General features: G+C 38.8%; 1 protein-coding gene across 1 annotated transcript; it reads right to left on the bottom strand.

Annotated features, from left to right (window-relative positions):
- Positions 1 to 44,026: 44,026 nt before the first annotated feature.
- Positions 44,027 to 44,950, bottom strand: LOC128095078 (vomeronasal type-1 receptor 4-like). The gene has a single exon (XM_052713781.1). The coding sequence runs from the start codon at positions 44,939 to 44,941 to the stop codon at positions 44,027 to 44,029; it is 915 nt and encodes a 304-aa protein (XP_052569741.1). The 5' UTR covers positions 44,942 to 44,950.
- Positions 44,951 to 72,089: the final 27,139 nt, after the last annotated feature.

The raw sequence follows: 72,089 nt of genomic DNA, 5'->3' as shown, positions 1-72,089 counted from the left end.
GGGAAATTATTTCATCAACTTCTTTCCAGTAGAAGGCTTAATATCCAAAATATATAAAGAACTTAAAAAACTAGATATCAACTAACCAAATAATACAGTTAAAAAATGAAGTACCATATAGACAGAAAATTCATAATAAAGGAATCTCACAGACTGAAAATCAATTAAAGAAATATTCAACATTTTTTTTTTTTTTTGGTTTTTCGAGACAGGGTTTCTCTGTGTAGCTTTGCGCCTTTCCTGGAACTCACTTGGTAGTCCAGGCTGGCCTCGAACTCACAGAGATCCGCCTGGCTCTGCCTCCCGAGTGCTGGGATTAAAGGCATTTTTAGCCATAAGGTAAATGCAAATCAAAACTGATTTGAGATTTAATCTCATATCTGTCAGAATGACTAAGATCAATAACAAATGTGACAGCTTATGCTGGCAACATGTGGAACAAGGGAAAAACTCCTCTATAACTGGTAACAGTGTAAATGTGTACAGCCACCATGGAAATACAGCAGTTCCAAGGAATATTGGGAATCATTTTACCTCAAAATCCAGCTATACCACTTTTGAATATATATTCAAAAGATGCCCCATCTTAACAAAGATACATGTGCTCTACTATGTTCAGATTATTCATAATATCCAGAAACTGGAAACAACCAAGATAACCCTCAGTAGACAAATGGAAAAAGAAAATGTCATATATTTACACATTGGGGTATTACTCTTGGTAGACAAAACAACATCATGAAATATGTAGACAGATGGAAGGAACTAGGGAAAAAAACCTCCTGATTAAGGTGAACTAGATGTCGAAAGACAAGATATGAAGATATGTACTCACTTATAGGTAGATATTAGCTGTTAAGTAATGTATAATCACAAAACAATTGACAGACAGAGAACTTAGAAAAGGAGGGGATGAAAGGGGGATGCATGGATCTCCATGGGAAGGGTAAGAAGAATAGATTTTGTTGGTGGTATGTGGGCAGTTAGGGGATGGGACCAGGAGAGATCAAATTGGAGAGGGAAAGCTAGAAGGAGAGAGTTTTAGGAGAAACTAAAATAGGTGGGCATTTAGGGGGTGATATGGAAACTGAAGGCAGTGGAAATTTCCTGAGTCCCATGAGAGTGTACCTAGCAATGGAGGATGTGGACCCTGAACTACCAATCTTCTGTAACCAAGCTAGGCTCACAGTACTGGAACTGGGACACCAGCCTAGCCACAAAACCTACTCCATTTCTTGCCTACAGATGCATTGAATCAGTGGTGATTGAGGACTTATGGAAGTGGCCAACCAGGGACTGATCTAACTTGATGACCAATCCATGGGAGAATTGTCTACCAGAGGCTAAAATCTCTTAAGGGTGAGGCTTCCCCAGGAATGGCATTCCAATGAATTCAGCTTCCCAAGGACAGTATCAATAAAACATCAATGAATGTTAAACAAAGAAGAAAGCCTTCATTATAGAATGCCTCTCTGTGTATTCTGGAAACTGGAAATACAGGGAGGAATATTAATCACTTCTCCTGCCTTCATTACATAGAACATATTTTTTTTGGTAACCAACTATAGAATGAGAATAATAATTCCCTGATGAAGATTTTCAAGTGAAAATGTAAAGGTGGTAACAAAATAGCAATAGATCTAGGGAATTATCATGGGAGAGCACAGACATAGTAGGATGGCTGGCAGGTAGAACATGGATTTGAAGGAGATGGCTAAATGTGTAGAGTTGCTAATCAATTGTCACACCACAGGAAATGCTACAAGGACTAGGTGAGCAAGCAAAAGAATGGGAATTGTCCCAAACAAATAATCAAGTTTCTTTTTTTGAATAAAGATCAAACATAGAAAAGGAAAATATGGAAATGTTTTAATGAAGAACATTAACTGCACTGCAACTAATATAATAAAGATAATGATTCTGGTCATCTAAGTCCCCAGAAAAAGGGATAAAAACATAAAATTTGGGCTGGGTATTTAATGATTTTTTTTTTTGCTGAAGTTCAGTGAAACAGATCTGTGATCTCTGGAAAATCAGTGATGTCCTAAGAGATGCACTCATGATTATTTGTGTGTGCCTATGGTGATATTTCTGGAAATTCAGGAGAATACTGAGTTGGTCTAGCATGGCAATTGAAAGATGAAATAGATATGAGATCCTGGTCCTGAGACTGAAATTACAGATTTGTTACCACATTTAATCCTAGTCTGGGACTGGGGAGACTGTCCCGTGTATACATGCTTGCTGCAACAAACAAGGGGATATATATGCAGATTGGCAGACCCCATGGCAAACCAGATGTGGTAGCTCATGGGTAGAACCCCAGTGCCCCATTGGCAGGATGAGAGGTGAAGACCAGAGAAAACTTAGAATGTAGTGGGCTACACAGCAGCCATTTCTATGAAATTTCTTTACAGAGAAGAACCATGAAGTAAGGCCAGTTTGGTTGTTTGATGATGATATCTATGGACGTCCATCTAATCTTGATGTATTCAACAAGAATAAAGCAAGAAAGCAAGGCTTGATTCCCCAGCATTCCCAGCACAATATGGAAGATAAAGAAGATTCTTTTTTAAGTTGAATATCAAATGTGGATTTTATTAGATTCAGTAACCTACTTCAAAATATTAACATAGTGGGAAATCCTCTGTGTACACATATCATTATAATATGCTTTTATCAGTGTGTCAATAATAACAGTAAAAACATTAGAAATAACCTAAACACTAAATGTCTCTCAGCCAAGAATGATTCAAGCAGTGTATCCATATGTAAAATAGTATGTATTCATAAAAAATGATGGTGTAAAACTGTATTGACAGACATCACCCTTTAATTTACATTTACATTTTTTTTAGGTTGGCTAAAATTGTACTTTTATTATTACCAACTTAGAAAAATACATTCTACTAACAAAGAGTCACAGCTCTCTGCTAGTGGTGTTGTACAAAATTTTAGGAATACACAACAAATCTGGAAAATATCTACCAATCACCTTTTATGTTTGAGCAGTAAGATTTTACTGTAGCTCAAGTTTTTTTTTTTTTAAAGCAGAGGATAACCTTCAATTCTCTCTGAATTAATTATATCATTAGCCTACTGTTATTAATGTTTTCATTACAGTGGCATATCATAAATTTTATTTTATCATTCTTTTTTTTTAATTTATTTTGCAATACAATTCAGTTCTACATATCAGCCACGGATTCCCTTGTTCTCCCCCCTCCCGTCCCCCTCACCTTCCCGCCAACCCCCCCCATTCCCATCTCCTCCAGGGCAAAGCCTTCCCCACAGACTGAGGTCAACCTGGTAGAATCAGTCCAGGTAGGTCTAGTCCCCTCCTCCCAGGCCGAGCCAAACAATCCTGCATAGGCCCCAGGTTTCAAACAGCCAACTCATGCAATGAGCACAAGATCTGGTCCCACTGCCTGGATGCCTCCCAAACAGATCAAGCCAATCAGCTGTCTCACCCATTCAGAGGGCCTGATCCAGTGGGGACCCCTGAGCCATTGGTTCATAGTTCATGTGTTTCCATTCATTTGGCTATTTGTCCCTGTGCTTTATCCAACCTTGGTCTCAACAATTCTCGCTCATATAAACCCTCCTCATTCTCGCTAATCGGACTCCCAGAGATCCACCCGGGGCCTAGTCATGGATCTCTACATCCAGATCCCTCAGTAGTTGGATGAGGTTTCTAGCACAACAATTAGGGTGTTTGGCCATCCCATCACCAGAGTAGGTCAGTTCGGGCTGTCTCTCGACCATTGCCAGCAGTCTGTTGTGTGGGTATCTTTGTGGATTTCTGTGGGCCTCTCTAGCACTTTGCTTCTTCCTATTCTCATGTGGTCTTCATTTACCATGGTCTCCTATTCCTTGTTCTCCCACTCTGTTGTTGATCCAGCTGGGATCTCCCACTTCCCCAAGCTCTCTTTCCCTCAACCCTCGCCTTTCATTACCCCCACTCTTGTCCAGGCTGTTCATGTAGATCTCATTCCATTTCTCTGTTATTGGGCGATCCCTGTGTCTTTCTTGGGGTCCTGTTTTCCAGGTAGCCTCCCTGGTGATGTGAGTAGCAGACAAGTCATCCTTGTTTCATGTCTAGTATAGTGCTATGAGTGAGTACATACCATGTTTGTCTTTCTGAGTCTGGGTTACCTCACTCAGGATGATTTTTTCTAGATCCATCCATTTGTCTGCAAACCTCATGATGTCATTGTTTTTCTCTGCTGAGTAGTATTCCATTGTGTATATGTACCACATTTTGTTTAACCATTCTTCAGTTGAAGGGCATCTGGGTTGTTTCCATGTTCTGGCTATTACAAACAATGCTGATATGAACATAGCTGAACAAGTGCTCTTATGGTGTGGTTGAGCATTTCTTGGGTATATGCCCAAGAGTGGTATAGCTGGATCTTGGGGGAGATTGATTCCCAATTTTCTAAGAAAGCGCCATATTGATTTCCAAAGTGGTTGTACAAGCTTGCATTCCCACCAGCAGTGGAGGAGAGTTCCCCTAGCTTCACATCCTCTCCAGCATAAGGTGTCTTCAGTGTTTTTGATCTTAGCCATTCTGACAGGCGTAAGGTGGTATCTCAGAGTTGTTTTGATTTGCATTTCCCTGATGATTAGGGATGTTGAGCAGTTCCTTAAATGTCTTTCGGCCATTTGAGTTTCCTCTGTTGAAAATTCTCTGTTTAGTTCTATAGCCCATTTCTTAATTGGACTGTTGGGCATTTTGATGTCTAATTTCTTGAATTCCTTATATATTCTGGATATCAGTCCTCTGTCAGATGTGGGGTTGGTGAAGATCTTTTCCCATTCTGTAGGCTGTCGCTTTGCCTTGTTGACCGTATCCTTTGCTCTACAAAAGCTTCTCAGTTTCAAGAGGTCCCATTGATTGATTGTTTCTCTCAGAGTCTGTGCTACTGGTGTTCTATTTAGGAAGTAGTCTCCTATGCCAATGTGTTCAAGACTACTTCCTACTTTCTCTTCTAGCAGGTTCAGAGTAGCTGGATTTATGTTGAGGTCCTTGATCCACTTGGACTTAAGTTTTGTGCATGGTGATAGATATGGATCTATTTGCAGCCTTCTACATGTTGATATCCAGTTTTGCCAGCACCATTTGTTGAAGATGCTTTCTTTTTTCCATTGTGCACTTTTGGCTTCTTTGTCAAAAATTATATGTTCATAGGTGTGCGGATTAATGTCAGGGTCTTCAATTCGATTCCATTGGTCCACATGTCGGTTTTTATGCCAGTACCAAGCTGTTTTTATTACTGTAGCTCTATAGTAGAGCTTAAAGTCAGGGATCATGATGCCTCCAGAAGTTGTGTTATTGTACAGGATTCCTTTGGCTATCCTGGGTTTTTTGTTTTTCCATATGAAGTTGAGTATTATTTTTTCCAGGTCTGTGAAGAATTGTGTTGGTATTTTGATGGGGATTGCATTGAATCTGTAGATTGCTTTTGGTAAGATTGCCATTTTTACTATGTTAGTCCTGCCTATCCATGAGCATGGGAGATCTTTCCATTTTCAGACATCTTCTTCAATTTCTTTTTTCAGGGACTTAAAGTTCTTGTCATATAGGTCCTTCACTTGTTTGGTTAGTGTTACCCCAAGGTATTTTATGTCATTTGTGGCTATAGTAAAGGGTGATGTATCTCTGATTTCCTTCTCCGCTTCTTTGTCCATTGTATATAGGAGGGCTACTGATTTTTTTGAGTTGATCTTGTATCCTGCTATGTTGCTGAATGTGTTTATAAGCTGTATCAGTTCCTTGGTGGAATCTTTGGGGTCGCTCAAGTATACTATCATGTCATCTGCAAATAGGGAAAACTTGACTTCTTCCTTTCCAATTTGTATCCCCTTAATCTCCTTATGTTGTCTTATTGCTCTGGCTAGAACTTCAAGTACTATATTGAATAAGTATGGGGAGAGTGGACAGCCTTGCCTCGTTCCTGATTTTAGTGGAATTGCTTTGAGTTTCTCTCCATTTAATTTGATGTTGGCTGTTGGCTTGCTGTAAATTGCCTTTATTATGTTTAGGTATGTTCCCTGTATTGCTGATCGCTCCAATACCTTTATCATGAAGGGGTGTTGGATTTTGTCAAATGCCTTTTCTGCATCCAGTGAGATGATCATATGGTTTTTTTATTTGAGTTTGGTTATATGGTGTATTACATTGACGGACTTTCGTATGTTGAATCACCCTTGCATCCCTGGAATGAATCCTACTTGGTCATGGTGGATAATTGTTTTGATGTGTTCTTGGAGTCTGTTTGCCAGTATTTTATTGAGTATTTTTGCATCAATGTTCATGAGGGAGATCGGTCTGTAGTTCTCTTTCTTTGTTGTATCCTTGTTTGGTTTAGGAATTAGGGTAATTGTAGCCTCATAGAAGGAGTTTGGTAATGTTCCTTCTGTTTCTATTGTGTGGAACAATTTAGAGAGTATTGGTATTAACTCTTCTTTGAAGATCTGGTAGAATTCTGCGCTGAAACCATCTGGTCCTGGGCTTTTTTTGGTTGGGAGACTTTTAATGACTGTTTCTATTTCGTTAGGGGTTATTGGACTATTTAAATAGTTTATCTGGTCTTGATTTAACTTAGGTATGTGGTACCTATCCAGAAAGTTATCCATTTCTTTTAGGTTTTCCAGTTTTGTCGAATAGAGATTTTTGAAGTATGACCTGATGATTCTCTGGATTTCCTCAATGTCTGTTGTTATGTCCCCCTTTTCATTTCTGATTTTGTTGATTTGGATGCTCTCTCTCTGTCTTTTGGTTAGTTTGGATAAGGGCTTGTCTATCTTGTTGATTTTCTCAAAGAACCAACTCTTTGTTTCATTAATTTTTTGTATTGTTCTCTTTGTTTCTATTTTATTGATTTCAGCTCTCACTTTGATAATTTCCTGGTGTCTATTTTTCCTGGGAGACTGTGCTTCTTCTTGTTCTAGAGCTTTCAGGTATGCTGTTAAGTCTCTAGTGTGAGATTTCTCCAACTTATTTATGTGGGCATTTAGTGCTATGAATTTCCCTCTTAGTACTGCTTTCATAGTGTCCCATAAATTTGGATATGTGGTGTCTTCATTTTCATTGATCTCTAGGAAGTCTTTAATTTCTTTCTTTATTTCTTCCTTAACCCATTGGTGATTCAGTTGGGTATTATTCAGTTTCCATGAGATTGCAGGTTTTCTGTAGTTTTTGTTGTTGTTGAAATCCAACACTAGACCATGGTGGTCTGATAGAACACAGGAGGTCATTCCAATTGTTTTGTATCTGTTTAGATTTGTTTTGTGGCCAAGTATGTGGTCAATTTTAGAGAAGGTTCCATGGGGTGCTGAGAAGAAGGTATATTCTTTTTTGTTAGGATGGAATGTTCTGTAGATATCGATTAAGTCCATTTGAGTCATGACATCAGTTAAGTCCTTTATTTTTCTGTTAAGTTTCAATTTGGGAGATCTGTCCAGTGGTGAAAGTGGGGTGTTGAGGTCTCCCACTATTAATGTGTGGGGTTTTATATGTGATTTAAGCTTTAGTAATGTTTCTTTTACATATGTGGGTGCCCTTGTGTTTGCGGCATAAATATTCAAAATTGAGACTTCATCTTGGTGGATCTGTCCTGTGATGAGTATGTAATGCCCTTCTTGATCTCTTTTGATTGATTTTAGTTTGAAGTCTATTTTGCTGGATATCAGGATGGCTACACCCGCTTGTTTCTTAAGACCATTTGATTGGAAAGTCTTTTCCCAGCCTTTTATTTTTAGGTAGTGTCTATCTTTGAATTTGAGATGTGTTTCTTGTATGCAGCAGAAAGATGGGTCCTGCTTTCGTATCCATTCTGTAAGCCTATGTCTTTTTATAGGTGAATTAAGTCCATTGATATTGAGGGAAATTAATGACCAGTGATTGTTCATTCCTGTTATTTTTTGGTGGTGATGTGTGGGTACTTCTATACGTTGGGGTTTACTGCTGTGGCTTTATCTGTTGCCTGTGTTTTCGAGGGTGTATCTGACTTCCTTAGGTTGGAATTTTCCTTCTAGTGCTTTCTGTAGGGCTGGGTTTGTGGATAAGTATTGTTTAAATCTGGCTTTGTCATGGAATGTCTTGTTCACTCCATCTATGGTGATTGAAAGTTTTGCTGGGTATATTAGTCTAGGCTGACATCCATGGTCTCTTAGTGTCTGCATTACATCTGTCCAGGTTCTTCTGGCTTTCAAAGTCTCCATTGAGAAATCGGGTGTTATTCTGATGGGTTTGCCTTTATATGTCACTTGGCCTTTTTCCTTTGCTGCTCTTAATATTCTTTCTTTATTCTGCACGTTTAGTTGTTTATTATGTGGCGAGGGGACTTTTTTTGGGGCTCTAGTCTGTTTGGTGTTCTATAAGCTTCTTGTATCTTCATAGGCATTTCCTTCTTTAAGTTGGGAAAGTTTTCTTCTATGATCTTGTTGAATATATTTTCTGTGCCCTTGAGTTGGTATTCTTCTCCTTCTTCTACCCCTATTATTCTTAGGTTTGGTCTTTTCATGGTGTCCCAAATTTCTTGGACATTTTGCTTCATGACTTTGTTGGCTTTAGTGTTTTCTTTGACTGATGAATGTATTTCTTCTACTGTATCTTCAACGCTAGAGATCCTCTCTTCCATCTCTTGCATTCTGTTGATTATACTTGCATCTGAAGTACCCAATCGTTTTCTCAGATTTTCTATTTCCAGCATTCCCTCTGTTTGTGTCTTCTTCATTTTTTCCATTTCCCTTTTCAGGTCTTGGACTGTTTCCTTCATTTGTTTCATTGATTTTTCTTGATTTTCTCTCAGTATTTTATTGTTTTCTTCCAGGACTTTATTGATTTCTTCTAATTTGTTTGCCCTTTCCTCTAGTTGTTTACAGCGTTCTTCACATTTTTTTGTCTTTTCCTCTACACAAGCCTCTAGCTTCTTCATGATGTCATTCATAAAGCTGTTTTCTTCTGCTTCTTCCAATTTCTGATGTTCAGGTCTAGGTGTTGGAGGAGGTCTAGGGCCTGGTGATGCTGTATTGCTATTTATTTTGTTGTATATGTTTCTGCCTTGACGTCTGCCCATCTCCTTGTGGTTCGTTCTTGGCCTTATCCGCACACTTGGTTCAGACAGACCAGTGTTCCAAAAGGGAAGTCAGTGTTCCAAAAGGGAAGTCCGGAGCAAGATGGGAGCTGGGGGCCGGCCTCTAAGTCTCAGGAAGAGGCTTGGGGCTCAGGCAGATGGGCGTGGGGGCAGGGCGTGGATACTGCAGGGTCTGCCAGGGGTCTTGGAGAAGGGGATCCTTCCCGGTGGGGCTAGCAGGGAACCTGCCCGGTGGCCAGAACCTGGGGCCAAGTTGGGCAGGTCTTCCCTGGAGTGGCTGGTACCCAGGGATGGGGTCTGGGGCAAGGACGGGCACTCACCAGTGTTGTAAAAGGGAAGTCTGGAGCAAGATGGGAGCTGGGGGCCGGCCTCTAAGTCTCAGGAAGAGGCTTGGGGCTCAGGCGGATGGGTGTGGGGGCAGGGCGTGGAGACTGCAGGGTCTGCCAGGGGTCTTGGAGAAGGGGATCCTTCCCGGTGGGGCTAGCAGGGAACCTGCCCGGTGGCCAGAACCTGGGGCCAAGTTGGGCAGGTCTTCCCTGGAGTGGCTGGTGCCCAGGGATGGGGTCTGGGGCAAGGAAGGGTACTCACCAGTGTTCCAAAAGTGAAGTCCCTACTTTTACATTTTTTTGATATGTTTTTATTGATTTTTTGGGAATTTCACATCATGCTCCCAACCACATTCCTTGCCTAGTCCCTCCATATCTGTCCCTCATCCTCATAGTATCTCCCCAAAAAGAAAAAAAAATAATTTAAAAACAAAGCAAGCAAGCAAAAAAAACAAACAAAACAATTTGCATCTCCAACTTTCCCTCTTTGCCAACACAACTTCATTTGTCTTACTTTCATTGGAAGCTATGGTGTGTCACACAGTATAGCATTTGTCCATGCAGCTTTACTTGTAAATGTTCATTGCAATCAATTGTTGGCCTGATTAAAGGACTCTGGCATCTGCTACACTGCCCATACTGGGCTGTCACTAAAACTCCTCTCAGATATCATGCTCTTGCCCCAAGTCTTGGAGATCCTGTAGCTATGGTTCTACAGGGCCAGTCCAGGAAAAGGTTTTTAATGGCCAAGTCTCTGGACGCCATTGCATCATCTGTCATTGCTGTTATGGTCCTTCATCACTCCACATGCCATTCTCTTCTAGTCCTTGGCCATTCCAAATAAGATTCAGAACACTCTTGGTAGATATGCAGGCCTATATTCTTCATAGCATGTCAACTATTGTCCTGCACAGTGGCCACTAGTTTCTATACACACATAATGAGAAAATCTGTCCTTTCAGTGAGGTGTTTCCTAAGTCTTAATGAATTTCCTATTATATGAATTAAGACAATTAGCAATTCATAACATTGTAATAAAACTAAAACTTTCTGTTGCCATTAACAGTTGTCAGCATTTTTTACAATTTTTGTACAATTAATAGCTGATTTTAAAATGCACAGCTGCCATGTGGAGTGGATTTGATCAATTACTTTCAAATGAATATCCTGTGTACAGACATACAACAGGTTCCCTGGGTCTGATCACTGGTAAAAGACAGAAACTGAACAGTAATGAGACTGTCTGGATACAAAGAAATTAGTAACCTCTAAGTAAAATGCTATGGACAATTCGTACATGCTGAGATTTAGAGACTAGTTCAGCAGTATGCACTCAATCAGATTCCTGGATATTGTTCTCTCCTCTGCAAACTGGATGTTTGAAAGAAAGCAACTCATCTGTGCAAGTAGGATGCATTTGTGATGCTGGCTGTAGGATGGGAATGCTTTGGCCAATGGAACCTACAACCCTCATATAGTAGGAAGTTGAGAGTAACCTCTAGGATAAATGTTGAATATTCTCAGAGTTTATCCAAATAAAAGACGACAGGATCATGGCACATGGTCAGGGAATGACCAAGTGTCTGTTGTTGATATCACCCCTTGAAAAATATTTGCTTCCATAAATGAGCAAATAAAAAGAAAAAAAATGAAGCTTAAGTGGGTAGGAAGTGTAGCTAGAGTTTTCCTGCCTGACCCACAGTCAGGTGAAATCTCTCTCACCTGCCAGTCCCACAGCCGCTCAGACCCGACCAAGTAAACACAGAGACTTATATTGCTTACAAACTGTATGGCCATGGCAGGCTTCTTCCTAACTGTTCTTATATCTTAAATTAATCCATTTCTATAAATCTATACCTTGCCATGTAGCTCATGGCTTACCGGCATCTACACATGCTGCTTGTCTTGGTGGTGGCTGGCAGTGTCTCTGACTCAGCCTTCCACTTCCCAGCTTTATTCTCCTCGTTGTCCTGCCTATACTTTCTGCCTGGCCACTGGCCAATCAGTATTTTATTTATTGACCAATCAGAGCAACACCTTTGCCATACAGAACATCCCACAGCAAGGAAGCATCACAAACAGGAAGAATGGAAGTGCAGAAGTGATTCTTAGCTCCCGTGGTTTCAGAAGCTGGGAAGGGAACAGACATGCTTTTTTTTCTAGGGCACAGGCACTACAGGTCAAGGATGAAGTTGCACATGTACTATGTCTTCTACAGAGTTTCTCTCCCCAAAAGTTAACTGACAATTGTTCCATAGATGCCTTCAAAAATGCACTTGTAGGGTGGAGAGTAGTATCAGGTGATAATGGACTTGTTGCATAATCCAAAGGTCTTGAGTTGGGATCCCCATCACCCATCAAAATGTTTGCACACAATGGAGATCTGTTACCCCTTACTGTGTGGTCCCAGACAAGAGGATCCCGGTGCTCAATGGGCAGCCTATCTATTCTAAAAAGAGAGGTTTGGATTCAGTGAAAGAAGATGTCATGAACATAAGGCACAGAGTGATTTAGTAAGATACTGAAGAACCTCTGGCATCTACAAAAGTATGCATGCATATGCTCACACACAAACACATATACATTGAGGAAGGAGCATTGATGGCTGAGCAAGAGAAGCAAGTTTCAATGTGCGAATGAAGCTAAAGACTTGCTCTCTAAACTCTTGACCACTTGCTTTATAGATGTGATTATTTTTTTGAGCCAAAGATTATGGAACTAGCCTGTAATCTCTGAAATAAGAACCCCAAGGCAGCAGAATCATAAATTCAAGTCCAGCATTGGCTATGGAGCACAAAATTGTCTCAAAGAAACACGTGATTTCTCATGAGTACTACCCAGTTAAAAACAAAGTGGAGAAAGTTAAAATACAGTCAAAACCTACTAGGAAGCTGTGTTGCAGTGGACACTCACTGCTGTAGAAAATTTTCTATCAGAAGTGAGTTTCAGATATTCTCATAGTTCCACAAAACTGACAAGAAATGGGAGGGAAGAATAAAGAAATGGCTCAGCAATTAATAGTACTGGCTGCTCTTCCAGAGGACCTGGGTTCTATTCCCAACACATACAATGAAACTAACAAACCTTTGTAACTCCAGTTGTAGGGGATTTGATACCCTCTTCTGGACTCTGCAGGCACTGCATGAATATAGTGCACAGACTATAGGTTGACAAATCAAGAATATACATAAATTAAAAATAAATAAATCTCTTGTCACCTCTTTGGTATGTTTTCTTCTTTTTGTTCTAGGGCTTTCAGGATTTCTGTTAACTTGCTGGTATGAGATCTCCCTAATTTCTTCACGAAGGAACTTAGTGCTATGAGCATTCCTCTTAGTAATGCTCTCATTGTGTCCCATTAAGTATGGGAAGGTCGTGCATTTAATTTCATTTACTTCAAGGAAGTCTTCAATTTCTCTTTTATCTCTTCCTTGACCCAGTAGTAATTCTGAAGATAGTTGTTCCATTTCCATGAATTTTTAGACTTTCTGTTGTTTCTGCTGGTCTTGAAACCCAGCTTTAATCCACGGTCATCTGATAAGATGCATGGGTTTATTTTGATATTCTTGTATCTATTGAGACTTGTTTTGTGACTCAGTACATGATCTGTTTTTGAGAAGGTTCCACAAGTGCTTTGAAGAAGGCATATTCTTTAGGGTTTGGGTGAAATGTTCTGTAGATGTCTACAAGGAACATTTGAGTCATAATGCCAGTATGTTCCTTTGTTTCTCTGTTCAATTTCTGACTTTCAGACCTGCCCATTAGTGAATATGGGGTGTTTAAGTCTGCCACTATTAATGAGTGGGTATTGATGTGTGATTTAAGACTTAGTAATTTTTTTTAACAAATGTGGGTATCCTTGCATTTAGAGTATACATATTCAGAATTGAGACATCATCCTGGTGAATTTTTCTTTTTTGATTAATTTTGGTTTGAAGTCTATTTTATTAGATATTAAGATAGCTACACCAGCTTGCTTCTTAAGACCTTTTGATTGGAAAATCTTTTTCCAAAACTTTGCTCTGACTCAATGTCTATCTTGGTGTGTTTCTTGCATGTAGCGGAAGGGTAGATCCTGATTTCATATTCACTCTGTTAGTCTATGTCATTTTATTGGCAAATTGAGTCCATTTACATTGAGATATATTAATGACCAGTTGTGGCAGGGTCCTGTGCTTTTCACTTTGGGGGAGATGATCTGTAAGCACAGAGTTAACAACACAGACTCTGGAAGGATGTTGAAGCAACAATCTCAGTTTATTCAGAAAGAAGCAAGCCTTATACACCCTCTACCCCTGCCACAGGGGAGAATATAATGAATATACATCTGCTGGTGTGACATGGCTGCCTCTCATTGGTCCAGGTCATCTTAGATCATGTCTCAGATACTGTTGCTGAGGCCCATAGGCAGACCCAGGTTGGCTCTTAGGAAGTATCTCATTACTGGTTTGGGCCAGCTGTCCCTCAGGGCTGTTAGGGCTGAGTCATCCCACAACCAGTAATTGTTAATTACTATTAATTTTTCTTATGATGGTGGTATTGGTAGTATGTTTATGTGTTTCCTTTCTGGGAGGTTTGCTTGTGTGCTGTTATCTACTGCCTGTGTTTTTGTGTTGGGTTCATCTAACTTCCTTGGCTTGGAGTTTTCTTTTTCATATTTTCTGTAGGGTTGGATTTGTAGATAGGTATTGTTTAAACTTAACTCTTTCTTTTTATTAGTCTAAGCTCTGTATCAGTAACCTTCCTAGTTTTCAGTCTATTGTCAGTCCTCTGAGTCTTCAATCCTCTGGTTCTGTGTCTTCCATTCTCTTGTTTTGTGCTTCCTCCCAATCCAAATATCTTAGATGATACCCTGTGTTCTCTGTGTTCCACTCCACAAGCTTTGCCTCTCAACTTTTAGGCATTTTCCACTGCTTTATGACCCTAATACATACTGTTGACACCTAGAGTCTTTGTCATGTTGGGGCAGCTCTTTTATCCAGCTCATATATGCTATTGTCCTGCCTTTCCCAGTTTTCTTCCATTTTGTGTTAATTTTACTTCCCTCCCATGTCTTAATCTTTCTCCCTACTTGTTCTTTAATTTTTAAGTCTCAAATGGAAAATGCCTCAAAAAGACTTGTGTTTTACAAATTATACTCTCATTACTGTACTGTTTAGAAAAAATAGTGAATTCTTCTGAAGGTTAAAAATGACCAGAGGTGGTTAGTTAGTGTGTGTCTCTTGAATATAAGATTTTTGTGTTCAAAAGCTTAGCTGTAGGACTGTACTATGTCCCCTTTATTATGCTGAGGTATGATCCCTCTATCCCTTGATAATCTAAGATTTATTTGATAAAGGAATGTTGGAGTTTGTTAAAGGTATTTATGACATCAGGACTGGCAAATGGATTATTTCCATCAAATCCCTCTCCCTCTCCTCCTCAGAGCTCAGGGAATCCCATGGAAGAGGAGCTAGAAAGAGTGCATGAGCCATAGGGTATGGTGGACACAAGGAGAAAAAATCCCTCTGGCTCAAGTCAGCAAAGCTCATATGAACTCACAGAGACTGAAGGCATAAGCACAGGCCCTACACAGATTTGTACCAGGTCCTCTCCATACATATTATAACTTCTATTTTATTGTTTCAGTAAGTTCCTGAGTATATAAATGAGTGGGTCTCTGATTCTTGTGTCTTCTTTTTGGATATTTCCTTTCTTGGTTTGCTTGTCCAACTTCAATGTGATATTTATCTCATTATACTTTACTTTGTTATGTTTCATTCTTATGTCTCATGTCTTAAAAGTCCATTCTTTCTTAATGACAGAAAGGAAGTATATCTGCATGGGAGAGGAGGTTTGGAGGACATGGGAAGAGAAGAAGGTGAGGAGAAGCTATAATCAGGATATATTGTATAAGAAAAGAACATATTTTCAACAAAAGGTAAAAAGAAGAAAAATATTTACTGGTATCTAATAAGATAACCAAGTTGTATCTGCTTTCAGCCCATCTGTGTGATGCACTGTATTTACTGATAGCTATATGTTAACCATCCCTGCATCTTGACATAAATTGTGATACCTTGTTCTTTTAAACTAACATCACTTTATTACAATGAACTCACGAATGAAAGCATTGAAAAGCTACAATGGAATAGCCACTCAAAGGAAACTTGCTCGGGCCCAAAATCTGTTAATTTCATTGAATTTCTACATAGTTAGAATGGTTTTACTGAAGCCATAGGACTTTGCTCAGCATTTTACATTGTCACTAACAATTTCATTTTTATTCTCTTATGCACCACAGAAAGGAAAATCTTGGAGAGTCGAAATAAAGGATGAAAATAGAAAGCGGAAATAGAAATATTTTTTCCTTTTTCATAACTCATGGATGTTTTTGCATGCTCCGTGCCTAATATTACCTTTATTGATCATCTTTCTAAATGTTATATTAAAGTACTATTCATCCATTTACATATACACATGTGCACATTATAGAATAGGAACTACATTGGAAGGAGTTTGTGGTTTTTTCTTTCCAAGTTTGTATGAACTGGCTAAATTGTATCCATTGTAAGTCTATCTATTTTCCTACACTATTTTGATTTCATATTTCATTGTAGTTTAGTAATGGCGATTTTAGGAAAGTGATATTCACCAGCTGCCAATTGTGATTGTACAAAACAGCAATGCAGCTTGTAAAATGGAGGAGAGAGTATAAAAAGCCAGAAAGGTAGACACCAGGACCAGGATGTTCTGCGTGGCTCTGGAGTCAGGGGAGGCTCTGCTGAAAGTACAAGTGCTATGGATGTGTTGAACCTTCTTGTGTCTGTACAAAATAGCAATTATTCCACCAAATAGTAAAATCTAAAAGAAGTGGATAATTTTCTTGATAGGTACTAGTTATCACATTTGAATCAAGATCAGATAAACAATATATATTGACCAATAACCCCTAGTTAAGTATAAACAGTCATTAAAATCTCCCATCCAAAAAACAAAAGCCCACAGAGGAATGGTTTTAGTGATGGATTCTACCAGATTTTCAGAAAGAGTTAGCACCAATACCCCACAAACAATACAAAATATCTTATAGTAACTATAACCATGTAAGAGGAAAACTTGCATGACAAGAGTTTAAAAAACACCTTGCATAGCATTGATGCAGGGAAAGGGCCTTGGACCTGCCTCAACTGAATGTATCAGGCTTTTCTGACTCCTCATGGCAAGCTTTACCTTTTTGGAGGAGGGGATGGAGGAGTTTTGAGGGGAAGGCTAGCAGGGAGAGCGGGAGGAGGGAAGAGAGCGGGATCTGTGGCAAATGTAAATGTGGGATATGTAAAATGAATAAAAAATTCTAAAGAAGAAAAAAAGAAATTGAAGAAGATATCAGAAGGTTTAAAGATCTTCCATGCTCATAGATAGATATGATTAACATAGTGAATATGGTCATCATAATCTAAAGATTCAGTGCATTCTCCATCAGAATTTCAACATAAGTCTATATGAACTATGCAAGGATAGTCCTAAACTTTGTAAGATGTCTTAGTTAGAATTTCCATTGCTGTGATGAAACACCATGACCCAAAAGCAAGTTGGGGAGAAATCATTTTATTTGGCTTAATCTCCTACAGCACTGGTTATTAGTGAGCCTGGATCTGTCCAAAGACCCCACCATCCTGCCCAGTAAAAAGGCAGGTGAGTATTTCATATCTCAGAGTGGCAAAGCCAACAAGAAGAGGAGCCTTCATAACTACTTACATCTGGTAATGGGAATCTTGGGTAGAAACAGATCCATGGAAAATACTCAGAAGGCACAAGAAAAATGCATAGCTAAGAGGTGAGTGACAAAGGTAGCAGTGTTCTTAACCTTGTGCCAGTCCCTGTTGCTTCTTACTATAATGTAAGTCCTCCATGGAGGTTGACTGTGGGTAACACTAGGATAATACAGCCTATCTTTGAAGGTGATAAAATAGTGTGGTTATAGGTCATTGTTATACGCCACCTTACATGATATGTAGACTAATTTTTGAGTATTATTATCATTGGTGGACTATACATAGTTTCACATCCAAGTTAAACACTCAAATGGAAATATAAGAGTCATACCTACCTGGGAAGATGCTGGATATGGACCTGATTCTGGAGTAAAAGGTATTCTTATATATTACTACATTTGTGAGTTATAGATTTATTTACTGAGTCTGTAGTCAGTGACCAGAGGTAGACTGGCTATCTTGTAACCTTCCTCCAGAACTTGGGATGTTAAAAGGAAAGGGAAGGTAGAATATGAGTATCAGGCATTTCCAGGCAGGAAAAAATGTATCTTGAGTTTTCTCCCCTTATTGAATCATACTCTAATGTTAAGTGCAAACTGATGTCCTCGCTCCCCTCATCGTTTATCACTGTTGATGATGGAAAACAGGGCCTTCTGCATGTCAGGACAAGGCTTAATCTCTCGGTTACATTTGTGTCTGCATTTAGTTATATCATTCAGTTTGAACAATGTTTAAGTTTTCACAGACTTCAGATTCCTTTTTACATATGTAGCTTGCATTTCCTCTATTTGAATGCAACATAAATTTTACTATAATAGATTCATCAGTATAAGAAATAGCAAGTAGCTGGGCGGTGGTGGCGCACGCCTTTAATCCCAGCACTCGGGAGGCAGAGCCAGGCGGATCTCTGTGAGTTCGAGGCCAGCCTGCGCTACCAAGTGAGTTCCAGGAAAGGCGCAAAGCTACACAGAGAAACCCTGTCTCGAAAAACCAAAAAAAAAAAAAGAAATAGCAAGTATATACAGAATTTTAAATGAGATATTTTAATAACTTAATTTTCTTGCCATGCTATTTCAGCGCTGCTAGTATATCATACTTCACTTTGTACAGAATGATGATGTTAGTAATTCATTTGTAGTTATCACTGCAGCCATTACTCCTCAGTTACAACAATGTATATTTATTTACTATCACAAACATATGCTCCACCTTGTCCTTGTTGAATGAAATTGGAAGATAAGGTGGTTTTCTATCATATCACACCATACTTAAAGATCACTATGTTTCAACCAATTCTCAAAAGCCTTATTTGCACTTGTCATTTTTCTGTGAAATAAGCCTTCATGTCAAAATGAAAACTTATTTTTAAAAGATTCCTTATTTCTCTATTTTTATTGTTTGTGCCCGAATGCATGCTCTGCATTGTATGTGTGTGCACTATGGGAATGCAGAGGACAGGAGGGAATATGTGAGCACCCTGGAACTGGAGTTACAGACAGTTGTGAGTGAGCATGTGGATGGTGGTAACCAGCCCAGCTCCTCTCCAACAGCATGAAGTACTCTTCACCACTGAGGTACCTCTCTACTCCCCCCAAAATGAAAACATTTTGCAACCAAAAGCATACAATAAATAAAAACAAGCTGTCACATTTTGTCAAGGATTTGACCTTTGAGAGTCTACCCATGCTTTCACAGATGCCACTGTACTAGGAGCATACTAACATCATTAAGTATACTCAGTGTTTTTTTCTTTTGTTAGTTTGTTTTGCATGTTTTTAAATGAACACATGATACTTAGAGGGAATAAGGGTAGGGAATAAGATGTTAGAAAGGAAATAATATGGTGTGGGCTTAACTAAAATACATATGCATGCATGTAACACTCAAAGAAACATTTAATAGTAAGTATTCTAATTTTTTTTTAAAAAAAACTAAGTTGATTTGTAGTGAAGGACATCAGAGAAACCTGGATCCAATGGGACATAGAGACTTCTGTAACTTTCTCATGAATCTGATCCCAACCTCTCTAGCATCTTCCATAGAACCCCAGTCATCCTTAAGGAATGATGAAAACTCAATGCCCCTTCAAAACACCTGGCCCCATTGGAGATATTCAAAAAATCTATTAAGTGTCTTTATTAATTAGCAACTGGAAAATGTTTTCCCTCTCAAAATGATTTTGTTTCCCAAAGCTAAATCTGTCATTCCTACTGCAGGTGAAATGAAAATTGCAGTTCTGGAGGGAGGTGAGGTCACAGAATCACAGATCTCTACTTCAGGCTTGAGGTGACTCTCGCACAACATTGGTTATTAATGAGTCTGAATCTGCCCAATGAATCAACCATCCTGCAGACACCAAATGTCAGGTGAGTACTTTGTATTTCAGTCTTAGCAGCAGATTTGGCAAAGAAGAGAAGCCTGAGTAAGTGCTCATGTCTGGCAATGTCAATCTGAGACAGAAACAGATTTGTGGAACAGACAGAATATGCAGAACAAAAATTTCATATTTAAGAGGTTAGCATAAAAGACATTCCTAACATTGTGCCAGTACTTACTGTCAGTACTTACTGCAATATAAATCTATGACTGAGAAAGACTGTGGGCACCACCAGGGTAATGCAATTCATCTGTGAAAGTGCTGAAGGATTGTGGTAATATTTCAATGTGATAATTCAACTTCCTATTCATGATGTATAGACTATCTTTTCAGTGTGATTATTATACTTGAACTTAGAATAATTTTATATCCATAGCAAGTGTTCCAGTGGAAATGCACAAACCACAAACCCTGAAAGATATAGCATGTGAATCACTTTCTGGACTCTAGTGTACTCTTATGAAACACTACATTTATAAGTTATAGAGTTAGTAGTAGAGTCTGTGTAGAAAGACCAGTGGTATACTGACTGGTTTGAAACTCCCTCTTAAACTTTGGAAGGTAATCTTTAAGAGAATTTGAGTTATATGTCGATAATATGAGCATGAGCAATGACAGCCAGGAACAAATATATCTTGTGCTATCTATCCTGGTTGAAACATACTCTAATATAAAGCCAAAAGTGCTGACACAACTTACCTCACTGTTTTATCCTTGTTGATAATGGGACATATAAGGGCCATGTCCCATGGCAGGCCAGGATTCTATCCAGCAGCTATGTTTGTATTCACACTTAGTTTTTTATTTCAATTTGGACAACGTTTAAGTTCTCACATTCTTCATATGCCTTATTATCTCACATGAATCTTCTCTATTTGTACATATTATTAATTTTATATTATATTCATCAATATATGAAGTAGTAAGTATATACAGAATTTAAGGAAATATTTCAGTAATTTAATTTTCTTCTTATTCTCTTTCAGCATACATTAGTATCTCAAGTTGCATTTTATGCAGAATAATGGTATTAGTGATTCATCTATAGTTACCACTGTAGCCATTACCCCTTATTGAAAACAATGCATATTTCCAGTGGTATCATAAACATCAGGTATATCTTGTGCTTGTGAAATCAAACTGGGAGATAGGACAGCTGTCCCCACAGACCACAGTTTGAACACTGCATTTTATTAAAATCTCCAAGTCCTTAGTTGCACTTGGCATTTGCTTATGGGGGAAAAACATTTATTTCAAAATGAAAACCCAGCTTTAAAAATATTTACTTATTTACTTTTTAAGTTTACATTTGTGTATATGAATGTTTTGCCTGCTCACATATATGTGTGCTATGAGACTACAGTACCTTCAGCAACCAGAAGAACTTGTGAGAACCCCTCGTCACTGGAATTAGAGTCTGTTGTGAGCCACCGTATGGGTGCTGGGTTTCAAGCCCAGGTCCTCTGCAATACTATGAAGTGTTTTATATGACTGAGCCATCTTCTTAGTATCCCCAAATACTACTTCTTACCACAAAAAGCATCCAGTGAAATATCAAAAACATGAAAAACATATTAAGTGTTTTTGAAAACGTGTCTTTGAACTGTGTTTGAAAATGTGTCTCATGGCTTTGTGATCAGTAAGGTGACTGTGTTTGCAACACAATACACATGTTTGAGACCTTCCAGCATGCACTCTGACAAAAACAGCTTTCAGATTTAAGAGTCATGTTCCCTTTCTGTTTGTTTCTAAGTTCAGATCTTAACAGACAAAATAAAGCTACTGTCCATATCAGAGTTATAAAACTCAAAGAAGGTGTCAAACTGACAGGTGAGCATTGACTCCTTTATTTTTACTGCTGTTGACTATTTATACACTTAACTAATAAAAACTTACACTGCTATTTCTTCTAAAGGTCAGGATGCAAAAGGAGAGATTACAGACGAAGCAGTAGAAAACGACCATGAAGTCTAAGCTGTAATCCATAGAAAGGAAAGGTCTATGATTCAGTAAGGATATGAGGTCTTTATCATTGGCCAGCACATGAAAGTATAAAAATTAGAGAATACTTTGTATCTGGACTACCTACACTGTGGAGTCTCCCAAACAAGGAAGGAAGGCATCTCTCATAACCTGGCTCATGTTGTCAATGAAAATGGGTCTCATGTGATCAGTGAGAAAGCTTTGGCAGCTGAGAAATTGAATAGTGTATCTTACCATTCTTCTTGAGAGGAAATGTGCACATATGAGTCATTATATGATAAATAAGTCCCTGGCTGACTGGCTTTTACGTATTCTTAGGGAACTGTTTTTATTTTTGGTTGATATGTCAGTGAATATAAGCAACTGAAAGACAATAGAAGATGTTCTGGCATGATTGAGGGAACTGGAGACCTGAGATGAGCTTTAGTTGTCCAGTTCATTGAGTGGAATAGGACTGTGTTCACTGTTAAAGGAGGAATCAAATCAGTGGGACTTCAACACTGGTGTTAGTCTTTAGTCTGTGTTAATCCTTAAAGTGAGAAATGATCTGCTGAGAAAGGGTGTAGGATTTGAATGATACAGATTGATATACATTCAATAAAACTGTATCTTTTAAAAAATTATACTTGCCATTATACATTTAACTCTTAACAAAATAAAACAAAGTGAATATTAACTAATGAGAATATTCAATTTCTGTGCATGTGACCAGTGTAACCATGTTACGGCTTTGGGTGTTGATACTATTGCTGTGAAAACAAGCACCCTTTCCCAGAATTGAGCAGAGGGACCTCACAGATCTGAACTCAGGAGTGCTCTCACACTGTGGCGGATGGTGGTTATCATTTCTTCTCTTTAAAATTTCTTCTTAGTTCACTACACTGAATGCAGGTGGAACCCAAGTATTCAAATCTCAAGCACATGGCATATACACTTCTTATTCACTGTCATTCATGGAGTCTCAAAAGTCAGAACAGTTTTTGGGATGAAGCATTTTGCCAATAATTTAAATTGTTTCCATCTTCACAGATGGGCTGGATTGGTCCACTGTCATCACCTTCTGGAAATATAACTGTCCTCTCAGTAAGAACAACAATTCCAAGTAGGTAGAACTTTAAAAATCTTCCAGAGATGTTGGGTATTTGTTTGTGATGTCATATTTCCTGTGTATATATTATTGTCAGCTGAAGCAGCAACAATGTAAAGAACATGATTTTTATAGTGTTCTAAGGAACATTTCCATAAACTCACACCTCTGTCAGTATCAGCATTCAAAAATATTGGATGATGTTTGCTGGAATGTGTTTGGGAGCCAGGATTCTCTGATTTTCATGTACAGACACCAGCTCCATACAACCAACATCTTTTTTTTTTTTTTTTTTTTTTTTTTTTTGGTTTTTCGAGACAGGGTTTCTCTGTGTAGCTTTGCGCCTTTCCTGGAACTCACTTGGTAGTCCAGGCTGGCCTCGAACTCACAGAGATCCGCCTGGCTCTGCCTCCCGAGTGCTGGGATTAAAGGCGTGCGCCACCACCGCCCGGCACAACCAACATCTTAACCAAAACTCACATCCTTCTTTCCTTTCTTGCTTCGTTCCTCCCTTAGCATGTACTTTTTCAACTAATGAAGCAAACATCATAAAAATACATCTAAGGGGAATTTTAAAACTGAAGCACAACTTGAAACACAATAGAAAGAGCAAAACAATCTTGTAATGTCAAAATTTTCCTTTAACTAATTAACCAAAGAAACTTCTGCTGCATTGTTGAAAGAAAGACTTATTGGTAAGCATTTCTGAGGTTAGAATATATTTTAATTGTCTGGGGTTTTGTAAATGGAGTCCTCAATTGACAACTAACATCGTTTTGATGTTTTTCTTATTCCATGATTTTTTTTGTCTTCTTCGGCATAGATATGTAAAATTCTCTTTTAAAAATCATTTGCCACACAGTGGTGGCACATGCCTTTAATCCCAGGACTTTGGAGGAAGAGCCAGGCAGATCTCTGTGAGTTCAAGGCCAGACTGGGCTACAGAGTGAGTTCCAGAAAAGGCGCAAAGCTACACACAGATACCCTGTATCAAGAAACCAAAAAAAAAGAGTAGCAATTAAAAATGATTTAAAAATGTTTTTAGTTAGAAAAACACTTGAGAGTAACTACCCAAAATGTCAGATAGAAGTAAAACTACCATAGTCTAATGTGTTTTGTATCATTCAGCAATATTTGCTAGAGCAAGATTATTTCAAAGGCAGATATTTTTAATTAATAGTTGTTATGGGATCATTTATGAGAGGACTCTGAGTTTGAGAAATAGAGAAATGGCACTATACTTGTTTGTAAAATGGTTGTGATCCAGATCCTCATGGTTCATCATTGAAGGAGATGGTATTTGGGATGACCTGTCAATCTTACAACATAATGATTATCATTGTCTTATGACTTTAAGTGTGTTGACTTAACTGCTTTTGATTGCATTCAGTCTCAGGGATTCCATTGTACATAGATGACTTTTCTCATTCTTTCACTTTCTTGTAAGCTTTTCTTCCTTTAGTCACCAGAGTTCAAGTAATTTCCAAAGGTTTTTCATGCAATTTCTGCACAATTTCATCATCATACCATCCTGATCCCTGTGGATCATCTGTGCTGGAGTAGAGACAGCTTCTTTCATGACTGTTGGTTCCATTCCTCCATCCTCTATGTAGTAACTCCTGCCTCCAGAGAAAACTGGAAGGTGCTTCATCCATTTTCTCTTTTTGTAATCCATCCTCAATTTCTTTTCAAAGTACACAACATGACCTCCTTGGTCTTCTACTGAACCCATAGTTTCTCACCCTTAACTGCTAGCTTCTCTTAATTTCCTGTGCAGTTTCTTGATCTTCTTATTCAAGATATTTATAGCACTTCAGACACAGACTTTGGGTTTTTTGATCTTCTTCTTGGAGTTGATTGACCACCTAGGGATGATGGTGGACCACATGGTTCTGCTGAATATTTGATGCCAAATGCTTCTCAGCCTCTAGTTCATTCAGGCTATGGGTCATGCTGTATTCCTCCAGCACACCAAAGTCTCCACAAACTTCTGTTGGGCTGTGGAACTGTGAATGGAAACATTGGTCACAGTGTCTACTTGTCCTTTCTTGTTCATGGTGACCTCAATGCATGCCCATCCTGCTGAAAAGCAGCAGCCATTCATGTGCTCCAGACAATCTCTCTGGGGAATCTCCAGGGACTGAGAAAGCTTTCATAGTTGTTACAAAGTGACATAAAAAATGAACTCATTTGGCTAATTATTCTTAAAAGTAGTATTACCGTTGTCTAGTGAGACTGTCCCTTCCATGTTAGCATGGTCTGTTGGTATCCTTGTTTTGAGAGTTTTAGGTAACTAAGTCGAGACATCAATGGTGCAGCTTTCCTGAAATGTCTAGGATGTTCAGTCTCACAGCAGATTTTTCATCTTCTATCTCTTACAATCTTTCTGCCTCCTTTGCCACAATGTTCCTTGAGCCTTAAGTGCAGGGTTTGTATAGTAGATGAATCACGTGGGGCTTGGCACTGCACAATCACTAGTTTTCTGGACTTTTATCAGTTATCTTTTTTTGTAATGTTCTCTTTTTCTTTGAAATGAGAAGTTTCTTTCTTGAAAGATATATTTATATGTAAATATATATATGTGGGTATGTGCTTATTTACATAAATATATATGTGTTTATTCACACACACATATATACATGTATACATATAAATATAAAGGTATATTTATATGTAAACATACATGTACATATATGTGGGTGTATGCTTATTTGCATATATATGTGTGTGTTTGTGTAACAATGATTAAAACAAAAGTGGCCAATATCGATAAGTTTAATATGGTATGCATTTGTATGCAGGTAGTTGGAAGAGGTTGGAGTGGTGATAAAGAAAATGATGTGATTATATCTTAACTTCAAAAAATAAGGAGAAAGAAGCACAGCTTATAAAATATTTACCATCTATAACACAAATTAATTTGTAATTATACAATGTTCTTTCTCTCAGAATAAATAAACTCCAAACAGAATGTTGGGAAAAGAAGAGTGTAGTTAATGATGCGTAGTGTAGTGGGCATCCATTCCAGCTTTGATCTGGAAGTTCCAACCCCCATTGAGGCTTCGGCAATGGTCATTCCTACAAGGCGGGGCCAAGGGACATGCCTGGAGACCCGAGAACTGGTTGGGCCAGTGCTCTCTCTGTTCCAGAACCCTGGACGGTGGAGGTGGACCAAGCAGAGCTCCAGAGAACACTGCTGGACTGCGATACGCGACCTACCTATCCCTTCATTTGTAAGTTACCCACTAAATAAATCTTCCTTTTAACTACATGGAGTGGCCATAATAATTTCACCAATAGTGTAGGGTGATATTTGCTACACTTAAGCAGATGTGAACCATTTTCCAACATATGTAATGACATTCACAGACATTGTCAGGCCATAAAATTCCTCATTCATCAACAAACACACACAAATTTTTATTTTACCCTTTCCTTTCTTCAATTTCTATTGTTTTTAGCTGTGTTTGTTTTATTTTTTATGTTTAATTAGCTTACAAAATACTTTTTCTTAAGGTATTTTCATATTTAATGTTTTCATTGGCCCAATCACCCCTTTTCTGAGCCCTCATCTCAGCTCACACTGTCTCATATCATTCATTCCTTCTTTCACTTTCAAATACATGTATTGTTTTACCCTCCCCCACTATTTCCTCAGACTCTCTAATGGGCCCTTTATAGTTTTCTGGACTCTAATACACACTCTCAGTCCCACATAAACACAGACTACTAAAAATTAGAACCTATGAAATCACATCTGGGACAGTCCAATTTGTCTTCTTCGAATGTCTACTACATCACTTAATAGAGCAATAGTATTTTCTGCTGCAGCCATTCTCTACAGTGTCCTAAAGTGCCAGTGTATGGGGAAATGGAGACTGCAAGTATCTGCTAGTTGCTAAGGTTGTATCTCAACTCCCCACTCTGTTTAAACTTCTTCAGATCCTAGATTTAACTGCCAATATTGCCCTAGTTCTTGATTGTCAAGCTGACTGTCCCTTCATGGCTGGTGCATTTGAGGAACAAGAGTGTCCTCTCTGGGGATGCTTGCTTCAGTCTAGTGCTGATTCACAGCTGCTACTATCTGCTTCTGCAAAGGGGACCTCACCCAATTTAAGAATGCTTTGAAAACACCCTTTCTCAGTGGAATATATATGGTGTCCTGACAGTTTCCTCCCAATTCAATGGCCTGATGGGCTGTCTGATCTACTGCCTCCTTTCCTACCATTTCCACTCTAGGCTTCTGAGTGGTGCCTGATTATCCAAGACACAATTTCAGTAGAGATACTGAACATTTCCCCAGTAGCTGCCATTCATCAGATATTGTCCTTATCTTTGACATTTACCCTGGCATCTTTTGACTATTTTTGTTCTATTGTACATTTAATGAGATTTCAATGCAATGGATATCCCCACTTCTCTCACAGTGTTGCGTGTATACCCATGAATGTGTGTCTATACACTGTGATTTTTCATAAGGCCTAGCTCATAATTTAACGTAGGTTGCCACTTGAACCATCATTCAAGTATGTTTTGTATTCTTAATAATTTTTTTCTAATCTGTGACAATTATTGGATAGTGACCCAAAGACCATTGATCATGACCAAAGTCCAAATTCAGGGTCTGAGTTAAGCAGGCTTGGTGACTGCCCAAAGAGAAACACTTCCTGTAGAGCAGCTTCTTCCAGATGTGTAGGTATTAAAGATATTTTCCCATTTCATAGGCAGTCAACATATCCAAATGACAGTGTCTTTTCCATGCAGAAGCTTCTCTGCTTCAAGAGATCCCCTTTACTGTTTTATCTTTAGTGTCTGTGCTAACAATGTTTTATTCTGAACATCTATTCCTGTGCTAATGAGTTCAAGGCTATTTGCCACTTTCTCTTCTATCAGGTTTAGTATGTCTGGTTTAAATTTAGGTCTTTTATCCATTTAGTATTACCTTCTGTGCAGGGTGATGAAAATTATCTATTTGGATTTATCTACATGCAGATATCCGGGTTGACAAGCATAATGCTGTCTTTTCCAATGGATAATTCTGGTTCTTTATCAAATACCATACCTCTCCCACTCCTCAGATACACCATGATTCTCTACCAGCCCATACTTCTGTATTTTTAATGTTTTAACCCATAAAACAAAGTTTGTGTAACCCATACACTCGTGGGACTGTGATTATCTACTGGAGCATATTTGATTTATTGGGGGCCATTCCCCATTTCCTAGTAGCTATCAGTTGTCAGTAGCATTTTAGTTTGGTGTTAGGATTTTCCCTGGGGCCAGGCAGTTTCCTGTCTAGTAAATCTCTGACTTTTACTGGTTGCTGGGAAGTTGGAATCCACTAGTATATCTGCATTGAGGACACTATTCTGAGTGTAGTTTAATCTTTAAACCCTCTCACAAGTACATTTGTGGGTTTTAAACCAGCTATTAATTGTAAAGCATTGAACAATGGTTAGTACTTATTAAAGACACTGCAAAGGTAACTTTTACCACAATGTCCCAGGTAATTACCTGTAATTCAAACAATAGGAAATCATTGAGACCTAGTGAACTTCTTACTATAAAGATGCATTTTAACAATATTTATGGAAATAAGGTGATAGTGTCTATGCAGTACATTATATGACATGTTATAAAGAAGAAAGACCAATTTCTATAACAGGTGTCTTCTGGATGTGTTGTGCAGTAACCCAGGACCATGACAGAATGGAAACCAGTGACTTGGTTGTAGGATTCTTCTTCCTGACCCAGACCGCACTGGGAATGACAGGTAACTCAGCCATGTTTTTATGTTTTATCATTGCTGAGTTCTCTGGAATCAAGGTGAAGCCCACAGACATGATTGTCAAACACCTGACCTGGGCCAATTTCATTGTTCTCTTCAGAGGAATACCACAGACCACTGCTGCTTTTCATCAAACTTACTATCTAGATTATGTTTCATGTAAACTTGTCTTATATTTTCATAGAGTTGGCAGAGGAATGTCCCTGGGATCCACATCCCTGCTGAGTGTCTTTCAGGCCATCACCATCAGCCCCAATAATTCCAAATTGGCACAGCTCAAGGGCACAGCCCCCAGGATCATTAGTTCTTCTCTGGGTCTGGGCTGGGCACTGCAGCTGTTAGTATATGTCTGCATCCCTGTATACACAACTGATATATGGGGTAGAAACAATGATACTGGAATAAAAGATTTTGGATTCTGTGTTATTATGAATCCTGGACGACTAATTGGTATACTTAATACAATCCTATTGACATCCAATGATGTCATATTTTTGGGACTGATGATGTGGGCCAGTGGCTATATGGTGTTTATCCTGCTCAAACACAAACAGAGGGTTCAACATATCCACAGATCTCCATCTCCTAGGTCATCACCTGAGACCAGAGCAACCCAAAACATTCTTACCTTAGTGAGCATGTTTGTGTTTTTCTATGTAATCTCTATTGTCTTTACATCTTACCTGTCTGTCCTTGAAGAAACCAGGAAGCTGTCCAATGTAGGTGTAGCCATGGCTGCATGCTTCCCAGCATTCTGCCCCTTTCTGTTCATCAGACACCACACTCCCATTTTCAGACTCTACAGCACCGGTTTTCATCAAACAGTACACTGTGCTTGTGTAGTTAGAGAGCACTAAAAGCTGTGCTGTCTGCATCCCTCTTACTTTTTTTTAAAATAAAGTTTGTTTTTATTAAGAGGTTTCCTATTCATTTTATGTACCAACCACAGATTCTCCTGTCCTCTCTCCTCCTGCCCCCCAGCCTTCCTCCCCACCCCACCCTACATTCCCACCTCTTCCAAGGCAAGGTCTCCCATGGGCAGTAAGCAGAGACTGGTACATTCAGTCGAGGCAGGTCTGAACCCCCTCCTCTCTTCACCAAGCCTGCACAAAGTGTCCCACCATAGGCAATAGGTTCCAAAAAGCCAGCTCATGCACTAGGGACAGGTTCTGATCCTATTGCCTGGGAACCCCATATACAGTTCAAGCCAAACAACTGTCTTGCCTATCCAGAGGGCCTAATCCAGTACCATGGGAGCTCCTCAGCTATTGGTTCATGGTTCATGAGTTTCCATTAGTTTAGCTAGTTGTCTCTGTACTTGTTCCAGTCATGGTCTTGATATCCCTTGCTCACATAATTCCTCCTCTCCCCCATTGACTGGACTCCTGGAGCTCCACTTGGGACCTGGCCAAGGATCTCTGCATCTGTCTCCATCAGTCACTGGATGAGGGCTCCATCATGACAGTTATGTAGCTGGAGTTATCTCCAGTCCCAACTGGGCCGGAAGCCACTCACACTCAAATAAACACACAGACACTTATAATATTTAAACTGTTTGGGCTACTGGCTCAGGCTTCTTGCTGTCTAGTTCTTATATCTGAAATTAACCCATTTCTATTAATCTATACCTTGCCATGTGGCTTGTGGCTTATCGGTACTTTACATCTTGTTCCTCATGGTGGTAGCTGGCAGAATTTCCATGCCTCTGCCTTCCACCCCCCAGAATTCTCCTCCTCCTTGTTCCACCTACACTATCCTTCCTGCCTGGCTACTGGACAATCATCATTTTATTTATCAATCAATCATAGTAACAGGACATCCTACAGCAAATCAGGGTATTCAGGCATCTGATCACCAGAGTATGTCAGCTCAGGCACCCTCAGGACCATTGTCTATGGTGGAGTCATCCCTGTGGATTCCTGGGACACCCACTCCCAATCACTCTGTTTCTCCATATTCCCATGGTGTCTTGATTATCATGGTATCTCTTTCCTTATTCTCCCACTCTGTTCCTATTCCAGATCAAACCTCCTGCTCCCCCAAGCTCTCATGCCCCATCCCTTGCCCTCCATTACCCTTCCCTCACACCCAGTTTGCTCATGTAGATGTCATCCATTTCTCCATCACTGGGCAAACCATGTGTCCTTCCTAGTGTCCTCCTTACTAGCTAGCCTCCCTGGAACTGTGGGTTGCAGTCTGGTTATTCTTTATCAAAAAAACAAGATAGCATCCTCTTTCTATTTCTCCTACTTTTTTATTTTCTGTGAACACACTGTCAATATGATCTTTCAGAGCAGATGCAGATAAACTCCAGAGTTTTTCTTAATACAGTTTGTATTAGGAATCGCAACTCATTGTTTCCATGGAGAACATCAAAGTAGAAGAGATAATTAAGCTGTGGGGCTGTGGGGACTATATTGATTTAGCTGGGCTATGAGTATAGGGCATTCAATCAACATTTTTACCTTCAGTCCAAAGGCAAACCAGTGCAGGTCTGCACCTAGATTCACATCCTAAATTGCAGAATCAAGTCTTGTGGCTGTCAGCAAAAGAGAACAAATGAAAAAATATCTAAAAGGTCAGAATGGTATGATAGTGATAATGGTTATATGCCAAGTGTTGAATGCTAAAAAGAATGTAGACCCAGTGGGAGGGTGAGTGATCGGGTAGGAGGATGTGGAAGAATGGAGGTATGGGAAACTGCAGTTCGGATGTAAAGAATTAGAGAAGAATTATTAAAAAATTGTTATTGACACATAATGGGAAATACATGCTAGGGTTTGGGGGAAGCATCTTCAGTGAATGGTGTTGGTCTAACTGGATGTGTGCATGTAGAAGAATGCAAGTAGGTCCATATTTATCACCCTGCACCAAACTTAAGCCCAAGTGGATCAAAAACCCAAACATAAAGCCAGATCCTAAACCTGATGGAAGGGGAAGTTGAGAATAACCTTAAATGAATTAGTACTGGGGAGTATTTCTTAAACAAACCATCAATATCACAGGCATTAAGATTAACAATTAATAAATGGGACTTAATGAAGTTGAAAAGTATCTCTATGGTAAAAGATACCATCAATAAGACAAAACAGCAGTCCACAGAATGGGAAACAATTTTCATCAACTCAACATAAGATATAGGACTAATATCCAAAATATATAAAGAACTCAAGAAAATAAACATCAACAAACCAAATAATTGAATTAAAAACATGCTGGACATACATAATCAGAGAATTCAAAATAGAGGAAGAAACACTTAAAGAAAAGTTCAACATCCTGAGCCACCATGGAAATGTAAATCAAAACAACACTTACATTCCAACTTATACCTGTCAGAATGAGTAAAATCAATTTGACATCTCTTGCTGGCAAGATGTGAACCATGGGAAACACTCCTCTATTGCTTGTGAGAGTGCAAAATTGTCCAGTCAATATGGAAATCAATATGACAGCTCCTCAGAATATTGATGACCACCTCTTAGACATATACCCAAAAGATGCCCCATCCTAACACAAGGACCCTGGCTCTACTATGTTCCTAGTGGCTTTATTCATGGTGACCAGAAAGTGGAAACAACCTAGATGTCTCTCAAGAGAAGAATGGATAAAGAAAATGTGATATATTAACACAAAGGAATATTACTTAGTTGTTAGACAAAATGACATCATGCAATTTGTTTACAGATGGAAGGAACCAGAAAAATTCATTCGATTAAGGCAAACTTGATCCAGAAAGACAAACATGATGTGTAATCATTTATAACTAATTATTAGCTGTTGAGTAATGGATAATCATACAAAAATTCACACACCAAGAGAAGTTATAAGAAGAGGAGAGTTCTAGGGGAAATGCATGGATCTCCATGGAAAGAAGAAATAGAATAGGTTTTGTGGGTGGACTGTGGGCAGTCAAGGATGGGAAAAAGAGCAATCAAATGGGGAAGAAAGAGCCAGAGGGGATAATGTTGATAGACAACTAAAATAGGTGACCATTTAGTGGGTGGTATGGAAATATAGTGCAGTATAAACATCTGGGAACCTATGAGGGTGACTCTAGCATGGATTACTAGTAATGAAGTATATGGTGCCTGAAACAGCCTTCTTCTGTAACAAGGCTAGAGTTCCATGATTGGGACTAGAACACCAACCCAGCCACAAAATCTACTACTTATCCTGCCCACAGAATGTATAGAGCTGGTGGTGATACAGAACTTCTTGGAGTGGCCAAACAATGACTGGTCCAAATTGAGGGCCAAGCCATGAGAGAAAAGTGTTTCAGAGGCTGAGGTCTCTTAATAGAGACCCTATCCAAGGAATGGCATTGAAATGAAAACAGCTTTCCCAAAGACAGTGTTAGTGAAGCATCAAAAATGGTAAATGAATAAAGAAGAAAAACTTCATTGTAGAATGCCTCTCTGTGTATTTTGGAGACTGTGAAACATAGGAAGGAATATTCATCACTTCTCATTCCTCCTGCTTTCTCAGTATAGACAGTATTTTGAGGTAACCAAATACAGAATGAAAGAAAATAAGAATTCACCTTTGACCATTTTCAAGAGAAAATGTAGAAATGGTAACAGAGCAATCAATGAACTAGGGAATGATCACATGAGAAAGCTTACAAAGAAGGATGTCTGGCAGGTGCAACATGCATTATAAGGAGATGCTTAAATGTGAAGGTAATAAATTGTCACAGGGAACGCTAAAAGGGTCCCATGAGCTAGCAGAATGATGAACTTTACTACAAACAAATGATCCAGTTTCCTTTCTTGTAACAAGATCAAAGGTAGGAAAAGAGGAACATGATTTAACGAAGAACATTAGCTGCACTGCAACTAACATAATGTGGGTACTGATTCAAATCACTTGAGTCCCTAGAAAAAGTGAAAAAATAGAAAAATATGGGCTAGGTATTTAATGATTTTTTTTTTTTTGCTGAAGGTGAGTGAAACAGATCTGTGATCTCTTCCAAAATCAGTGATATCCTCAGAAATGCTGCCATGATTATATGGGTGTGGTTATAATAATATCTCTGGAATTTTACAAGACTATTGCGTTGGTCTAGCATGGTAGATGAAAGATGAAATGGGTATGACATCCTGGTGCTTAGACAGAAATTCCAGGTTTGTTTCTACATTTAATCCTATTCTGGCACTAGGGAGACTGTTCAGTGGATAAAGTGATTACAGGAAAAGCAATAGGATTGGCATGAAGATTGCTGGAAACCATGAAAAGCTAGATATAGTAGTTCATGTGTAGAACCCTGGTGCTCCATTGGTAGCATAAGAGATGAATACCAGAGACAATCTGCAAACTGGTGGGCTAAATAACAGCCTTGTTTTATGGAATTCCACTACAGAGAAGAATCATGAAGTAAGATAGTGTTGTTCATTAGACAGTGATATTTATAGAGTTCACCCTAATCCCAGTGAATTCAACAAGTATAAAGCTCAAAGCGAGCCTGATTCTACAGCACTCTTAGTACAGTCCAGGACAGGAAGAGGATCCACCTTTTTAAATACAATATAAAATGTAGATTTTATTAGATTCAATAATCTACTCATAAGTATAAAATGGAGAAATCCTATCTTTACATATATCATTTATATGTCTTTTGCAGTCCATTTATAGTAACAGCAAAATAGTAGAAATAACCTAATTACTAAATGTCTCTCAGCCAAGAATAATTCGAGCAGTCTATTCATATGATAGATAGGATATATTAATGAAAAATTGTGGTGTCAAATTGTTTAGAAAGATATCACCCTTTAATTTATAGTTAAAAAGGTTTTAGCCTATTTTTAAATTATTATTTGGGGATTTCATATCATGCTACCAAATTTTGTCAGTGTTGTTGCTATTTTATTGCATTGTTCTCTGACTTTCAATATTTTCTGGATTTGTTTAGGAAATAAAAATGTTAATTTAAAAGACTTTTTGGATGGGCAATCTCACATTCTCCTTCCGAGGCTCAGGGCATTAATTTGTTGTCTTCATGAACCTGCAGAAAAGTAAAAACTGTAAGTCCTCCATGCTCTCTGATTGATTTATGCCCAAACCTGAATGAGGAAAACCCTCAACCTAATGGTTTCCAGACCTACCTTACGGAACTTTCTTTATGGTTTAATCTTACATTTCCTTTTCCCTACTCACCCATCTGCTTTTGTATATTTTTTTCAGGTTTCTTTTCCACATGATTCCCATCTTTTTCCTTCAGCTCTTCTGGGTTTACTTATCCAGTGTAGCCTGGACTTTATCCCACCAGAACTCAATGTTGTGTGATCCTATGATTCCATCAGTTCCACAGTGTAGCTTAGAGTAATCATTTCCCTTTGAGTACAGAATAAAAGAATGAATAAGTTCTCTAACCACTCCTATTCATCTCACAACACTTTTGGGGTGACCAGTATCTCTCCATTTCACTATATCCTTTTCTCTTCAAACAAGTCAAATGCATTTGATTGGTCTTTTGTTCTTATTCAAAAATCTGTATGGGTAAAATGTGGAAATTTTCCACATTATTTTCCTGAAGATATTGCTTTCATTACGATAAGCACTGATATTTAAATAGTGCAGTCTAGTTATTGACCAGTGTTGTGTTTTCAATATTTAGTGTGTACTCTGAAGAGAAACAGCAAATACCACTTACTTTAAAATTTATTTATCACATGCATTCTTTGATAATTTAATCAGTTGATTTAATGAAGTCTATTCACATGCACTAATTTGTATTATTCTGAAAAGTCAATTTGCCATTTTTATTGGTAGACTTCTTATTTATTAAAACTTACTAATGATTGTGAAATTTGTGAGGATGATTATAGACAATTGTGTGTATTTTTCTGAATGGACAAGCACAAATACATATCAATCCCAGATTAGGCACTGAAGACAGATCAAAAAAAAAATTTTCTACCCTTGTTTAGTCTGATTATCCAATGACTTTAATGGGGGAGATTTACAAGAGTATGGTGAGAGGTGATGTTGGAACATTATATATGGTGACATAAACAAATATATATTCATCCTAGGGAGAGGATATCAGTGTCAGAAGAAAGTAATACTACCTAGGTCTAGTCTTAATTCAAGAGTATGTTTGAAGGGTTATATATGGAATATGGGTGACTGAAGGCACCTGCAATTTATAAAGATTCATCCCAGAATGGGCATTGATTCCCATTGGAAATATGACCTCTATCATCATCCACCAACTTTACAGAAACTCCACCAAGATAATCACCCATCTCTGAGAAACAGTGTGTTGCTTCTAGAAGGTTAGGGAGGGTCCTTGTGAATGTTGTGAATTCCACGTTTCCTGGGTTTCCCAAATTTTGTGTGATTCCGTAGTCGTATGTGCCTCCCTCCTCCACACAAAAGGAAATATTTCAATGCATAGACTAAACCCACACAAAGCATATAAATAGGGTAAATGAAGATGTGTGCACCTTCAGAAAAAAATCAGTAATCACTTGCGTATTGAGGAACCTGTCTGACTCCATTTTCAAGGCAAGAGCCATTATGCTGTATTGTTAAAAATAAGTTTTTATTTACTGTAAGAGCTGAGTTGCTCTCTGTTTCCTAGAACCTGATCTTCCCCAAACCATGACCTTGACTTATTTTTGATAATGCCTTTACCTTCCCTGACTCTCCCTTACCCTTCATGAACCATCTCTAATCACATGGTAACCACATGATTTTTTAAACTTGAGATTATTTGTATTTCTTTATTACATCATTGTCTCTCTCTTATGTAACTACTTGTGGTTCTACTCCTTAAAATGAGACCCAAAAAGGATTCATGGCAGTTATCTTTTACCTAACTAATGAGGGAATTACTGGCCAGTTTGTGGATGTGACCCAATAAAAAAATCTTACCTAACTAATGAGGGAGTTGCTGGCCAGTTTGTGGATGTGCCCCAATAAAACAGTCAAGCTTGGTTCAAATTTGGCTTAAATTGTGGTAGTAGTCTTATTCTCACCACTGGGATTAACAATATCCTAGCATGTTGAAGATCCTTCTTTTACACATTTTATCTCCTTCCAATATATAAGGAATTTTTTTTGCATCCAGTGTTTTTCTACCTGGTTTGAACAATCACGGATGTTCTGTAACCTAACATGATGTTCCATGTGGTAATCTGGCCTTGAAATGATCACAAGGATGCTGAGCCAAAGATTAATTTTCTTGTCAGTATTAAATAGAATGGGTATTTAAATAAACAGACGAAAGAAATGAAACAAACAAACAACAAAACAAACAAACAAGAACACTAGAAATTTGAAAACAAAATTGCATTAGCCTCATCTCTAAAAGAATTCAATTTAAATATACTTGGGTAGAGAATGTGTTCAGACCAAGAAGCCCAATGTTTTAGTAAGATCACTGCTCTGCCCTTCATGCCCATGGGTCCCTACCAATGTGCGTAGGAGCAAAGGAATTGTGACTTTGTAATGATTAAAACATCTACATGATTGAGTAAAGCAGTACACAATATAAGTTTTAAAATCTATCCTTTCAGAAAGGACAGGAAGGTACATGGAATCAAGCCAACATCAACTGCACAGCAAAAAACAGTTTTGAAATGGTGTTGATCCTGCTAAGTCTGTCTTTTACCATTGGTGGGTCAGGGAAATCTGAGAGTTATAATGATGTTTCAGTGGGTACAGCTGCATGCCTCCAAGTTTGAGAATTCCAGAGGCTTACATGCTGAAGGAGAGACAAGACTCTTTTAGTTGTTCTCTAACTCTTTCTCAAGCTCTGTCCTCTTTCTGTCTCTGTCTTTTTCTCTATCTTTCTGTCACTTTCTCTGTGTGTGTCTTTCTTTCTCTATTTCTAAAGTATAATGAATAATCTTAGCAGTCTCACCAATCAAACCTCAAGCAAAAGGCTCCAACAAATTCAAATTGACTATTGATTAGGAGGCACTGTAAATATACCAACTCAAAATGAAGGACACGGTAAAATTGACCTTGCAGTACAATCAAGTCATTTTCAAACTCAGGAGTCTTCTTATGAAATGACAGTTTCTATTTCCTCAATAATTGAATGTATTAGTTTCTGGGAAGCACAATATTTAGCATGATACTAAGACAGTAGTCCTGAATGCCTATCAATAGTTCTCTAGATTTCACATTGAGTGACAGTCATAGAAGTATAACAGAATTGCATCCACAGACGTGGGCATGCTGCTTCATATTGCACTGAAAATGCTCAAAAATCTACCTTGCATTGCTATTTGTTCATCTCTGAATTCTCTGGGGCCAGGGCCAGGCCTAATTGTCAAACCTAATTGTCAAACACCTGACCAGAGTTCTTCTCTGTAAAGTAATCCCTTGGACAATGGCTGTTTTTTTGTCGGATATATTTTCTAGGTAGCATTGCATATAAACTTAGATTTGTTTTCATAGAGTTGCCAGAAGAGTATTCCTTGGCTCCATATCACTCTTTTTTTTCATTTTTATTTATTAAGAAAATTTCTACTCACCCTACATACCACCCACAGATCCCATTTCCTCCCTCCTCTCACCCCTGAGCCTTCCCTCCCAAGCCATGCCACATCCCCACATCCATACATCCCTCAAATCAAGGTCTCCCATGGGGAGTCAGCAGAGCCTGGCACACTGAGCCTAGGCAGGTCGAAGCCCCTTCCCACTGCACCAAGGCTGTGCAAGGTGTCACACCACAGGCAACGGGTTCCAGAAGCCTGCCCATAGACAAGGGACAGATTCTGATCCCCCTGCCTAGGTGCCATCCAAAAAGTTCCAGCCAAACAACCATCTTCCATATCCAGAAGGCCTAGTTCAGTACCATGGGGGCTCCACAGCCATTAGTCTACAGTTCATGGGCTTCCACCAGTGTGGCGGGTCATCTCTGCATGTCTTCCCATCATGATCTCAACATCCCACGCCTACAGAATCCCTCCTCTCTCTCATCAATTGGATTCTTGAAGCTCAGCCTGGGGCCTGGCCATGGATCTCTGTATCTGCCTGTATCAGTCACTGGACAAAGGCTCTATGATGGCAGTTAGGGTATTCACTAGACTGGTCACCAGAGTAGACCAGTCCAGGTACCCTCTAGACTACAGCCAGCACTCCCAGGTGGGGTCATCACTCTTAAATTTCTTCCATACTGTCAGGATTACCTCAAGGAATGCCGAATACAGACATTTCAAAACCAGAGCCCCCAAGCTCATTGGACCTTCTGTAAGCCTGTGCTGGTCTGTGAAACTGATGGTTAATGACTTCATTGTTGTACTTGTGATAAATATGTGAGATAGAAGACATTGCACTGGGTTTAGAGATTTGCTATACTGTACTGTGGCCAAACCTTATACATAACCTTATTGGTCTCCTCTGATGTCACGTGTTTGGATTCATGATATGGGCCAGTGGTTACATGGTGCTTATCTTGCTGAAGCACAATCAGAGGGTCCAACACATGCACAGGGTTCTGTTTCTAAAGTCATCTCCTCAGACCAGAGCCACCCAAATCATCCTTGTCCTGGTGAGCAGTCCTGTGCTCTATTATACAACATCTGGCATTTTAACCATTTGTTTAACTTCTATAAAAGGAATCACTAGGTGGCTGGTCATTGCCTGTTTAGCAATGGCTACATCATTGTCCCTTTCTGCTCATCAGCCACTGCACCCCAGTTTCCATGCTGTACTGTGCTTACTAATGTCAAACAACATGTTATAATTCAGAGTTCCAACATTTACATTGTCTACCTCCTTCATTTCTTTTTTCTGTTGTGTTCTCTCATTTTATCAGTCCTATAAGTAAACACTTAATGGAATTTTTCTATAATCAGGACAATACCTAAAGATGGATGTAAATACTAAAACTACTACCAATTCTTTTATTTGAGATCATTGAGAATAGAGAAATGTCAACACTGGGGCTGTATGTATCATAGAAATTAAGTCCTCAGAAGAGAATGCATCTTAATCATTGATACATTGTGTGTATTTGGGTGGGGTGTTTGTGAATTACTCAGTTTTGTAGAAAAAATAAAATAAAATTTCAGCAAAATGGATTTGCTTGTTAAAAATAGCATATATTTTCTCTCATATGTACATCCTGGATAGTGATTGTTATATGGATGTAAATATAGGAGTAAATAAAGGAAATGTGCAGATAGGTAGAAAGAGCCTATATATACTGCTTCCTTGTTCTATAGAGAGGATCTAATCTCTCACCATATGTCATAGTCCTCTGAATTTTACATTTCCACTCTTCCATGTTGTTTTCTGAGTCTTGGTTGTAGGGAAAGTGTTGGAGGTGTATTAAATCAGGGCTGGCCACCCTAGAATCAGCTGTTTTCTGCATTTTTCCAGTTGTAGACTACTGTGATAATTTCTATCTGCTACAAATATAAGTTTCTTTGCTGATGAGGGCTTAGAACCACTCTTGCCTATGGGTCTCAGAATATTTACATACAATGCAATTTTAAATGATAATGGTTTAGGAAGATGGACATAGTAAGTTCACGTCTAGCATAATGACCTCATCAGCCATGAAACTAGTAAGCTAAGTTTACAATACCAGCCATGGGATCTCTCCTCTTAAGCCAGCCTTAAGGTTATTCATGAAATTTCAGGAATATGGTTTTCTAAACAAGACCTGAACAAGTGGCAGAACCACTTTGCATGCCAACATGGACAGGAAATCTGAACAAGGCTCCACTTCTACATGGAAAGCTACAGATAATTAATTTGTGCAGTAAATAAAAGGAGTATCAGTCTTCCCTAGGGATTGGTTATCCAACGTAATGTAGTCGTGCCTAAAAATATATACAAATGATCAACACTAAATGAATTTAGCAGATTTCAAATATGACAGCAATGGTAATTATTATAAAACAATCATATTTAATATATGTTATTCTATATGTATATTATGTAATTAATTAAATGTCATCATATATGCTTAATTATATATATATATATATAGCAAAAGAGACTATGAATTTGAAATTCAGCTGGGGGACAAGGAAGATGTCACCCTTTATGCCAAGAAGGAGAGAACTGAGCAAAGTATGGCACCCCTATGCTGGTAGATTTTATTTCTTATAGAATATTAATTACATAAAATAATGAGTCTCAACATGTATGATCATATCCATGGCCAACCCCAACATTACAAAGCAAAGTTCTAAATCCAACATCTGGAATATGCCTAAGCATGTTGATCGGTGTTACTGTGTCTAAACCTGGGCATTGATTCAGAGTAAACGTTGTTAGTGCCATGTGCTCTCTGAGGCATAGTGAGTGCTTTTTACTATAGAACAATATCTAGGGTCAGAAAAAAAGTTCAGAGGTTTCACAGGGTCATTTTAAAAGCATTGTCTCAATCCACCAACTTTCTACCACTGTGACTTTCAGAAATCCAGTATACCTCAACATACCTCAGTAGTCTCCATTGCTTCCTTTTTCCACCCTAAAAACTGAGTTTTGTTAGTTTAGGCTTCTTAGCAGTGACCTTCCTAGAATTCAGTCCCTTGTCAAGCATCTGTATCTTCCATTCACTTGTTTTATTTTTCTTCCCAATTGAAATACCTTAGACTAAATCCTCTGTCCTCTGTATTTGACTCTAAATGCTCTGCCTCTCAAATTTTAGGCATTTTCCACTCCTCTATGACAGTAATACATACTCCTGACACCTAGAGTTTTTGTCTTTTGGGAACATTTTTATCCAACTCATATTCACAGTTGTTCTCTCATCCCTAGTTCCCTTCAGGTTTTTGTATTCCTTCATCCATCATCATGTCTTTATCTTTCTCGCAATCTATTCCTTTATTGATATGGTTCAAATAGAAAACGCTTTCCAAGGACTTGGGTTTTGCAGGATATATTCCAAATATGATAGTATTTAGAAAAATTGTGGATACTTTTTAAGGTTAAACATAAGTGTAAGTGGTCAGTATGCATGTGACTCCTGTGTTTCATATTCCTGGGTCCTAACCCATGGTTGTAGGTTTGGAGGATGTAGCCTTTATTATGGTGAGATATTATACATATATCTCTTGACACTCCATGGTATTTATGATGAAGGAATGCTGGGTTTTGTTCAAAGTATTTCCGACATTAGGGCTGGCAAATTGGATGTTTTCTCATATCCATCCCTTCAGGGCTCATACAACACCGTGGGAGAAAAGGGAAGAAGTCTGTAACTTTCTCATGTGCCACCACCTTACCACCCTGCATAAACAGTTAGCTGGACTTTGAATTTTGTTACATAAAAATGAGGTTAGGAATATGTGTGGAAAGTCCATCACTGAGAGTGTGAGCTATGTCTTTAATTGTTATCAATTAGGCTTTTTCTTTAAGCAAAAGAACTGTAACTGAAGTTGTTTCATGCCTGACCTTTTTAAACTCCTGGGAACTTGTCTTTAAGCACTTTATCTCCAGGGCAACAAATCTTATTTTGAATTTGCTAAGGTCTTTAGCTGAAGGCCTGGTTGTGGAAGTATATTTTATTTATCAAAATTGTACAGAATAAGAAAAAGTCATCTTTCTGACCAATTACTGACAATTGTGCCCCAAAAGTGTAAAACACATGGCCAAAATGCCATGGAAAGATCGTCAAAGCTCTTCTTTCTAGGGAGGTGAGGTGGTATCACATGAGAAAGCTACAGGAGGAAAACAATTAGTGATGTGGGATGTTCTATTTGTTAAGTTGTTGCTCTGATTGGTTAATAAGCAAAACACTGATTGGCCAGTAACCAGGCAGGAAGTATAGGTGGGCCAAGCAGAGAAGAGAATTCTGGGAAGTGGAAGGCTGAGGAAGAGAGATGCTGCCAACCGATGCCATGACAAGCAACATGTGAAAGATACCGGTAAGCCACAAGCCATCTGGCAACTTATAGATTAATAGAAATGGGTTAATTTAAGGTATAAGAACTAGATAACAAGAAGCCAGCAGTATCCATACAGTTTATAAGCAATATAAGTCTCTGTGTGTTTACTCAGTTGGGTCTGAGCAGCTGTGGGACTGGCAGGCGAGTGAGATTTGTCCTGACCTGTAGAGAGCTGCGTGAAGCTGCATTCTTGAGATGGCTCTGGCTTTCGCCCCCCGCCCTCCCGATGGCGAGTGCTCTCTATGTTAAACAACTCCTTATTTGGCTTGGCTTTAAATTTCGGCTTGCTAAGGCATACGTGCACCTATCCAGGAATCCCATGTGGCGCATGATGGCTGGTGGTCTGAGACCTATATAAGGCTGGGCGGGCTCTCCCTAGGGGAGAAGAACAAAGGACACAGATTTTGAAAAGTCCTGAATAAAAAACAGCTTGAAGAAGAGCTCGGTGTTGTGTCTTCCTTGCTGGTCGAGGTAGACGCGACACTGACCCTAGGCCAGGCAGGACTGGAAAACTCTAGCTACAAATTAGTATCCACAGCCAGTCACCTCACAGACTTTACCTCATAGGCCTACCCCAGGGACTTCCCCATAGACTGTGCCTAGTGAAATCACCCCATGGATTACGTTTAATGGGACTCCTCCATGGACTTTGCCTAGTGGGGCTCCCCAACACAGAGTTATTCATTTGGTAGGTCAATCGATAAAATGCTGGTTGTCATCTGCTGTATATTCTTTAATGACCTGAAGCAGAGGAGGGCTCCATTTCTATGCTATAGTAAACAGAGCAACAATAAACATGGATGCAAATATATTTCTGTGGAAGGATATGGAGTTCTCTGGGTATCTGCCCAGGAGTGGAATAGCTGGGTCATATAGTATTTGTTTTATTTTTAGTTTTTTAAGGAACTTCCAAACTGATTTCCATAAGGACTATACTAATTGGCTTCTAAACTCTTGTGATGAAGCCAGCATTACATCCATGGCAAACCAGATAACAACATCACAACAAAGGAAATTTACAGACTAGTCTCCCTAATGAACTTTGATGCAAAATTTCTCAAAAGATATTGGCAAAAAATGTCAAGATAATATTGAAACCATCATTCATTCCCATCAATTTCTGTATGAAGGGAAAAATATTGATCACATTTTTTCCCTAAGTGGCAAGGAAAGATACTTTATCAGAGACAGTGCTGAGGACTATTGTGATAAGCTTCAGAGCAAAGCAAACTGATTGTCTCTCACGGAGCTGTAAGTAGAGTATATGGGATGTTATGGCTGAAGAAGTTTCCTGGTACTAATGGAGACTAGAATAGTTGTGAATGAACCAGGGCCTCCTGAAGCAAAGCTTCATGACTAGCCATGGGTTCAGTTTCCTAGGCAGTTAGACTGTGGGATGACAAGCTATCTGCCAAGTATCCAAGTACTCAAGATGCCCTGACAGAATGAAAGCCAGAAGCAGTGCAGCTTTTATGAGAGATTTTTTTTGCAAGTTCCTTTGTACATCAGCTGGACAAAGGGAAGCCAAGAAGGTGTAAGATAAAGAGTGAGATGGTCCTCATGCAATGGGATGAGCTCATGCAGGCTGCTAATTAAACCATCTGACAAAACTTCCAGACACATCATTTTGATTAATAGTTAAAAGACAAGATCCTTAACTTTCTGTATTGACTTTGTGAGGGTGATGGGTGAGTAAACAACCGGATACCACACAAAACATATCATTTACATATTTAAAATAAGAATTATTAATTTTTATTCCTTATCCAGATCAAACTGAGTCTAGGTACCATGAAATGATGATTTATAAGAATAAAGGGTCCAAAGCAGGGAAAACACAAAGAAGTTAGGCAAGTGATGTTCACAAGCCACCAATTGTGATTATGCAAAAGAGCAATGCAGCCTTGTAAGATTGAGGAGAGTGTATAAAAAGCCAGAAATGTAGATATCAGGATCAAGATCTTCTTTGTAGCTCTTGACTCAGGAGAGTTTCTATTGGAATCATGAGTGCTACGGATATATTGAACCTTCTGCTTGTGTTTGTACAGAATGACAATCATGAAGCCACTGGAATAGGCAATAAGAACAGAAAAAAAGACTTCAGGGCACACCACTAATACTACATAGATTGAGTCCTTGATTTCATCCTGTTCATCAGTTGAACAGTATCCAAAGTCTCGTTCTCTTGTCACATTTTTAATATTACTTTTGATAATTGGATACACAAAGAAAATGGTATTTATCAACATATACAAGACCCAGAGAATGGCAATGGAGCAGCCAATGTACTTTGAAGCTTTGACTTTTTGATCTTTACAGCAGGATTTCTTGTTACTGATGTTCATGGCTTGGAAGACACTCAGGAGGCAGGTGGTGCCAATAGACACACTCCGTCCAATTCTTTGAATGTACAAAATTAATCTGCATCCAAAGTCATTTAAAAACTGCTTCAACGCAAAAGTTGCCATTGTGTGTGCCACACCTGTAGAGAGAATGATTATGGTGTTGGCTGTCATTAGGTGCATAAGAATCAAATCTGTGGGCTTTAATTTGCATTCTCCATACCGGACTAGATAGGAGTAAAGTACAGATAAATTTCCCAGAATTCCAGTTGTAGTCTGTGACAAAAAAATTATTCTGATAGCCAGATTCCAGAATTCCATTCTGTTATTGGGAATGATTTTCTCTAGATAATGGCCAAAGCCTTTTCTCTGGCAAAATGAATGAAAAGTATTAGTAATTCAAACAGCCTACAGAGAAGATATAATCATAAAGTTCCTTATATCTAAGAACTACCATCTCAGACTAGGCTATATAACAAGACTTTCTCAATCTTAATGACAGAATAAATTACTACTTGCAATACATACTTCTTTAGAGACTGTAACTGCTCCCTGGGACAGAGGCCACCCTAAGAGGTGAGTCTTTGTACTCATAGTCAAACACCCTAGCCTCTAGGCTTTGGGCCCAGGAGCACAACCCTGTGCTCCACACCACCACCCATTGCAGTCCCAGGTTCAGGCCAGAAGGCAGGTCTCTTGCAGACAAGTCAGACTACTACCATCCCACACCAGACCCTGTAATCCACAAGCCTCACCCCTTCCAAACCTACTCACCCTCTGAGACTTCAGCTGCTCCCTGAGACAGAACATACCAGTGCCATTTAAACTAAGAGTGTTTCCCTGAGTGATAGAGTCCATCAGGACTGATTGGATGGACCAATATCTGGGATTAGAACAAGAGCTCTAGCAGAAACTCATGAACTGTTGACCAATAACTGTGGAGCTCCCATGGGACTGGACAAGGCCCTTTGGATACACAAGACAGTTGTTTAGCTTGAACTATTTTGGGAGCCCACAGACAGGGATATCAGGATCCATCCCTGGTGCATGAGCAGGCTTTTTGTAGCCCAGTGCCTAAGGTTTGACACTTTGCAAAGTCTTGATGCAGAGGGAGGGTCTTGGACTTGCCTCACCTGAATGTACCATGCTCTGCTGACTCCCCATGGGAGACCTTGACTTAAAGGAAGAGGAAATTGGGGTGTGTTGGGGGAAGGGTGGGAGGCAGGAAGTTGGAGAAGGGGGAATCTGTGGTTGGTACGTAAAATGAATAAAGATTTCTTAATAATAAAAAATGAAAAAAATGATAAAAAATAAAAAAGAAGAGCTCCCTTTGGATGGAGAGTATCAAAAGTACCAGGAGAGGCTCCCTCAGACACAAACATTGCTTGCACTGAGTAGAGGAAGAGATAGATAGATGGCAGTACAAAAATACAGTCAACAACATAAAGACCAATGTGTCACCATCAGAACCTAGTGATTCTACATCAGGAAGACCTGAATATCCAAACACAGAAAAAGCAGAAGAAAATGACCATAAATATGACTTTAAGAAGAAGATAGAGACCTTTAAAGAGGAAGTGAAAAATTCAACTAAATTAATCAAGGAAAAGACAAAAAATTGAGAGAAATCAATAACTCCCTTAAAGAAAGCCAAGAAAAGGCAATTAAACAGGTGAAGGAAACAATTCAATATTTAAAAAGTGAAATAGAGACAATAAAGAAGACAAAAAACCTGAGGGAATGCTGGAAATGAAAAAGCTGAGTAAAGGAACAGAACTACAGATGCAAGCATAAGAAAACAGAATGCAAGAGATGGAAGAGAGACTCTCTGGTGTGGAAGATATGATAGAGGAAGTAGATTTATCAGTCAATGAAAGCACTAAAGCAAACAAAGTCATAACACAAAACTTCCAACATTTGTGACACCACAAAAGTCCAAACTTAAGAATAATGGGAACAGAAGAAGGAGAAGAATACAAACTCGAAGGCACAGAAAATATATTCAACAAAATCATAGAAGAAAATTTTCCCAACCTAAAGAAGGAAATGCCAGTGAAGATACAAGAAGCTTACAGAACACCAAATAGACTGGATCCAAAAAAAAGTCCACACATCACATTATAATCATACCACTAAGCATGTAGAATAAGGAAAAACATATTAAGAGCTGTAAAGGAAAAAGGCCAAGTAACATATAAAGGCAGACCCATCAGAATAACACATGACTTCTCAATGGAAAATCAGAAAGAGAAAAGGTCTTGTACAGAGGTTTTGCTGACACTAAGAGACCATGGATAGCAACCTAGACTATTATACCCAGCAAAACCCTCAATCACCATAGACAAAGTAAACAAAATATTCCATGATAAAACCAGATTTAAACAATAACTATTGACAAACCCAGTGCTATAGAAAGCACTAGAAGGGCCGGGCGGTGGTGGCGCACGCTTTTAATCCCAGCACTCAGGAGGCAGAGCCAGGCAGATCTCTGTGAGTTCGAGGCCAGCCTGGGCTACCAAGTGAGTTCCAGGAAAGGCGCAAAGCTACACAGAGAATCCCTGTCTTGAAAAACCAAAAAAAAAAAAAAAAAAAAAAAAAGAAAGCACTAGAAGGAAAAATCCAATCTAATGAAGTTAGATAAACCCATGAAAATACAAGCAATAGATAATCCCACACCAACAAATACCAAAGAAGAGAAACACACAACACTACCACCAAAAAATAACAGGAATTAGGAATCACTGGTCATTAATATCCATTCATATTGGCGGTCTCAATTCACCTATAAAAAACACAAGATAACAGAATAGATATGAAAATAGGATCCATCCTTCTGCTACATACAAGAAACATACCTCAACTTCAGAGAGAGACACTGCCTCAGAATAAAAGGCTGGGAAAAGACTTGCCAATCAAATGGACTTAAGAAGCAAGCTGCTTTATATTCCTAATATCTAATAAAATAGACTTCAAACTAAAATCAACCGAAAAATATCAGGAAGGACATTACATATTTATCACAGGGAAAGTCCACCAAGATGAAGTCTCAATTCTGAACATTTATGCCCCCAATACAAGGGCACCTGTATTTGTAAAATAAATATTACTAAAGCTTAAATTGCACATCAAACTCTATGCACTAGTAGTGGTAGTCTTCAATATCCCACTCTCATCAAAGAACAGGTCAGCGAGACAGAAACTTAACAGAGAAATAAGGAAAATAACAGACATTATGACTCAAATGAACTTAATAGATACCCACAGAATATTCTACCCTAACACAAAAGAATATACCTTCTTCTCAGCACCCCATGGAACCTTCTCTAAAATCGACCACATGCTAGGTCTCAAAGCAAATCTCAACAGATACAAAAAATTGTAATAACCTCCTGTATTGTATCAGACCAAAATGACTTAAAGTTAGATTTCAACAGCAAAAATTACAGAAAGCCTACAGTCTCAGGGAAACTGAATAATGCCTAAATAAATAACCAATGTGTCAAGGAAGAAATAATTAAAGAAATTAAAGATTTCCTAGAATACAAGGAAAATGAATGTACAAAATATACAAGCTTATGGGACACAATGAAAGGAAAATTCATAGCATTAAATGTCCACATAAAGAAAATGGAGAAATCTCTCACTAGTGACATAACAACACACCTGAAAGCTCTAGAACAAAAAGAAGCAAACTCAACCAGGAGGAACAGACACCAGAATATAATTAAATTGAGGGCTGAAATCAATAAAATGAAAACAAAGAGAAGAGTAGAAAGAATCAATGAAACAAAGAGTTGATTCTTTGAGAAAATCAATAAGATAGACAAGCCATTATCCAAATTAACAAAAAGGCAGAAAGAGAGAGAGAGAGCACTCAAATTAACAAAATCAGAAATGAAAAGGGAGACATAACAAAAGAGAATGAGGAAATCCAGAAAATCATCAGGTCATACTTCAAAAACCTGTACTCCACAAAATTGGAAAATCTGAAAGCAATGGACAATTTTCTGGATAGATACCATGTACAAAGTTAAACCAAGACCAGATAAACTATTTAAATTGACCAATAACCCCTAAGGAAATAGAAACAGGCATTAAAAGACTCCCAAACAAAAAAAGTCCAGGACTAGATGGATTCAGTGCAGAATTCTACTGGATTTTCAAAGAAGAACTAGTACCAATACTCTTCAAATTGTTCCACACAATAGAAAGAGAAGGAACATTACCAACCTCTTTTTATGAGGCTACAGTTACCATGACAACAAAACCACACAAAAAATGTAACAAAGACAGAGAATTAGAGACTAATCTCCCTCATGAACATTGACGCAAAAATATTCAACAAAATATTGGCAAATCAAATCCAAGAACACATTAAACATATTATCCACCATGATCAATAATGCTTCATCCCAGGGATGCAAGAATAGTTTAACATACAAAAATCTGTCAATGTAATACACCATATAAAAAACTGAAAGGAAAAAATCATCATTTCATTAGATGCTGAAAAAGCCTTCCACACAATCCAATACCCCTTCATGATAAATGTCCTAGAGACATCAGGAATTCAAGGAACATGGCTAAACATAATAAATGCAATTTACAGCAAGCCAGCAGACAGCCAATATTAAATTAAATGGAGAGAAACTCAAAGCTATTCCATGAAAATCAGGAACAGGATAAGGCTGTGCACTCTCTACATATATATTCAATATAGTACTTGAAGTTCTAGGTAGAGCAATAAGACAACAAAAGGTGATCAGATGGACAGAAATTGGAAAGGAAGTAGTCAATCTTTCAATATTTGCAGATGATATGATAGTATACATAAGTGACCCATAAATTCTGTGAGGGAAACCCTACAGCTGATAAACTCCTTCAGTAGTGTGGCAGAATAAAAGATTCCCTAAAAAAATTAGTAGCCCTGCTACATCCAAATGATAATCAGGCTAAGAAAGAAATCAGAGAAACAATAGCCAAAAATAATATAGAATATCTTGGTGTAACTCTAACCATGCAAGTGAAATACCTGTATGATTAGAACTTTAAGACTCTGAAGAAAGAAATTGAAGAATATATCAGAAAATGGAAAGATCTCCCATGCTCATGCATAGAAAGGATTAACATAGTAAAAATGACAATCTTACCAAAAGCATTCTACAGATTAAATGCCATCCCCATCAAAATCCCAACACAATTCTTCACAGAGTTGGAAAGAACAGTACTCAAGTATATATGGAAAAACAGAGAACCCAGGATAGTTAAAAGAATCCTGTACAATAAAGCAACCTCTGGAGCCATCACAATCCCTAATCTCAAAGTGTGCTATAGATATTGAGTAATAAAAACAGCTTGGTACTGGTATAAAAAACTGACATGTGGATAAATGGAAATGAATATAAGACCCTGACATTAACCCACACACCTATGAACAGCTAATTTTTGACAAAGAAGCCAAAACTGTACAATGGAAAAAAGAAGGAATCTTCAACAAATGGTGCTGACACAACTGGATGTCAACATGTAGAAGATTGCAAATAGATCCATATCTGTAACCATGCACAAAACTCAAGTCCAAGTGGATAAAAAACCTCAACATAAATCCAGTTACACTGAACTTGATAGAAGAGAAAGTAGGAAGTGGTCTTGAACACATTGACACAGGAGACTACTTCCTAAATATAACACCAGTAGTACAGACACTGAGAGGAACAATTAATGAACAGACCTTCTGAAACTGAGATTTTGTAGGACAAAGGTCATGGTCAGTAAGACAAAAATGACAGCCTACAGAATGGGAAAAGATCATCACCCACCCCACATCACAGAGAGTGACAGAGGGCTGATATACAAAATACATAAAGAATTCTAGAAACTAGAAATGAAAACACTGAGCAATCCAATTTAAAAAATGGACTATATAGCTAAACAGAGAATTCTCAATAGAAGAATCTCAAATGGCTGAAAGACTTTTAAGGAATTTCTCAACACGCTTAGTCATCAGGGAAATGCAAATCAAAATGTATCTGAGATGCCATGCCACTCCTGTCAGAATGGGTATGATCAAAATCACTGATGACATCTTATGTTGGAGAGGATGTGGAGCAAGGGGAACATTCCTCCACTGTTGGTGGAAGTGTAAACTTGTACAGCCACTTTGGAAATCAGTGTAGAGGTTTCTCAGAAAATTGGAAGTCAATCTACCTCAAGACACATCTGTACCACTTTTGGGCACATACCCAAGGAATGCTCAATCTTACCACAAGGACAGACACTCAACTGTGTTCATAGCAGCATTATCTGTAATAACCAGAACTTGGAAACAACCCCTCAACTGAGAATAGATAAAGAAAATATGGCACATATACACAATGGCATACGACTCAGAAGAAAAAAAACATGATATCATGCAATTTGGAAGCAAATGGATGCAACTAGAAAATACTATCCTGAGTGAGGTAACCCAGACTCAAAAGGACCATCATGGTATGTACTCACTCATAAGTGGATACTAGATGTAAAGCAAAGGATAACCAGAATATAATCCACACCTCCAGAGAAGCTAGCTAACAGGGAGGACCGTAAGATAGCCCAGCAAAGGAGAAATCGATGAAATCTACATGAGCAAACTGGGGGTGAGCAGGTGTAATTGATGGCAAGTAATGAGGGATGAGAACATAAAGAAGGAAGGTTCAAGCTGGAACATGGACAGAGTGGGACAGCATGGAAAGAAATACCATGATAAACTAAGACATCATGGGTATAGAGAGAAACAGGGTCCTAGGGAAGTTCCAAGGAATCCACAAGGATATCCTCAACTTAGACTACTAACAACAGTCGAGAGGGTTCCTGAACTGGCCTACTCTGGTTACCTGATTAGTGAATACCCTAACTGTCAACATAGAGCCTTCATCCAGTGACTGATGAACAGATGCAGAGATCCATGGCTGGGTGCCAGGCTGAGCTCCAGGAATCCAATCAATGAGAGAGAGGAGGGATTCTATGATCAAGGGATGTCAAGATCACAATGGGAAAACATACAGAGATGTCCAGCCAAACTAGTAGAAGCACATGAACTGTGGACCAATAGCTGTGGAGCCCCCATGGGACTGGACTAGGCCCTCTGGATAGTCAAGACAGTTCTTTAGCTTGAACTGTTTGGGGGACCCCAAAAACATGATGTTTATGATGCCACAAGAATATAGATTGTTATCATTACATGGGTAAAGGCTATAATTGGTAATACAGAGGAATTACGAGCACTATTAATCTGAACAAAATATAACATGAAACACTAATATATAATTAGTGAATAATAGCACAAGAGGAATATTAAGTTCCTAAATATTTCTTTTAATAGTGAGCATGTACTTGCTGCTTTTGTGTGATTTTTCATGATCACTATGTAGCTGTGGCTGCCCTCAAACTCACTATGTAGATCCTGTTGGGCTCAAATTAACAGAGATATGCCTTCCTCTGCCTCCCAATCCCTGGGATGAAAGGTTTTCACCATACATCTGGCTTATTGCTTATTCTTATATTGATGAATCTACTACAATGATTTTTATGATACATTCAAATAGAGGAGCAGCATGTGAGATAATAAAGTACAATCTGAATAATGTGAAACTTTAAATATTGGCCTGAATACTAAATGTTAGTTACACATAACATACTAAATGTTAGTGCCAGTTTAGTTGACAGAACTGTGGAACATCTTGCACAAAGTTTTGTCATCCTTTAGCAACAAGAATAAACTGTGAGTGAAGACATGCCATTAGGTTGTGCTTAATAATAGAATATGATGAAACCAGGGGAAATAACTCAAGATACAATTTGTACTGGCTGTCTTTGTCTGATACTCTTACTGGACCTTCCCTTCCATTTTTCTTTTCCAAGTACAAGAGGCAGAGGCTTCAAACCAGTCTTTGTAGCAATGGTCATTCAATACAGATTCAGTTTTTGCTTCTCTAAGCAGATCATAAATTTATTGTCACATATGAAGTTTTTACTTCACAAACCTAGTCAAATCCTACACTTCCCATGGGCGTGTGCTTCTTATATTTCTATTCTAATGTTTACTAAGACATGAAACCATGGTAAATCCAACTAAAATAATAATACTGAAAAGAAAGTCTACATATGATGTTAGCTGAGGTGAATTATCATATTGTCTTATTACCACAACCCTTTAGCACATTCACAGATTGGCTGCATTTTCCTACTGTTACACAAAGTCACCCTTGGTGGGGGTGTTACTTTAAGAAACAACAGAGACAAGGCTAAGAACACTTTATTCTGTCTACCTCATCTTTTACTGATGCAATTATTCTTTTGCCTTGTATATTCAATGTATCTGTTTCTATCCCCTATGCCATTACCAGACTGGAATACTTACTCAGGCCATCCTTCTTTGCTGACTCTGCAACTCAGACTGAAATAGAAAGCACTCACCTAGCTTCTTGTCTCTGTAGGATGGTGGGTTCATTGGGCAGATCTACTTTCATTAATAAGCATCACTGGGCTAAAGTTATAACAGGCTAGAGTTCTGTGACTTTGTGACCTCACCTCCCTCCAGAACTGCAATTTTCATTTCAACTGTGGTGGCGATGACAGTGACAGAACTTGCTTTGGGAATCTAGATCATTTATGAAAAAATTCTCATTGTTAATTAGCAAAGACCCTTTAGAGTTCCTTGTGATTTTATCCAAAGGGATAAAGTGTACTGAAGAGGCACTGAGTTTTCATGATCCCTGAAGGCTGACCAGGGCACCTGGAGAAGGTGCAAGAAACTGAGTTCAGATTTATGAGAAAGTTAGAGAATTATCTGTGTTTCTTTGTATTCCACACTTCACTGACTTTTTCCAACACAAACCAACGTAGTTAACTTTGAGAATAGTTATATGACTTATTGCTTAAAACATTTGAGTGTTTTAAACATGCATATGTTTTTAGTCAAGTCTAAAAATGACTATCTCCTTCCAGTTCCTTTTTTATCCACACACCACAATTCCTTTCAATTTTCTTGTGTTCCTTAACACAAGAAAAAAACCCGAAAATAAAATTCACCAAGTCTGCTTAGTGATGCTACTATGTGCTCAGTAGAGTGAAATCTATAGAATCATGAGTAGTCTCTAAAAGTTAGAAATCTCACACATCCTCTCTCAGAAACTATCTGTGGCCATTAGCTCTTCAGCTAAAAGTGGGACTTCCTGAACACCCCCACTTACAGGGACTTTTATAGATTGATCAGTGCAGATTTTGTTCATAGGGTTATAAAAAGTAAATTAACCTGTGTAAGAACTCTGTTCTGTCTGAACAGCTTCCTTGGAACCATATACTGCCAGAGAGGTTCTAACACACTTGCTGCCTCATCTTTCATGATGATCCTTGATTCTTGGGAGGAAGAGGTATTCTATAGATGACCCATTCTTAGCTGGACCCTCCAGCATATATTAGTCTCAGTACCTTGCATAATCTGGGCATCTGGGTAAATCCAAACAGACTTAAAAAAGAATCTTTTCTAATGAGGTTTGAGAAATATACTGATAAATCAGCATAAAGATAAGAGTTTAGTGGCCAGTTTATTACTATGTGCTTTTAGCAGAATTAGGTTCTTTGCCAGGTGATGAACCAGTCTGACTCTATCTTAATATTGGTAGCTGTCTTGTTATAATTTCAAAATAAGTTCATTTCTGTTTACTTAAAACCTTAACTCCCTGGTTTTTGAAATTTGACTTGTTCCACACCTTGACTTTATCTTGACTTCCATCCTTTCCCAAAACACAAGGTGTTCTGCCTGTAAATCTTAAACTACTATCTGCTCCTGTATTTTGCTTGCAAGGTTCCTGTGTTGCCCAATTCCTCAGGCACCCAAAGATTGTTATTTTCACATATAAAACATTCCTAGAAATTTATCCTGTGGCTCCTCTCCTAAACCTCATATCACGGGACTCTGTGTCAGGACCAGCTTTGCTGTGCACAGAAGTAAAGCTTGCTTAATTGGATCAAAATTATGGCTGGGCAGTGGTAGTGCTTGCCTTTAATCGCAGAACAGGGGAGGCAGAGGCACATAGAAGTCTTTGACTTTGAAGATAGCCTTGTCTTCAGAGTGAATCCCATGACAGCCAAGGCTACACAGAAATACCCTGTTGTAAAAATTCAAACCAAGAAAAGCAACAACAACATCAATAAAATTTTGTTTGATTGTCTTTTTACTAAAGGTCTTTATATTTATTCAGTGTATTCAACACAGTTTCTGTGTACCTCCTAGACATATATTCTTGTCCTTGATAATATCACAAAACATGGATTCCATCATGTGAAGTGGACCTTCAGTTCTTAATGAAACTGTGAGTTACTCCCATGATGTTCATGACCCTCTGGAACCAGGCTTGTTGTTATAGCTCTCTGGGTTCACAGCACTGTGAAAACTTCATCCAGCTGGATGAAGCTTCCAGGTGACCTGCAGCTTGATTTTTACATGGTGGATGATTCAAGTATATGATATCTTTAGTAATAATGTCTTATCTTCTGGGGACCATAAACTCCCAAACAATCCAGGATATTGATGTTATTCTCGGTTTTCTTCAATTTATTTATTGTTTCAAAACAATAACACACATGATTTTATAGTGTTGAGCAGAGGAACATAGTCAGTCAAATATGAGAAGAAGATCTAATGAAGTATGAGCAAGAGGAAAAACATGAAATCACAAAGAACTTTGTAGATTATTGGAAATCTTAGTATAATGTAATATAAATAGATTTAAAATATTTAGTTTTATTAGTCTCTCAAATATTGTATCCAAACCACAATTCCCCTCACTTTCCTACCCCTAGTCTCTCAATCCCACCTCTCTTCTCCTTCAGACACAACTTCCACTGTCTCCACTCAGAAAATAAAAGCAGCCTTCCCAGGGAAATCAGCCAAATATGTCATAACAAGCAACAAAAAGCCCAGTGATATACAATCACATAAAGGTTGGATGAGGCAGCCCAGTAGGAGGAAAAAGGTTTCATAAGAAGCAACCCCCTCAAAAAAAGAAAGGGAGAATAAACCTGGTTCCACTGCTAGGAATCCCACAAAACAACAAGATTCTCAGCTATAACATATACGCATAGGGCCTACTTTAGACCCATTTAGGCTCCCTGATCTCAGCAAGACCCCATGAGTCTTTGTTAGTTGATTCTGTAGTTCTTATTCTCCTGGTGTCCCTGACCTCTCTGGTTCTTCCAATCTTTCCTCCCCCCACTCAGAATACCCAGAGACCTCCACCTAATATTTGGGTATGGGACTCTGCACCTGCTCACATCAGTTGCTGAATGAAGTCTCTCTGGTCTCATTGATGTAAATACTGCTAGGCTCTGATCACAGAACATTGTGCAGGCAGGTTTTGTGGCTGGATTGATGTCCCAATCTCTGTAGTTAAGGATTTTCTTGGTTACAGTAGAAGGCCTGTTCAGGCTCCATATCCCTCACTACTAGTGGTCTTTGCTAGGGTTACTCTGGCAGATTCCATGGTCTTTCTGTGGCACTAGATTACCACCTCTGAAAGGCACCCCTTAATTCCAATTATTTCTCTCAACATTTTCTTTCTTCTTCCCCACAACTTGATCCCTAAATTTCCAAAGTCTACTCACTGGCAAACCACACAGGAAATCTATTCTGTTTCCTCTTCCAAGGGAGTTCCTTCTGTCTCCAATATGACCAACTTGTTCCTTAGCCTCTCTGAGTCTGTGGATAGTAGCCTGATTGTCTTTTATTTACAGCTAATATTCATTCAGAAGTAAGTAAATACTACATTATTCTTTCTGGGTCTGTGTTACCTCACTCAGGATGATTTCTTTCAAGGACACTTTTTTTCAAAGTGCCTGCAAATGCCATGATGTCACAGTTTCTAACAGTAGAGTAATTCTCCACTGTGTAAATGTAAAACACTTTCTTTATTCCATCTTTAGTTGGGTGACATCCAGGTTGTTTCCAGCTTCTGGCCACTATTAATGAAGCTGCTATGAATATAGTTGAGCAAGTGTCCTTGTTGTGGGATGGAATATCTTTGGGTACATGCCCAGGAGTGTTATGGTCTTGAGGTAGATACATTGCCAATTTACTAAAAATCCAACATATTTATTTCAATAGTGGATGCACAAGTTGGAACTCCCACCAGCAGTGGAGGAGTGTTTCCTTGCTCTACATCCTCCCCAGCATGAGATGTCACTTGTGTTACTGATCTTAGCCATTCTGACATGTATAAGACAGAGTTTATGAGTCATTTTTATTTCACTGATTGTAAAGTATGTTGAGCATTTCTTTAAGTATTACTCAGCAACTCAAAATCTATGTTGGTCCTACTATTCTATAACCAATTGGCACATGATAAATTGGCAGAGCCATTACCTATATGTACCAGGATCAAAAGGACTGGCAAATCTTCCCTTCAGATTCTGAGTGTTTATTCATAAATGATCTGCATGTGAGAAGACTGACAAGTAGGCTTTCTCAGCCCAGAGGTTAACAGTCTGTGACTGCTCACATACAGAAAAGCCACATTTTGCCATGGGTTGTACTTAGTGAATATGATGAGGTTCCAGACTGCAGTGGTAGCTGTATAAGTGACACCACCTAATCTAAAATTCACTGTATGTGTGTCTGTGAGTTTGTTCTTTCTTCAATCCTTTATCCTCTTAGCCAGGATTCTAGGACACAAGCTGCATGAAACCTGAAGAAGGGCTCAGAGAATAAGCCAGCTTCTCAGCAGGCTTCAAATAAGAGCAAAAGAAAACACCTGGCATATTGTTCTTTCAGGTAGTCTGTCCCCAGGTTTAGAAAAGTAATTTTTACAGACTTAATATACCAACATTACTAAGAAGTATAAAGCAGGAAATTTTAGATGTGTTAGACATATTTATGAGTGATTATGAACATAAGATGTGTTACACATAACAAAAGCAGTCTTATGCTATACATTGAATATACATCAATAAAGTTCAATTTTTATTAGTAGTGTAAAAGTAAACTTTATTGTAAAACTGTGTATAGAAGCAGGGGAGAAAGGAGTATGGAACAGATATCCCATTCAGTGGTTAGCACTCACAGCCTCTGACTCTCAGCACTCTGAGTGGTTATGCATCTCTCAATTGACTGTTGTCCATGGCAAAAAGATTCTCTGATGAAGATTGAGAGCAGTCTGAGTATATTGGTATAAACATAATACCCAGAATGCAATTTGGCAACATAATAACAAAACAAAATATCAGTAGCAGGTTTGACCTTAAGGCTATGAATTACCAAGCCACAGTCTTTTGTCCAAGATGACAGGGACAGGCATGAAAATTACTCCTGTAAAATCAGTCTAAAATCTTTCAGGAAGCATTCAGCCTTCTCATAGCCATCAATTCACCATTGCCCCAATGGGCACATCTTCCTTGGCAGGTCAGGATTGAAGTATAAAGGATCCAGTAACAGATAAGAGCAATGATGTCTTTTTTCCCCACAAACCAACATACTATCTTCTGGCAACATGAAAGCTATCCAGTGGAGATACTTCCAGGTAAGGGTTCAAGAAGTTGAGAGAATCTGTGCTGTTGAATATTCAGGGAGAGAATAGTGACTACATTAGGCATCTTTGAGGAACCTGTACAGATGGACTATCTGAATTTCCCATTAAAACGGTATTTCAGTACCTGCTATGCCAGCCTGAATATGTCCAGCTGTAGATGTTGTGATCTGAGACTGACATAAATCTGTTGGGTCTACAGTTTCTGCCCATCTGGACATTCTTGCACTGCTGCCCAGGGAATATTAGAACACAACATGACAAGTGTTCTCTATTAAATCTTCTATATTGTAGGATACTAATTATACAATACAATGGGTCTCTCCAAATGGCTATTTCCAAGGACAAGCTCATGTCTATCAGGCAGTTTGAAATCTAACACCCATGTGTCTGAAAGACCCTTTGCATATTGGCAGCTATCACCTTGTCTATAATGAGGCAATGGAAGTACTTGGATTCAGAGCACATGTCATTTACCAAATATACTCTATAAACCCTGTAGAGTGCTTTACATCATAGTCCGGTATGCAAGGCTGCAGCATATATCCCTGATGCATCAGAATTATATTCACTATTTATTCAATTACAAGATACAATCAGGAAAAGGAGTAATCCTTTATACATAACTCACATCCGATCCCATACCGGTCTGCCAGGCCCTCTAGCACAAGGTAATGATGAGACTGATAAATTATTGATAGGAAATGTGCTGGGGGACTCAGAACTTCACAAAAAATCATGTCAATAGTAATGGTTTAAAAAAGGATTTTTCCAAAAAAATTGAAGAAGATGTCAGAAAATGGAAAGATCTCCCATGCTCATGGATAGGCAGGACTAACATAGTAAAAATGGCAATCTTACCAAAAGCAATCTACAGATTCAATGCAATCCCCATCAAAATACCAACACAATTCTTCACAGACCTGGAAAGAATAATACTCAACTTCATATGGAAAAACAAAAAACCCAGGATAGCCAAAGGAATCCTGTACAATAACACAACCTCTGGAGGCATCACGATCCCTGACTTCAAGCACTACTATAGAGCTACAGTAATAAAAACAGCTTGGTACTGGCATAAAAACCAACATGTGGACCAATGGAATCGAATTGAAGACCCTGACATTAATCCGGACACCTATGAACATATAATTTTTGACAAAGAAGCCAAAAGTGCACAATGGAAAAAAGAAAGCATCTTCAACAAATGGTGCTGGCAAAACTGGATATCAACATGTAGAAGGTTGCAAATAGATCCATATCTATCACCGTGCACAAAACTTAAGTCCAAGTGGATCAAGGACCTCAACATAAATCCAGCTACTCTGAACCTGCTAAAAGAGAAAGTAGGAAATAGTCTTGAACGCATTGACATAGGAGACCACTTCCTAAATAGAACACCAGTAGCACAGACACTGAGAGAAACAATCAATCAATGGGACCTCTTGAAACTGAGAAGCTTTTGTAGAGCAAAGGATACGGTCAACAAGGCAAAGTGACAGCCTACAGAATGGGAAAAGATCTTCACCAACCCCACATCTGACAGAGGACTGATATCCAGAATATATAATGAACTCAAGAAATTAGACATCAAAATGCCCAACAGTCCAATTAAGAAATGGGGTATAGAACTAAACAGAGAATTCTCAACAGAGGAAACTCAAATGGCTGAAAGACATTTAAGGAATTGTTCAACATCCCTAATCATCAGGGAAATGCAAATCAAAACAACTCTGAGATACCACCTTATGCCTGTCAGAATGGCTAAGATCAAAAACACTGAAGACACCTATGCTGGAGAGGATGTGGAGCTAGGGGAACTCTCCTCCACTGCTGGTGGGAATGCAAGCTTGTACAACCACTTTGGAAATCAATATGGCGCTTTCTTAGAAAATTGGGAATCCATCTCCCCCAAGATCCAGCTATACCACTCTTGGGCATATACCCAAGGAATGCTCAACCACACCATAAGAGCACTTGTTCAGCTATGTTCATATCAGCATTGTTTGTAATAGCCAGAACATGGAAACAACCTAGATGCCCTTCAACTGAAGAATGGATAAACAAAATGTGGTGCATATACACAATGGAATACTACTCAGCAGAGAAAAACAATGACATCATGAGGTTTGCAGACAAATGGATGGATCTAGAAAAAATCATCCTGAGTGAGGTAACCCAGACTCAGAAAGACAAACATGGTATGTACTCACTCATAGCAGGATACTTGATGTGGAACAAGGATGACTTGTCTGCTACTCATATCATCAGGGAGGCTACCTGGAAAACAGGACCCCAGGTAAGACACGGGGATCGCCCAATGACAGAGAAATTGAATGAGATCTACATGAACAGCCTGGACATGAGTGGGGGTAGTGAAAGGCGAGGGTCGAGGGAAAGAGAGCTTGGGGGAGCGGGAGATCCCAGCTGGATCAACAACAGAGAGGGAGAACAAGGAATAGGAGACCATGGTAAATGAAGACCACATGAGAATTGGAAGAAGCAAAGTGCTAGAGAGGCCCACAGAAATCCACAATGATACCCACACAACAGACTACTGGCAATGGTCAAGAGACAGCCTGAACTGACCTACTCTTGTGATGGGATGGCCAAACACCCTAATTGCCATGCTAGAAACCTCATCCAACTACTGAGGGATCTGGATGCAGAGATGCATGACTAGGCCCTGGGTGGATCTCTGGGAGTCCAATTAGCAAGAATGAGGAGGGTTTATATGAGCGAGAATTGTTGAGACCAAGGTTGGATAAAGCACAGGGACAAATAGCCAAATGAATGGAAACACATGAACTATGAACCAATGGCTGAGGGGTCCCCACTGGATCAGGCCCTCTGAATGGGTGAGACAGTTGATTGGCTTGATCTGTTTGGGAGGCATCCAGGCAGTGGGACCGGGTCCTGTGCTCATTGCATGAGTTGGCTGTTTGAAACCTGGTGCCTATGCAGGATTGCTTGCCTCGGCCTGGGAGGAGGGGACTGGACCTACCTGGACTGAGTCTACCAGGGTGATCTCAGTCTGTGGGGAAGGCTTTGCCCTGGAGGAGATTGGAATGGGGGGGTGAGGGGAAGGTGAGGGGGACAGGAGGGGGAAGAAGAAGGGAATCCATGGCTGAGATGTAGAACTGAATTGTATTGCAAAATTTAAAAAAAGGGATTTTTCCATAACCTGGCAACAAGCCAAGGAAATTGTAAGGAAATGTCCTAATTGTTCCTTTTACAATCAGAAGCCATTACCAGCAGGATGTAACCCAAAGGGTACTCAGAGGAGTGGAATATTGGAGATAGATGTGTTTCACTTTGCAGAATGTGGAAAATTGAAATATGTACACCATATCATTGATACATATGCAGGATTTCAATGGGCACCTGCTTTGAGTTCTGAAAAAGCTGATTCTGTAATCACTCATTTGCTAGATGTTATGGCCATCATGATTATACCTGCACAAATTAAAACTGACAATCCTCCAGCCTATGTCTCTGTTAAAATGAAACAGGTTTTTGCTTATTACAATATAAAGCATATTACAGGTATACCACATAATCCTACAGGTCAAGCCGTTATAGAAAGACCAAACAGAACTCTAAAGGATATGCTAAATAAACAGAAAGGGGTAACAAAACCCCCTAGAAATAGACTGCATAATGCTCTATTAACTTAGAATTTTCTCAATGCTAATGAGAAAGGAACAACAGCTGCTGAGAGACATTCGATAATAGAAAAAAAAAAACTACAGAATTAAATCAGCCTATATACTTTAAGGAAGTACTGACCTCAGAATGGAAACCAGGATATGTGTTACATTGGGAATGAGGTTTTGCTTTTGTTTCTACAGGAGAAGACAAGCTGTGGATACCATCATAATTGGTAAAGGTTCGATTTGAACAAGAGAGACATCTTAATTAGAGGCGATGATAATTCATCAACCAGCATGACCATCCAATTTAAACTAACTTATACTATTAACACATGCATTTTCATTTAATCAGATATAACTTGCCAAAAGGGAACCTCCCCAAAATTAGTCTTGGGGAAAGGGTTTTTTTTTTTTGTCTTTTAGGAGAATGAAGGCTAAGGAATCTGAAGAACACTGGACAAATGAGACAACTGAAGAAAAAGGACAAATCATCTGTCTCAGGAAAAAGAGTAAAATGGTCTATTGGTATATCATCTATCAAATTTCATAAGTCTTCCTAAATGTTTGTCTCTGCTCTTCTCTAAAGAAATTTAACACTATTGGTCTTCTTGTAATCCCAGTTCAATTAAAATTTAAAGCTGACTTTGGAGTTGGACAGTGGCTCTCTCCTTCTTTAAACTCAAGCATGTTGTTAAAAGGAAAATGCAAACTCCCTGTATCATGCCAGAAGAAAGAGTCATCTTCTGACATGGGACAGGAGAAAAAACTAATTAAGGGACTATTCTATTACTACTAATCTCAATTCTTTGATTCTATTCTGATTCCTTAATCTTTTCTTAATGTATGAATTTTATATCAAAATTTACAAGATTTATATATATATATATATATACATTTTAAACTTTGTTAAGATATTAATGGTCATATAGAGTACTAACTAATTCTAGAAAAAAGGCTTCAATTAGCTGCCTATACATGTCTTTGTGTTCAAGTCTCTTATCAGTTTTCTGCAGGAAACCACGGCTGGACCTAACATCAACTGAAGTCTCCAGGAAGATGGGACCCCACAACAACAACAATTCCACATGGACAATAATAATACCACTAAGCTGACAAACATCATCTACAGATCAGCTTTAGACTACAAAGTGCTCAGAGCAATTTTGAGTGGGCTATCTGAGATAATCCAGTTTCAAAGCCTACTTGAATAAGGAATGGAGATAAACCCTGAACTTTGGCATTATACACAGACTGGATAACAAAGGATATAGTTACCTTTCCTAGAATCTGACAATTTACCCAAAATTTTTCTTTTCATAATAAAGATACCTTCGCTCATACCCAGCAGGAAGTAAATTTTTAGAATACGACACCCACATTCCCAAAGAGGTGGTGTGGGGTGGGTGGTTTTTGGGTCTTTTAATGGGTTTTGGGTCTGGGATAATTTTGATTGTTTCGGGGGGTTGGTTACAAGTTGTTGTTAAGGGTGAGGAAAAGGGCTAAGCAAAGGAAATTCGATTTAAGGTTCATGATTTTTAAAAAAGATAATTACTAGTTTTAAATAGTTTACATTGGATTGAATTGTTTTATATTATATACAAATTATATATATTGAGATTGATATTATTAGAAAAATATCATACATATATTTCTAATCTTGTTCAAGATATTGTACTTGTACCGTTCATTTATCAATGTAATGCAATTTGCTGATCCTTGAATGCTGTTATTACCAACTATTAGGATAAAAAGAGATCCCTGGGCACCAGCCACTCCAGGGAAACCTGCCCAACTTGGCCCCAGGTTAAGGCCACTGGACAGGTTCCCTTCTAGCCCTACGAGGAAGGCTCCCCTTCTCCAAGACCCCCAGCAGACCCTGCAATCTCCACGCCCTTCCCCCACACCCATCCACCCTAGACCCCAGCCACTTCCTGAGACTTAGAGACCGGCCCCCAGCTCTCATCCTGCCCCAGACTTCCCATCTGGACCACAGGTGAGTGGAGACAGTGACGGTTGTGTCTGAAGGAGAAGAGTGGTGGGATTGAGAGTCTAGGGTTAGGAAAGTAAGGGAAATTGTGGTTTGGATACAATATTTGAGAGACTAATAAAATTAAATATTTTAAATTTATTTATATTACATTATACTAAGATTTCTAATGATCTACAAAGCTCTTTGTGATTTCATATTTTTCCTCTTAGTCATACTTCATTAGACCTTCTTCTCATATTTGACTATGTTCCTCTGCTCAACACTGTAAGATCATGTGTGTTATTGTTTTGAAACAATAAATAAATTGAAGTAAACCAAGAATAACATCAATGTCCTGGATTGTTTAGGAGTTTATGGTCCCCAGAAGATAAGACATTATTGCTAAAGATACCATATACTTGAATTATACACCATGTAAAAATCAAGCTGCAGGTCACCTGGAAGCTTCATCCAGCTGGATGAAGTTTTCACAGTGCTAGAACTAATCCTAAATCATACCCAGCTATGAACCCAGAGAGCTCTAACAACAACAAGCCTGGTTCAATAGGGTCATGAACATCATGGGAGTAACTCACAGTTTCATTAAGAACTGAAGGTCCACTTCACATGATGGAACCCATGTTTTGTGATATTATCAGGGACAAGAATATATGGCTAGGAGGTACACAGAGACTGTGTTCAATCCACTGAATAAATATAAAGACCTTTAGTGAAAAGACAATCAAACAAAATTTTGTTGATGTTGTTGTTGCTTTTCTTGGTTTGAATTTTTACAACAGAGTTTTTCTGTGTAGCTTTGGCTGTCCTGGGTTTCACTCTGAAGACAAGGCTATCTTCAAAGACAAAGATGTCTACATGCCTCTGCCTCCCCAGTTCTGGGATTAAAGGCAAGCACTACCACTGCCCAGCCATAATTTTGATGCAATTAAGCAAGCTTTACTTCTGTGCACAGCAAAGCTGGTCCTGAAACTGTGCCCCCTGATATGGGGCTTAGGAGAACAGCCACAAGATAAAATTCTAGAAATGTTTTATATGTGAAAACATTTAATAATAATCTTTGGATGCCTGAGGAAATGGGCAACATAGGAACCTTGCAAGCAAAATACAGGAGCAGATAGCAGTTTAAGATTAACAGGCAGAACACCTTGTGTTTTGAGAAAGGATGGAGGTCAAGATAAAGTTAGGGTATGGAACAAGTCAAATTCCAGAAACCAGGAAGTTGAATTTTAAAGTAAACAGAAAAGAACTTATTTTGAAATTGTATCAGGACTGCTACCAATATTAAGATAGAGTCAGACTGGTTCATCACCTGGCAGTAACCTAATACTATTATTCTGCTAAAAGGACATAGTAATAAACTGGTCACTAAACTCTTATCTTTATTCTGATTTATCAGTATATTTCTCAAACCTCATTATAGAAGATTCTTTTTTCAGTCTGTGTGGATTGACACAGAGGCCCAGATTATGCAAGATACTGAGACTAATATATGCTGGAGGGTCTAGCTAAAAATGGGTCATCTATGAAATTCTTCCTCCCAAGAATCAAGGATCATCATGAAATAAGAGGCAGAAGTGTGTTAGAACCTCTCTGGCAGTATATGGTTCCAAGGAATCTGGTTTTGTTCAGACAGAGCAGAGCTCTCACACAGGTTAATTTTCTTTTTATAACCCTATGAACAAAATCTGCACAGGTCAATTTAGAAAAATCCCAGTAAGTGGAGGTGTTCAGGAAGTCCCAGTCTTAGGTGAAGAGCTAATGAACATAGATGGCTTCTGGGAGAGGATGTGTCAGATTTCTAACTTTTTTTAGACTACTCATGATTCTATAGATGCCAATCTACTACTCACATAGTAGCATCACTAAGTAGATTTGATTTTTAATTTTTGGATTTGTTTTATTCTTATGTTAAGGAACACATGAAAATTGAAAGGAATTGTGGTGTGTGGATAAAATGGAACTGAAAGGAGACAAACACTTGTAGGCATGACTAAAACACATATGCAGGTATAAAACACTCAAATGTCTTAAGTACCAAATGATGTAACTATTCTAAAAGTTAAATATGTTGGTTTGTGTTGGAAGAAGTCAGTGAAGTGCGGAATCCAAAGAAACACAGAGACTTCTCTAACTTTCTCATGAATCTGAATTCAAAGTTTCTAGCACCTTCCCCAGGTGCCCTGGTGTGTCTTCAGGGATCATGAAAACCCAGTGCCTCTTCAATACACCTTACCCCTTTGGATAAAGTCACAAGGAACTTTAAAGGGTCTTTGCTAATTAACAACCAGAACTTTTTCACAAATGATCTAGTCTCCCAAAGCAAGTTCTGTCGCTGTCATTGCCACCACAGTTGAAATGAAAATTGCAGTTCTGGAGGGAGGTGAGGTCACAATCACAGTCCTCTACATCTGCCTTGCTATAACTCTCCCACAGTGTTGCTTATAAATAAGAGAAAATCTGCCCAATGAACCCACCATCCTGCAGAGACAAGAAGCTAGGTAAATGTTAGTTACAATTTATGTGAGAGTTAGAACCCTGGAACATCATGCACAAGGCTCTGTCTTCCTTTAGCAATAACGATAAACAGTGAGTGAAGACATGCCATCAGATTGTGCTTAATAATAGAGTGCGATGAAACCAGCAGAAGTAACTCAAGATACTCTTGGTACTGGCTGTCCTTGTCTGATACTCATACTGGACCTTCCCTTCCATTTTCCTTTTCCAAGTACAAGAGGCAGAGGTTTCAAACCAGTCTTTATAGCAATGGCCATTCAATACAGATTTAGTTTTTGCTTCTAAAACCAGATCATAAATTTAGTGTCACCTACGAACTTTTTACTTCACAAACCTAGTCACATCCTGGACTTCCCAGGGATGTGTGCTTCTTTTATTTCCATTCTATTGTTTACTAGGATATGAAACCAAGGTAAATTCAACTAAAACAATAATACTGAAAATAGAGTCTACACGTCATATTAGCTGAGGTGCATTATCGTGGTGTAACATTTAGTATGGTATATCTCACTGACCAATATTTAATATTCCACATTATTCAGATTCCACATTATTATCTCATATACAGCTCCTCTATTTGAATGCAGCATAAATATCATTGTAATAGATTCATCAATATAAGAATAATCAAATAATCCAGATGTGTGGTGAAATAACTGTCTTATCTATCCAGAGGGCCTAGTCCAATCCCATGGGGGCTCCACAGCTATTGGTCCACAGTTCATGTGTTTCCACTAGTTTGGCTGGCTGTTTCTGTATGTTTTCCCGTCATGATCTCAATGCTCCTTGCTCATAGATTTCCTCCTCTCCCTCATTGATTGGACTCCTGGAGCTCAGCCTGGCACCCAGCCATGGATCTCTGGATCTGTTCCATCAGTCACTGAAGGAAGGCTCTATGATGACATTTAGGGTATTCGCTAATCAGGTTATGAGAGCAGGCCAACTCAGGCACCCTCTCAACTATTGCTAGTAGTCTAAGGTGGAGACATCCTTTTGGATTCCTGGGAATTTCCCTAGCACCCTGTTTCTCCTTATGCCCATGATTTCTGAATTTATCATGGTATCTCTTTCCTTGCTGTCCCACTCTGTCCCTGTTTCAGCTTGAACCTTCCATTCCCTTATGTTCTCATCCCCCATTCCTTGCCCTCCATTATCCCCACTCACCCTCAGTTTGCTCATATAGATATTATCTATTTCTCATTTGCTGGGCTACCTATGTGTCCCTCTTAGAGTCCTCCTTGTTAGCCAGCTTCTCTGGAGCTGTGGATTGTAGTCTGGTTATCCTTTGCTTTATATCTAGTATCCACTTATGAATGAGTACATGGTCCTTCTGAGTCTGGGTTACCTCACTCAGGATGATACTTTCTAGTTCCATCCATTTGCCTGCAAATTTCATGACATTGTTTTTTACTGCTGAGTAGTACTCCAGTGTATATATATGCCACATTTTATTCATCTATTCTTTGGGTAAGTTGTATCTAGATTGTTTCCAAGTTCTGGCTATTACAAATAATGCTGTTATGAACATAGTTGAGCATGTGTCCTTGTGGTATGATTGAGCATTCCTTGGGTATATGCCCAAGAGTGGTATATCTGGTTCTTGAGGTAGATTGAATCCCAAATTTCTAAGAATCCACCATAATAATTTCCAAAGTGGCTGTACAAGTTTGCAATCCCACCAACAGTAGAGGAATGTCCCCTTGCTCCACATCCCCTCCAACATAAGCTGTCATCAGTGTTTTTTAACATAACCATTCTGACAGGTGTGGGATGGCATCACAGATACGTTTTGATTTGCATTTCCTTGATGACTAAGGATGTTAATAATTTTAAATGTCTTTCAGCCATTTGAGATTTTTCTGTTGAGAATACTCTGTTTAGCTATATAGCCCATTTTTTTAAAATTGGATTATTCAGTGTTTTGATGTCTAGTTTCTTGAATTCTTATATATAGTGGAGATCAGCCTTCTGTCAGATGTGGGATGGGTGAAGATATTTTCCCATTCTGTAGGATATTGTTTTGTCTTGCTGTGTCCTTTGCCCTACAAAAGCTTCTCAGTTTCAGAAGGTCCCATTTAATAATTGTTGCTCTCAGTATTTGTGCTACTGGTGTTATATTTAGGAAGTGATCTCCAGTGCCAATGCATTCAAGAGTACTTCCTACTTTCTCTTCTATCAAGTACCTGGATTTATGTTGAGGTCTTTGATTCACTTGGACTTGAATTTTGTGCATGGTGACAGATATGGACCTATTTGCAATCTTCTACATGTTGACATCCAGTTATACCAGCACCATTTGTTGAAGATAATTTCTTTTTTCCATTGTACAGTTTTGGCTTCTTTGTCAAAAATTAGTTGTTCATAGATTTGTGGGTTAATGTCAGTGTCTTCAATTTGTTTCCATTGGTCCACATGTCAGTTTATATGCCAATAGCAAGCTGTTTTCATTACTATAGCTCTATAATGGAGCTTGAGGTTAGGGATTGTCATGTCTCCAGAGGTTGTTTTATTGTACAAGGTTCTTTTAGTTATCCTAGGTTTTTTGTTTTTCCATATCAAGTTGAGTACTGCTCTTTCCAAGTCTGTGAAGAATTGTGTTGGGATTTTGATGGGGATTGCATTGAATCTGTAGATTGATTTTGGTAAGATTGCCATTTTCACTATGTTAATCCTACATATCCATGAGCATGGGAGATCTTTTTCTCTTCTGATATCGTCTTCAATTTCTTTCTTCAGAGTCTTAAAGTTCTTATCATACAGATCTTTCACTTCCTTAGAGTTACACCAAGATATTCTATGTTATTTGTGTCTATTAAAAAGGGTGATGTTTCTCTGATTTCTTTCTTAGCCTGTGTATCATTTGTATATAGGAGGGCTAATGATTTTTTTAGTTAGTCTTATATCCTGCCACATTACTGAAGGAGTTTATAAGCTGTAGGGCTTCCTTGGTAGAATTTCTGTGGTCACTTATGTATACTATCATATCGTCTGCAATTAGTGAAAATTTGACTTCTTCCTGTCCAATTTATATCCCTCTGATCTCCTTTTGTTTCAGCCTCCCATTGAATTTGTCTCATTGCATGGAAGCTTCTCTTTTTTTTTTTCTTAATGTCATTGTCTTCATTTCTCTTTTCAGGAAAACTGTAAGTAAGATGCTGTACTTCTAGGTTGTTTCCAGGTTTTGGCTATTACAAACAATGCTGATATGAACATAGCTGTGCAAGTTCCCTTGTGGTATGATTGGACATTCCTTGGGTATATGCCCAAGAGTGGTATAGCTGGGTCTTGGGGAAGATGGATTCCCAATTTTCTAAGAAAGCACCATATTGATTTCCAAAGTGGTTGTACAAGCTTGCATTCCCACCAACAGTGGAGGAGAGTTCCCCTAGCTCCACATCCTCTCCAGCATAGGTGTCTTCAGTGTTTTTGATCTTAGCCATTCTGACAGGCGTAAGGTGGTATCTCAGAGTTGTTTTGATTTGCATTTCCCTGATGATTAGGGATGTTGAGCAATTCCTTAAATGTCTTTCGGCCATTTGAGTTTCCTCTGTTGAGAATTCTCTGTTTAGTTCTATACCCCATTTCTTAATTGGACTGTTGGGCATTTTGATGTCTAATTTCTTGAGTTCTTTATATATTCTGGATATCAGTCCTCTGTCAGATGTGGGGTTGGTGAAGATCTTTTCCTATTCTGTAGGCTGTCGATTTGCCTCGTTGACCGTATAATTTGCTCTACAAAAGCTTCTCAGTTTCAAGAGGTCCCATTGATTGATTGTTTCTCTCAGTGTCTGTGCTACTGCTGTTTTATTTAGGAAGTGATCTCCTATGCCAATGCCCTTCAACTGAAGAATTGATAAATAAAATGTGGTACATATACACAATGGAGTACTACTCAGCAGAGAAAAACAATGACATCATGAGGTTTGTAGGCAAATGAATGGATCTAGAAAAAATCATCCTGAGTGAGGTAACCCAGACTCAGAAAGACAAACATAGTATGTACTCACTCATAGGAGGATACTAGAGGTAAAACAAAGATGACTAGACTGCTACTCACAACTCCAGGGAGGCTACCTAGAAAACAGGACCCTAAGAAAGACACAGGGATCTCCCAATGACAGAGAAATGGATGAGATCTACATGAACAACCTGGACATGAGTTGGGGTAAAGAAGGGCAAGGGTCAAGGGAAAGAGAGCTTAGGGGAGTGGGAGATCCCAGCTGGATCAAGAAAAAAGAGGGAGAACAAGGAACAGGAGACCATGGTAAATGAAGACCACATGAGAATAAGAAGAAGCAAAGTGCTAGAGAGGTCCACAGAAATCCACAAAGATACCTCCACAATAGACTACTGGCAATGGTCAAGAGAAAGCCTGAACTGACCTACTCTGGTGATAGGATGGCCAAACACCCTAATTCTCATGCTATAAACCTCATCCAATGACTGAGGGAACTGAATGCAGAGACCCACAGCCAGGCCCCAAGTGGACCTTCGGGAGTCCAATTGGTGACAAAGAGGAGGGTTTGTGTGAGCGAGAATTGTTGAGACCAAGGTTGGAAAAAGCACAGGGACAAATAGCCAAACAAATAGAAACACATGAACTATGAACCAATAGCTGAGGAGCCCCCAACTGGGTCAGGCCCTCTGAATAAGTGAGACAGTTGATTAGCTTGATCTGTTTGGGAGGCATCCAGGCATTGGGACTGGGACCTGTCCTCAGTGCATGAGCTGGCTGTTTGAATCCTGGGGCTTATAACAGGGACACTTGGCTCAGCCTGGGAGGAGGGGACTGGACTTGTCTGGACTGAATCTAACAGATTGAACTCAATCCCCAGGGGAGTCTTTGCCCCAGAGGAGATGGGAATAGGGGGTGTGCTGGGGGGAAGGGGGGGCGTGGGAGTGGGGAAAACAAGGGAATCCATGGCTGATATGTAAAATTAAATTAAATTATAAAATAAAAAAAGATGCTGTACTATATTGGCATGAGATGCAACTTTTGAAAAACTGACTGACCCCAAACTTTTTCTACGTCTCCTTATCTTCTGACCCACTGGTCCTCTCTCTCAAAACTCTACTACTGAAGAATGATTTACTGGTCCAGGCACTAGGAACACACAGGAGAATTCACTCATAATCATAAGCAAATTTGCACAAGAAATAAATAACATACATATCATCATTCTTTAAACTACTATGTACTATTTTTTGTATCATTATCCATCATGGGACTTATTCTGATTTTTTGTGTTTTCAAAACTTCATACATGTATACAATGAAATATGTCATACACACACACACACACACACACACACATATATATATATATATATATATATATATATATATATATATATATCCCACATTTGCTCACTACAATCTTCCTTGTATACTCATTAACAACATCCCTCCCTAATTTCCTATCATTCTTCTTTGATATCACTAAATTTAATTAGTGCTTCCTAAACAAGCATGAGTGTAGAGTCATCCACTGAGTGTAGGGTCATCCACTGAGTGTAGGAAACCTACCAGTGACTACAAACTCCAGATAGAATTATTGCCCTTTCTCCAGAAGCTATCACCTAACAATAGCTCATCAGTGAGGGGTTGGGCCTGAAGAGCTTCTGCACCATATATGCATAGAATTCTTTTAGAAATATCCATTTTTGCTTGATGGATATATTTAAGTGAGGACACTGTGTACTCTATATGCAATTCCAATGGACACCAGCAGAGGACAATAGAGTCCCTG

Source organism: Peromyscus californicus, unplaced genomic scaffold (genome assembly GCF_007827085.1).
Source record: "Peromyscus californicus insignis strain IS unplaced genomic scaffold, ASM782708v3 Scaffold_4__1_contigs__length_199733344, whole genome shotgun sequence".
In the NCBI taxonomy this organism is placed as follows: domain Eukaryota; kingdom Metazoa; phylum Chordata; class Mammalia; order Rodentia; family Cricetidae; genus Peromyscus; species Peromyscus californicus.
This window is presented reverse-complemented; position numbering and strand designations above follow the sequence as displayed.

Coding starts and splice junctions, on each gene's coding strand:
- LOC128095078 (XM_052713781.1), bottom strand. CDS start 44,941: ATGGAATTCTGGAATCTGGCTATCAGAATAATTTTTTTGTCACAGACT.